The 72,089-nt window shown below is 41.5% G+C and overlaps 2 protein-coding genes across 2 annotated transcripts in view; both read left to right on the top strand.

Moving 5' to 3' along the window:
- LOC132209197 (ral guanine nucleotide dissociation stimulator-like 1) overlaps window positions 1-256 on the top strand; it is a 19,816-nt gene extending 19,560 nt beyond the window's left edge. The window contains exon 6 of the mRNA XM_059644333.1: window positions 32-256. Within this exon, the coding sequence (XP_059500316.1) occupies window positions 32-116 (85 nt within the window). The 3' untranslated portion in view covers window positions 117-256. The remainder of the gene's footprint in view (window positions 1-31) is intronic.
- A 30,951-nt stretch (window positions 257-31,207) lies between these two features.
- Window positions 31,208-49,289, top strand: LOC132209196 (ral guanine nucleotide dissociation stimulator-like 1). The gene is made up of 8 exons (XM_059644332.1): window positions 31,208-31,290; window positions 31,851-31,883; window positions 33,723-33,874; window positions 35,596-35,655; window positions 38,140-38,314; window positions 40,071-40,286; window positions 43,708-43,822; window positions 45,286-49,289. The coding sequence occupies exons 3-8, from the start codon at window positions 33,816-33,818 to the stop codon at window positions 45,396-45,398; spliced, it is 738 nt and encodes a 245-aa protein (XP_059500315.1). The 5' UTR covers window positions 31,208-31,290; window positions 31,851-31,883; window positions 33,723-33,815; the 3' UTR covers window positions 45,399-49,289.
- Window positions 49,290-72,089: the final 22,800 nt, after the last annotated feature.

Genomic DNA, 72,089 nt, shown 5'->3' with positions numbered 1-72,089 from the left:
TTAAAATGACATTCTTCACAACTAATTTCAGCAGCGGAAACAATGCTAACATTCCGAGCTGTGAGGAGCTTGAAAATCCAATTCCTGTAGAGACAGTTGCTGAGATCAGAAAGTAAGTATTGATCCAATGTATGAGGAAATGATGCTTTAATCAGAATACAACTATGTGAAGGGCAACCTCTGGAGGCCGCCATTTTCAGGAACATTATTTAGAGACTTTCTCCTGAAACTTAGCAGCATCTGTGGTGAGAAAACAAAGTGGGCATTTTGAGTTGAGGTTCCCATGTTCAGAACTTCGCATCTCTGAAGACGTGTCACTTGGCTCAACTTGAACTCTGTTTTCTGTCTGTAGATGCTGCAAAACCTGTTGAGTTTCTCCAGCAATGTCTGCTTTTCTTTCAGCTTGTCGGCTTCTGTAGTTTGTTCTTTTACATTAAAGAAACAGTTGGCTGTTGTTCTAATATTTGCTCTGTTCTTAGTGTTGTAAAAAGAAATTTTAGATGGAAGATTGTGGTTCATGCTGCAGGCCTTCTGCTGGAACTGCAACCTGGAGGCCTTGGCCGATTCTAGCGGTGACCAACAAAGAGATCATTGCCGGGTTACTCACCAGTTGACGGTTTGGCTCAGTTTTGACAGCTGCTAGTCCAGTGAAAGGGATGGCAGATCAGCACCTTTCTCAGCCCTACTGTTAATGCTGATTGTCACTGAGGTTGTGTCAGTGGGCGGAAAGTGAGGGAGGCAGTCCTTAGATGTCAGGGAGAGCCCAGGTGAAAAAGAGAACTGGCCCATGTCACATAGCTTTGCAATGTGTAGGTGGTAAACTCCCTCCCTGCCATTTTCCTAATCCTCCCACCTCCAATTTAATTGTCAGCGAATGATTGGCCATGCATTAACACACAGTCTTCAATGGAATATTTCTTTTCCAAACATTGGACTGTGCACTGCCGGTAAATATATTGAAAAACTTGACTCTCTAACTCTGTTTGCAGTGTTATTACATGTCCCACCTCCCCGCATCGCCCAAAAAAATCCAGACTATTGTGCTTTGAGAACTTGTGTGAAAGTTGAAATCCCTTCTTCCTTGCAACTCCCCCAGCTCCTCTTCCAGACTCAACTCCTGTCACTTGCAAACCACCTGTTAGAGCTTGGAAGGGAAAAACAAATCTCGATCTATTGTAGTTACATACATCAGAAATGTTGCCTGTTTAACAAATCCAGTTGAATAGGACTTGAAAACTTGAGAGGGCTTGTCATCTGAAGAGTGGTTGAGGGTTTTGGTTCTGTTTAGGATGGAGTTTAGAAGGATGGGAGGGAATTTTATTGGCACTTACAGAATACTGAGAGGCCTGGAAGGATTGTACATGGAACAGAGAAGATGTTTCCACTAGGAGGAGAGATTAGGACATGCGGGCACAGTCGCGGAGTGAAGAGGCCAACCTTTAGAACTAAGGTAAGAAAGAATTTCTTCAGACAGGGAGTGGTTAATCTGAGGAAAACATTGCAGGAAGCCGACGTCATTCGGACTATTTAAGATAGAGAGAGAGATGGGTTCTTGATTAATAAGGGGATCAAGGCTTTCAGAAGAAGGCTGGCGATTGGGCTTCAGAAACATCACAGCCAGAATTGAATGGCAAAGCAGACTGAGGAGGTTGAATGAGCTAATTCTGCCCCTATATCTTATGGTCTTATGGATTTGACACTAAATATTTCATTGGTCCTTTTGTGATGAAGCCACTTCTGGGTGCAAGTGTTTTTTTAAAATGTCTTTAGTTTTTGCCTTATATAGTCAGGAAGGCAAATGTAATGTTGGCATTTATTGTGAAAAGATATGAATCTAAAAACAGGGCTGTACCTCTGAGGCTTTATAAGGCTCTGGTCTGGCCGTACTTGGAGTACTGCGTGCAGACTTGGGCCCATATCTCAGGAAGGATGTACTGTCCCTGGAACGTGTTCAGAGGAGGTTCACGAGAATGGTCCAGGGAATGGAAACCTTAAAATATGAGGAACGGTTGATGACTCTGAGACTATACTCATTTGGAGTTTAGAAGGATGAGGGGTGATCTAATTGAAACTTTCAGAACACTGAATGGCCTCGACAGAATGGTTGTTGGGAAGATGCTTCCATTGGTAGGAGAGACGAGGCCCCGAGGGCACAGCCTTAGAATGAAGACAAGACCTTTTAAATTGGAGATTTGCAGAAACTTCTTCAGCCAGAGAGTTTTAAATCTGTGAAATTCACTGCCACAGAATGCTGTGGAGGCCAGGAAATTTAAAACTGAGACAGATAGGTGCCTGATTATCAAGGGGATCAAGGGCTATGGGGAGAAAGCAGGAGAATGGGGTTGAGGAACTTATCAGCCATGACTAAATGGCAGAACAGACTCAATGGGCCGAATGGCCTAATTTCTGCACCTATGTCTTACGGTTTTGTGGTCTTAAATAATTGCAGGTCTAAAACCTTTGACAGCCCAAACTCTGAGAAAGATGAAGAACCAAGTTCACCAAAAGAGACAGCAACAATTTCAAAGTAAGTTTCATCCTTCTGTGCTTCATTCATAATACATACCATGAAAAGAAATTGCAGTGAATATAGTAGCTCTTGAAAGATTATATCGCCGTTCGAGACAATAAAAATCACATTAAAGAAACAGCTTTAATCCCTCCGAGGCCATTGCCAGTAATTAAATCAATGACACATTTCAGCCTTTGATCGATAGAAAACATTTAAAAATGTTCAGTGAAAATTTGATTGGCCCTCAACATCCAGACCTTGTGGTCTAACTTGCAACAATGCTAAACTGCGAAACCTCCCACCTCCCCTCAAATGCACAAGCCGATGTAACTGGAGTGTCCTACATATTTTCTCTGAAAATTTGGAAAGCAAACCATCTAGTGTAGTCATTCATGTGGACTTTGACCAAATGAGGACTTGAAATACAGAGCATTTTGGGATTCAAAATTTATTTTCAATGTTTACAAGTCATTTGTAGATGCAAATCCTTTCCTTAATTTGTGCTTCATGAGCACTTGCAGCTGCAGATATTTTGGCCGTATAGATTGTCGGGTGGGTGGGAATCAAAGTTTGCCAGGCATCTGTGTAACCATGAGGAAGCAAGTTTGATCAGAAGTACTTTTGATGTGTTTTAATTCTGCAATTTGGAATGCAGCAGTGTGAAAAGGGAATGATGGAGTATCATTGATTTCAAAACTTTTTGTGCAATGTCATGAATGCCACTCCAGACTATGGCAGTCACATTAAAGTGTCTGCTGGACTGCTTTCCTAGAAAATTCATGGTAGAGATATTTACCTTAAATGATAGCATCACCATTGAAGCATCCAAAACACTTAGATGGGAAATTGTTCTCAGATCAATATTGAGGTTATATTTCTGGACAATGTGGCTCTGGTAAAATTGCTAAAGAAATGAGTTAATCTCCTCTACCCCACCTCAGCACTTCTCTGTGTTCCTCCTTCCTGCTTCAGCTGCACCCTCCCCACAAACTTCCTCCAAGTTCATTGAAGTGTCCTTCAAACGTCTGTGACATTTGTAGAAATATGTTATCAATTAAGAATGTGACCTGCTCCCCGTGTCCGAGCCTTGGTATTTCTCCCATACAATATTGCCATTGAATAATTTGCATTTTGAATTATCTAAGTTGGCCATTTGCCATGTGTATCCATGGAGTCAGGCAGAGACCTGGAATTAATCCTGAGTTTATTCTGTCCAGGTCTTTAAGGAAACTCAGAACTGTTAAAAGAGCAGGAAAGAAAAATGATTTTTTTTCAGCAAAACAGCCACTGGTGACTAATCTGACCTTAAGCTTCAGTGAATTTGAGCAATGACAAATTCCTACATCAGTGCTCCGAATCAAACTATGAGTTACAAGCTGTGCTTGTGAGGGTTGAATTGTCAATAGTCTGTAAAGAGCTTGAGTTTCTTTGCCAGAGATGAGGAAGTTAAACTTAAATCCTCTCTTTTGGGATGTTTATTGTCTGTCCCAGTGTAGAGGTTCTTTATTTGACCTCTTTACTCCTCATGTACCCACTGGCTCCCCCTCACAGCCAAAATAAGATAAGAGTGCCAGAAATTAAAAATGTGATCATGTGCACAAGTAAAATGATTTATTTGGTGTTTTGTGACCAGTTGCAGCTGTGAAAATGTTGACATGTCACACTGTGTAGTGGGTGGAAACCTAAGTTTGTCAGAAACTGAAGGAGTAATTGACAAGTAAATTTGATGTGATGACAGATTAAACCTGTTGTTCAGTATTTGGGATCTAATACTGTGAAAGGGAACTGTTGGGATTTGCTGTAGGATTATGTCAGGGTTGCCTCAGGAAGATACCCCAACTGGCAGTGCAGTGAGCACCAATCCAGACAACAGCAATCACATGAAGCAACTGCTTCACTGCTTCTGCAATGTTTGGCTTATTTTAAGAGATGGAATAATGTTGAATTAGCATAAAGCATTCAAAGCTTTTCAATGGTAGACTGAAATTTGCTTGTCTTTCAGTATCAAGTTCTTGCACAGCGCAGGAACGGCTTTCAACAAGGGTGAAATACTGAAGAAATGGTTTTCTCTCCTTATTGCCCTGCTCTGTCTCTTCCAACCCACACCCCAGCACTGCCTCAGTATGAAGGCCTGTGGGCATCCTGTGGAAGTCAAAAGGACCCCTCTCTCAACACTGTGATTTTTTGTTGTTGAATTGGGTTGGATTTAATTCTGGACGTGTTTGCCTGTTCTAAATGACTTAATTTGTTCTCTTCGATCAATTGCAGTTCTGGAAATGTTGACAGTGCAAATGGTGAGGAAAATGGAAGTTGTGTTTCTTCAGGATCCAGCGAAATAATTGCTGAGTAAGTTTAATTGCATGCATGACAAAGTGAATCATTATTCAGAATATGACAAAGCGGTAGGAAATAGCTGGGGAGCTAGCAGTTTGTGCAATGTTATACAGACATCAAATGGTAATAGCCCAGAGACAATGATTTGATGTTTGTACCAGCTCTCAAAGAGGGACTTGCCTACGTTCACTCCTAAGTCCTTTTACTGTGTAATACTGCGAAACCTCTCCTTTCGAAAATTGTAGTTCACTTTTGAAGACCGCAATTGAAGCTGCATCCACCACACTATTCGGCAGAGCTTTCCAGTTCCTGAATAGGCTATTGAAAAAAAAAATTCCTTGTCACCATTGGTTCTTTTTGCTGATCATCTTAAATCAGTGTCCTTTTCTCCTTAAGCCTTCTGTCACAAGGCACCGATTGTTCTTATCCATTCTAAACAAATCCCTTATGATTTTGAACACTTTTACAATCACTTCTTAGTTTTCTCCAAGAGCAGCCTGAGCTTCTTCAGGCTCTCCACAGGGCTGTCTAGTTTGTCATCTCTGGTAATATTTTTTGGGAATGTTTTGTGCACCCTGTCAAATCCCTTCCTGAAGTGTGATTGGTCAATACCAGAGTTGAGGGCATATCAGGAGTTTTTTTTATAATGATTAGTCAGAACATATTTGTTTTTCATACAATGCTCCAATTTTTAAAGTTCAGAATCCTGATGATATCTTCAACCTGCACTACCACTTCTATAATTATTGTGCACACACATACACACACACTATATATCGAATATCAGACATGGATCATTTCAGGAAGCACCATATCATAAGATATTTATTTTGGCTCCAGAAGAGAAGAAGGAACAATCCAGAATAATTTTGATTTGGAGGAGGTCCAACTTCAAAAGGAGCAAGAAGGCGTTTGCAGCAAGTAAATTTCAACACAAGTTTAGGCAAAACTGCAATGAAACAGCAGTCTGTCTTACAGCAGGAGGTTGTTTAGTGACAATCTCAGAGTGTTCCCACAAGCAGGAGAGAGTGGCAAGTGGTACAAATGATGAGGATTATTGATGACCCCAATGTGTACAGAGTGAAATATAGGTACTTCAGAAGGGAAGTGTAGAAGGAAAGGAGACTGGCAAACATTTTCAGGTGCCTTGCAGCATTCAGTAATCTCTTGCTAAATGTGGATTTGCATGCATAAGAGATTTAAAGGACCCACAAAATATTGTGCCATATTAATGCAGTCAGAATGATTTCACGGGCAATACACACATGTTCTAATTTTCAAAATGAAAAGAAAAGAGATGTGGAAATCCAGTGTGTGATGTTCATTCTGCTTCCCCGACATTTACATTAGATTTTCTTTTCTCAAAGATGAACTTGTAACTATTTTGGGCTCTCCTATTTCCTGCAGGAATCCTTGACAACATCCTGTGATGAACTTGTTTGTTTACAACAAGGCAAAGCAGTCCTTCAGTTCTCCTGTTCTGTGCCCCTATCCCCTTCCAATATCCCTGATCCCAAATGGTGGCACAAATCATGATTAAGCACCCCGCTAGTGGTTTGGGACAAAAGTGAATAAAACATACTCACAAAACATAATACAGAGACAGGTGGCAAAGTATTTTTGATTAATTTTTCGCAATAGTGAAGTGATTTTGACCCAGTACAACACAAAGTTTAATAAGTGCGGTGAATGTGTTAGGACAATGACTAGAACTTGAGATTAAGGATAAAATGTAACATTGACTTCCTTCAATGCTTTTTATGTAGTTTGGAGCTTCCTGAAACAATGTTTGGGATGTCTAAGTTTCTGCATGTAGTGAATGGAAGAGTGCTATTTTAATTGAACAAAATCTATCAATTTCTGTAAGTCTGTGTTGGGCATAACAATAAAAGTTTGGAAGCTGAATGCAGTATGAGGAGCCTTTTTGCAAAACTGAAATGTTGGTCAAATGAATGTCTGTTTACCACTGAAATATGCAGGAGTACCGCAATTCTGTCATAATGGGTTGCATATTTTTCAAATGACATCAGTGATGGTTTCTCTTGTCACCTCAGTTTTTTTTAATACATTAGTTTTCTGAATGTCGGTGAGTATTTAACAGTTTATGCAATTCACAAATGGTTTTTTGGGGTAACTGATCAAAACTCAGTTCAGAGACAAAGCGATTCTCACCACTGCTGACCTTCAATTGATGTGCCTCTGACATTATAGGGACACCCCGGGGATGAAAAGTTTCACAAATGTGCTATGCTTATAAAATTTGAGAAGATCAGCAAATAACCAGAGGTGATTAGATTTTTCTTCAAAGCAGTAAGCTAATGAGCTGGCTTTCATGAACCCAATGGATTGCAGAAATGATCCAGCTGGTCCTTTCAAAAGGGAATTTGGGTTTCTCTTTTTTCCTGTGGCCAAAATATTCTCTTTCTTTGCCCAAGTAAATAAATGTTCCAGCAGAATAATTCCAGCAATAAGCTTTTGAGTTTTAAAGAAAAAGATGACCTATACTTGCCCTCGAATTTTAAACATGACAGCTCACTCATGTGTCTCACATTATCTCTCAGAGGTTCAATAGTGCATAAAGATTCTTCGCAGGTTATTACTTTCTTATTTGCTTTTGTATTGTGCCTGTAGTCATCTTAGATGATGGTATTCTTTTAAAGGTCAAGCGAAAAATTTGTAAAACGAAGGAATCTCAGCAAAATGTGGTTTGTTGAAATTTGAGGAGGTTGGTTCTCATTAAGCTCTGAGATCGTTCTGGTTAAGACAATCATCTGTTATATTTACTATCTCCTCCTTTCACAGTGTAACTGTTTATTACATTGGCTGCTTAGATCACTGACTTGTCTATTGTCTTTTGGTGAATGTTTCCATTTGCAGGGAGATGCTTGCGAGATTTTAAAAAGTCAACAACAAAATGGCTTCCATGCCATTCGAAAGTTCAAATCCATTTTACTAATTGGACAGATGTTGTGTTTAAGATTCGTGTTTGAGTCAACCATTTGAATTCAGCTAAAAGATCATCATAATTCAATGGATGCTAATAGTATCCATTCACCTTACACACATCCTACATTTCAAGATTTTCCTATATCCATAGTGAAAGGGAGAAACAGGCTGACTAGATGCTACAGTTATTTTGGTTTTCTGTAATTAGATCCAAGGAATTCATCCCTTTTTGCATGAGTGTTCTCATTTACTTAGGTGTTTATTTGAGACAGAGAATTAACTGGAGCTCAAAATTGTTCGGATCACATAATTCCAATATAATTTTAATAATCTGTTTCTGGCCAAGTTTTCGAAGTATTGACGAACAGTCGATGACTTACGAAGGAATGAATTTATGGCTGACAGATGTGCTGAAGAGACAAAAATGCATTAAAAATTAACCTCAGAGGACATTGGAATACTGCAGAGAAAGAGAGGTTGAGCAAGTCGTCAAAGATCTGACAAAGACAGTTGTACATGGGTAAATTTGAAGTCCATTTTGGAAGGAAGCATAGCAGTTTTTTTTGTTGAAGGAGATTGCATAGCTCTGAGATACAGTGGATTCTGGGTATCCTCGTGCATGAATCACAAATTGCTTATGTACAGATACATTAAGTAATTAGGAAAGCAAATAAATGTTTTCATTTTATCATGAAGGAACTTAAACACAAAATTAGGGATCACTGGTGAGCCCATATCTTGAATGTTTTTCTTTGTGGTGGTCAGCCTTATTTAAAGATGGAAGTAAATATATGAGAGGCAGTTCAGAACAGGTTTACCAGAATAATACCGAGCCTAAGTGACTTGCCTCACAAGGAAAATTTGTACAGACAAGGCTTGCATCAGTCGGTGTTTAGGGCGGAAGGCGCAATGTGATTGAAAGAAAAAAACCTGAGCATTTGTACAGGGTAGATATGCAGACGGTGTTTCCTCTTACAGAAGAGACTAGAATGAAGGGCGAGTGTCTAAAATTCAGTGGTTGTCAACTTAAAACAGTGTTTTTTTAAATATCTCAAAATGTGGGTATTCTTTTAAGTTTTCTTCCTGAAAAGATGGTAAAAGCAGAGCGCTGGAATACTGTAAATGGAAAGATAAATAGATACTTGTTGAGAGCAAGGGAGTGAAAGGTCACTCAGATAGGCAGGAATGTAGATTTGAAGTTACGATCAGATGAGACAGAACCACATTGAATGTTTTACTCTTCTCTGTTGTATGGGATGTGGCAGGTATGCTGTAAAATGCCAAATTGGAGTTTCAGTGTAATGTTTTAACAAACTCGGTAATCAAGGCTTCAAATGCCGAAATCCTGAACCTTCAGATGTTTTTCAGTGGCTGAATGCAAATTGTAGATTCAAGCTTGTTTAAAATCACTTAGTTTGTGCTGTCTGACCAATTGCAGATATGGAAGCTTTGACACCTCAGAGGCAGAAGAGATTCCAGTAATCGATTCAGTGAACACAAAGTAAGCTTTAGTCTAATGTGTGACTTAATTTAGTTTCATCCAAAATACAACAATGTTAAAAAACCTGCTGGCACTTCCTGTAAGATCTGTGGAGGGCCTTCCTCCCACAGCAATGCAGCAAACACTAGACAGCAGCAGTCACATTAACAAAGTTGCTTGATTGTATCAAAAATCTACACAGATTTTGTTTGTTTAAAAAGAAAAGCTGTATTAACAGAAAAGATCCAAAAGTGTTCAGTGAAAAAAATTGCTCATCCATTCACTATTCAGATCTTCATTTGTCGCCAAACATTTAGATAGCTGAGCTCTGAATTAAGGATACCACATGTTGAAGAATTGAGGTTCCTACCTCATCCCCTCCCCTCAGTCTGCCTGTGGTGTCTTTCAAATCTCCTGTGAAGGTTTTGAAGAAAAACCTGCTGCTGTCCATGAACACACTAAATCTGGAGGGTGATCTTTTTTCATAAAAACAGTTGACAAAAGGATGAAATAGGGGCAGAGCTGCAATCTTTACAATTGTCATTGCCGAGCTTATAGAAAAGAGATTTGCAGGCCAATGTCCACTGCGGGAGTTGAGGAACTCTAATATTTACCAGAGAGACAGACAGACACAAGTGGCTGTCAGCTGGTGACGTGATTCATGCCCAGTGAGTCATTAAACCACCTACTTTGCCCACCTCTGACAATACAGTATAATGGTGCAGAAGAGAGTTCAGCTTTCCTCCTGAACTCCCCTCCACTTTGCCAAGAATTTCATGTCTCAGGCCGAGGCCAGTTGACTTGGGACATTCAGCCCTGAATGTAGAGACGCTATCTGAAGTTCTTCACTGGAAAGTTGGTTGCCTTTCTATATTTGGGCCTGGAGCTCTTTGTTTGAGATATTTTTAGACTTTGCAACAAATATAAAATGTTGAAGAAATGGATTTGTTGCATCCTTCTCCCTCTCTCTCTCTCTCTCTCTTTACTTCCACACTCCAGTCTCATGGTCTTATCTTGCAAACTACCGTTGGGGGTTTCGGGGAGACCAATGACCATATTCTGTAGTTGCGTCTTGACCCGTTGTTAGAAAATTAGCTGTCAATGGCACAAAATGCCGACTCAATGTCTTTCAGGTGTATGGAGATAATTTTCTTGTGGATGTGGATGTTTCCTCAAATTTACTTGATAACACTTTTAGGACCATTTGCAGATCACCTGAAAGTGCAAACTACAAGGTAGATGGGAAACCTTGCACTCTAAAATCTGTCATGAAAGAGTAAGTTTGAATACAATAAGTGGTTAAGGTTTTGCTTTATTCAGAGTACAAGGAATACAAAGGAAACTGCCGATGAGCTAAGAATTACTGGGTGCAAGTATTTGTTTAAAATGACATTCTTCACAACTAATTTCAGCATCGGGAACAATGATAACATTCTAAGCTGTGAGGAGCTTGAAAATCCAATTCCTCTAGAGACAGTTGCTGAGATCAGAAAGTAAGTATTGATCCAATATGTGAGGAAATGATGCTTTAATCGGAATACAAAAATATGAAGGGCAGCTGCTGGAGGTCTGGCATTTTCAGGAGCATTACATAGAGGCTATCTCCCGAAACTTAGCAGCATCTGTGGAGAGAAAGCAGAGTGGGCGCTTTGAGTTAAGGTTCCCCTGTTTAGAACTTCACACCTCTGAAGAAATGTCACCTGGCTTCACTTGAACTCTGTTTTCTGTCTGTAGATGCTGCAAAACCTGTAGAGTTTCTCCAGAAACATCTGCCTTTCTTTCAGATTGCCGGTGTCCATAGTTTGTTTGTTTTTACATTAAAGAAACAGTTGGCTGTTGTTCTAATATTTGCTCTGTTCTTAGTGTTGTAAAAAGAAATTTTAGATGGAAGCTTGTGGTTCATGCTGCAGGCCTTCTGCTGGATCTGAAACCTGGAGGCTTTGGCCGATTCCAGCGGTGACCAATACAGAGATTGCTGCCGGCGTTACTCACCAGTTGACGGTTTGGATCAGTTTTGACAGCTGCTGGTCCAGTGAAAGGGATGGCAGATCAGCATCCTTCTCAGCCCAACTGTTAATGCTGATTGTCACTGAGGTTGTGTATGCACTGTCCCTGGAACGGGTTCAGAGGAGGTTCATGAGAATGGTCCAGGGAATGGAAAGCTTAAAATATGAGGAACGTTTGAGGACTCTGAGACTATACTCATTGGAGATTAGATGGATGAGGGGTGATCTAATTGAAACTTTTAGAATACTGAATGGCCTGGACAGAGTGGATGTTGGGAAGATGCTTTCATTGATAGGAGAGACTAGGACCCGAGGGCCCACTTTTAGAATAAAGAGGAGATCTTTTCAATTGGAGATTTGGAGAAACCTCTTCAGCCAGAGAGTGTTGAATCTGTGAAATTCACTGCCACAGAAGGCTGTAGGGGCCAGGTCATTGAGTACATTTAAAACTGAGACAGATTATCAAGGGGATTAAGGGTTATGGGGAGAAAGCAGGAGAATGGTGTTGAGGAACTTATCATCCTGACTGAATGGCAGAACTGACTCAATGGGCCGAATGGCCTAATTTCTGCTCCTCTGTCTTATGGTCTTATGGTCTTAATGAATTGCAGGTCTAAAACCTTTGACAGCCCAAACTCTGAGAAAGATGAAGAACCAAGTTCACCAAAAGCGACTGCAGACATTTCAAAGTAAGTTTCATCCTTCTGTGCTTCATTCATAATACATACCATGAAAAGAAATTGCTGTGAACATAGTAGCTCTTGAAAGATTATGTCACCATTCGAGACGATAAAAATCACATTAAAGAAACAGCTTTATTCCCTCCGAGGCCATTGCCAGTAATTAAATCAATGACACATTTCAGCCTTTGATCCATAGAAAACATTTTAAAATGTTCAGTGAAAATTTGATTGGCCCTCAACATCCAGACCTTGGTGGTCTAACTTGCAACAATGCTAAACTGCGAAACCTCCCACCTCCCCTCAAATGCACCAGCCGATGTAACTGGAGTGTCCTACATATTTTCTCTGAAAATTTGGAAAGCAAACCATCTAGTGTAGTCATTCATGTGGACTTTGACCTAATGGGGACTTGAAATACAGAGCATTTTGGGATTCAGTATTTATTTTCAATGTTTACAAGTCAGTTGTAGATGCAAATCCTTTTCTTAATTTGTGCTTCATGTGCACTTAACAGCTGCAGATATTTTGGCTGTATAGATTGTCGGGTGGGTAGGAATCAAAGTTTGCCAGGCATCTGTGTAACCATGAGGAAGCAAGGTTGATCGGAAATAATTTTGATATGTTTTAATTCTGCTTCATTTGGAATGCAGCAGTGTGAAAAGGGAATGATGGGGAACCATTGATTTCTTCAAAATTTTTGTTGCAATGTAATGAATGCCACTCCAGACTATAGCAGTCACATTAAAGTGTCTGCTGGGCTGCCTCCCTCAAAAATTTATAACAGAGACAGTTGTCTGAAATAATAGCATCACCATTGAAGCATCCAAAACACTGAGATGGGAAATTGTTCTCAGATCAATATTGAGGTTATATTTCTGGACAATGTGGCTCTGGTAAAATTGCTAAAGAAATGAGTTAATCTCCTCTACCCCACCTCAGCACTTCTCTGTGTTCCTCCTTCCTGCTCAGCTGCACCCTCCCTACAAACTTCCTCCAAGTTCATTGAAGTGTCCTCCAAATGTCCGTAACATTTGAAGAAATATGTTATCAATTAAGAATGTGACCTGCTCCCCATGTCCGAGCCTTGGTATTTCTCCTATACAATATTGCCATTGAATAATTTGCATTTTGAATTATCTAATTTGGTCATTTGCCATGTGTATTCATGGAGTCAGGCACTTTCACAAGTCAGAGACCTTGAATTAATCCCGAGCTTATTCTGTCCAGATCTTTAACGAAACTCAGAACTGTTAAAGGAGCAGGATAGAAAAATGATTTTTTTTTCAGCAAAACAGCCAATGGTGACTAATCTGACCTTAAGCTTCAGTGAATTTGAGCAAAGACAAATTCCTACATCAGTGCTCTGAATCAAACTTTGAGTTACAAGCTGTGCTTGTGAGGGTTGAATTGTCAATAGTCTGTAAAGAGCTTGAGTTTCTTTTTCAGATATGAGGAAGTTAAACTTAAATCCTCTCTTTTGGGATGTTTGTTGTCTGTCCCAGTGCAGAGGTTCTTTATCTGACATCTTTACACCTCATCTACCCACTGGCTCCCCCTCACAGCCACAAATCCCAATGTTGATAACAGTGCCAGAAATTAAAAATGTGATCATATGCACAAGTAAAATGATTTATTTGGTGTTTTGTGACCAGTTGCAGCTGTGAAAATATTGACATGTCACACTGTGTGGTGGGTGGAAACCTAAGTTTGTCAGAAACTGAAGGAGTAATTGACAAGTAAATTTGATGTGACGACAGATTAAACCTGTTGTATGGTATTTGGGATCTAATACTGTGAAAGGAAACTGTTGGGATTTGCTGTAGGATTATGTCAGGGTTGCCTCAGGAAGATACCCCAAATGGCAGTGCAGTGAGCACCAATCCAGACAATAGCAATCACATGAAGCAACTGCTTCACTGCTTCTGCAATGTTTGGCTTATTTTGAGAGATGGGATAATGTTGAATTAGCATAAAGCTTTCAAAGCTTTTCAGTGGTAGATTAAATTTTGCTTGTCTTTCAGTATCAAGTTCTTGCATAGCCCAGAAACGGCTTTCAACAAGGGTGAAATACTGAAGAAATGGTTTTCTCTCCTTATTGCCCTGCTCTGTCTCTTCCAACCCACACCCCAGCACTGCCTCAATATGAAGGCCTGTGGGCATCCTGTGGAAGTCAAAACAATCCATCTCTCAAGGCTGTGATTTTTTGTTGTTGAATTGGGTTGGATTTAATTCTGGACGAGTTTGCCTGTTCTAAATGACTTAATTTGTCCTCTTTGATCAATTGCAGTTCTGGAAATGTTGACAGTGCAAATGGTGAGGAAAATGGAAGTTGTGTTTCTTCAGGATCCAGCGAAATAATTGCTGAGTAAGTTTAATTGCATGCATGACAAAATGAATCATTATTCAGAATATGACAAAGCGGTAGGATATAGCTGGGGAGCTAGCAGTTTGTGCAATGTTGTATAGCCATCGAATGGTAATAGCCCAGAGACAATGATTTAATAATGTTTGTACCAGCTCTCAAAGAGGGACTTGCCTCCGTTCACTCCTCAGTCCTTTTACTGTGTAATACTGCGAAACCTCTCCTTTCGAAAATTGTAGTTCACTTTTGAAGACCGCAATTGAAGCTGCATCCACCACACTATTCGGCAGAGCTTTCCAGTTCCTGAATAGGCTATTGAAAAAAAAAATTCCTTGTCACCATTGGTTCTTTTTGCTGATCATCTTAAATCAGTGTCCTTTTCTCCTTAAGCCTTCTGTCACAAGGCACCGATTGTTCTTATCCATTCTAAACAAATCCCTTATGATTTTGAACACTTTTACAATCACTTCTTAGTCTTCTCCAAGAGCAGCCTGAGCTTCTTCAGGCTCTCCGCAGGGCTGTCTAGTTTGTCATCTCTGGTAATATTTTTTGTGAATGTTTTGTGCACCCTGTCAAATCCCTTCCTGAAGTGTGATTGGTCAATACCAGAGTTGAGGGCATATCAGGAGGTTTTTGTTTAATCATGATTAGTCAGAACATATTTGTTTTTCATACAATGCTCCAATTTTTAAAGTTCAGAATCCTGATGATATCTTCAACCTGCACTACCACTTCTATAATTATTGTGCACACACATACACACACACTATATATCGAATATCAGGCATGGATCATTTCAGGAAGCACCATATCATAAGATATTTATTTTGGCTCCAGAAGAGAAGAAGGAACAATCCAGAATAATTTTGATTTGGAGGAGGTCCAACTTCAAAAGGAGCAAGAAGGCGTTTGCAGCAAGTAAGTTTGAACACAAGTTTAGGCAAAACTGCAATTAGCCTGTCTTACAGCAGGAGGTTGTTTAGTGACAGTGTCAGAATGTTCCCACAAGCGGGAGAGTGTGGCAAATGGTACAAATGATGAGGATTATTGATGACCCCAGTGTGTACCGAGTTAATTATAAGTAGTTCAGAAGGGAAGTGTTGAACTAAATGATACTGGCAGCTAATGTTAAAAGGGAATCCGAATGTCGTCCTCCATTGTGAGCAGTGAAAGGGTAGCGAAAGTGGGGCTAATGGTCATAAATCACTGTTTAATCTTCACAGAGGTAAGGGCCTGGCTGCGATACTATTCAGAAGAAGTTGATGTCCAATTCACGATGAAAAGTAAATAGTTGAGACAAGGATGAGCTGAGGTTGGGCAGCATTTTAGAAATGTGAACATTAAACAACTGCAGATGCTGGAAAACTGAAACGAAAATGGAAATTGCCGGAAAAGCTAAGCAGGTCTGGCAGCATCTGTGGCGAGAAAGCAGAGTTAATATTTTTGAGTAATTTGAGCCACTGAGCTTTTACAGCAATTTCTGCTTTGATTAGAACGGCTGGTTGTCCCTGGTGTTGGTAACTCAGAAGGAAGTGAATTGTAGACAACTGAGGATACTGAGAAAGAAAAAAAATAGCTTGAGGCTGCAGTGGCACTTTGCACAACAACCTAATCCTGTTTGAATACAGGGGGTGGTATCAGAGGACTGGAGGATTACAACATGTACTATGTTTATGTTCAAAAGTGTGTGGATAAATCCAGCAACTAGATTCATCTTATTGGCGGGACAGCATCACAGGAACTGTAATCCCAGTCTCAAGCAAGAATACTTGGGGAGCATATGGGCTAACATTTTATGCTGACTCAGAAATCTTCACCATCTGGTGTGTAACCTGTTTAATAAAACCATCTGATGGAGGCTTGTCATTCTGAATCTTCAATTTTCATGGGTATTTTAATGGATTTAACTGAAGATGAAAGGGTTTGCTTGAGGTGTTTTAAATTGTTCTTGATGTTCAATTGCAGCTGTGAAAGTGTTAAGTCCAAACACTGTCCGAATTCTGATGAAATTCAGAATTTAAGTTCACCGGAGAAGGGAGCGACAGTCAAGAAGTGAGTTTGATCCAAAATGTGACCATATTATGCTTCATTTGCAATACAGTAGTGTGTAAAGGGAATGGCTGGAGAGCTGGTGGCCATAGGTTGGATAATCAGAAATCTCTTCATGAAGGCAGAGATGTTTCCATGCTGTATGACTCTGTCAGACATACCACAGAAACAAAAACACGGATATCATTCCAGATCATGGCACATTGATGAAGAAACAGCTTCTGAGTTCTTTGCATATTCTCTCCCTAATTCTGAGGAACAAGCAATACAAAGCACAAGCAGCAGTTGCGTGTGAAGGTGTTGAGTTTATCTCAGACTGAAATTTCTGGACTAATAGCAAATGTAAGCTATTGAAGAAGTGGCTTCACTCCTTGCACCTGCTCCTTTCCCCTGTTACCACCAGCCACCACCACTGCTGGCGAGCTGCTTTGGCCCTCAAGGGCATTTCTGGTAAACTTCCTGAGGAAATTTAAAGAAGGTATTCACTATTTTATGCAGTTTTACATTTAGAGTGTGACCTTGTTTCATAAAGTTAGCTGATCACGGCTTAGGATGCTGAATTTTGAGACTTCATTTCTTATTTTACGGCTGGCAAGCAATTGTAGACCCAAACACCATTTTAATTTGCTTTTTCTTTTGTGGTTTATGATCAATTGCAGAAGCATAGACTTCAACAGATCAAGCTTTCTAGAAGAATATAATTTCAGTCCTGCAGAAAAGGAAACACTAATGAAAATGTAAGTTTGATTTGACATGCAGTGAAATTGTATTTTCAATGTGAAATTTAAGAATGTGAGAAGAATTGCTGGAGAGCCAGAAAGACCTGTAAAATAATGTAGGGCCTTTGTCATGAATATATAAGGCACCCAGAACAGGATGGCAAACAGCACTCCAACCCATAACAATCACATTCAAGAAGCTAAATAATAACTGAAAGAATCACGGACACTGCAATTCAGGGACAAAAACAAAGTTGTTGGAAAAGCTCAGCATTTCTGGCAACATCTGTGAAGGTAAGAATGGAGTTACTGTTTCAAGTCCGGGTGACCCTTCCAGCTCTGAGGGAGGGTCGCTGGACCCAAAATGTTAACTCTGTTTTTGCATTAAAGAAGCTGCTTGCCTTGCATGTCCAATGATTGCATTATTCCCAGAGATTGGCTTGTTAATATTTTTCAGTGTAAATCATCCAAAATTCTTTGTCTTTTGGAATTGTTTGTCCTACATGATCACGCTTTTGGGGTTGTTTATCTCAGATTGTCATTAGTCTAGTTTGTGATAATGATGCATTATTGCAGGAATGGTTTTCCTCTTCACACCACTTTATTAGAAGTTATCCTGCAAACTTCCTGTGAATAGTTGAAACCGAATGATACCGCTATCTAGAGCAGTCAGATACTTGGCAAGTGGTTTGTTTGTGGTGTCCTGACTTTGGTAGCCCTCCGACTCCATGCTGCTGTTGTACGTTTTGCATATAATCGATCTTGAATTAATAATTCCTGAATCTATGAAATCCAAATAATCTCGTGAAATCATTTTTCATGTTTGAAGTTTGTCAACGAAGTGCTTTCAAAGATATTTGACTGTAGAAAGCATCGCACAAATGCATCTCTAGCTGGAATTCTAGTTATTTTTGAGCTATACCAGATTGCTGAGGTTGTTTTACTGCTCTGAATAAGATTAGATTACCTACACTGTGTAAACAGGCCCTTCGGCCCAACAGGTCCACACTGTCCCTTGAAGCATCCCACTCAGACCCATTCCCCGAACTCGAAGGCCAATTTAGCACACGGCTGATCCACCCAGCCTGCACATCTTTGGACTGTGGGAGGAAACTGGATCACTTGGAGGAAACTCACTCAGACATGGGGAGAATGTGCAAACTCCTCACAGACAGTCGCCCAAGGCTGGAATCAAACCCGGGACCCTGGAGCTGTGAGGTGGCAGTGCTAACCACTGAGCCACCATGCTGCCCTGCATGACACTTTGGCAGCATGGGATTAAAGATGGGATTATTCTGGTTTGTCTGGCCGTTCGATTAAACTCTGTGCTTTTTGATTAAGACAAAAGAACACTTATCCAATAGATTTGAGTGCTGGACTGGACTTGGGGACTTTAAAGTTTGAAATTCTTATCTTTATATATACAGTGATTTATTTTCTTTTGTACATGGTTTGCTTATTCATTTATTTTGTTTTCTTGAGTTGATATTGTTTGTCATTTTTATAATCAAGAAAGCCAATGCCTGAAGGGCCCAGCACAGATAAATTACTTGTGAGCAAATACAAAGGCAAATTTTTGCAGTATTGCTTTGAGAAAAATGGTCAATTTGAGGGAGTGAGGATTTTCAGGGAATATTTTTACTTCAGATGCAATAGCAAGCGTTCACAACTGGGCTGCACTGAAGTTTGAAAGAAAGCTCAAACAATTTATGAAAAATGCAGCAAAGGAAAAATCCCTCTTGTTAATCAAACAAATAGGACACAGTTGGCCAGGCAGCATCAGAGGAGCAGGAAAACTGATGTTTCGGGTCTGGGCCCTCCACCAGAAATTTTCTGAAGAACGGTCCAGACCTGAAATGCCAGCTTTCCTGAGCCCCTAGCCTGCTAGCCTGCTGTGTTCATCCAGTTCCACACCTTGTTATCTCAGACTCCAGCATCAGCAGTACCTACTAACTCAGAACACAGTTGGGATGCCTTGTGCATTGCTATTCACTCTAACCCACCCAGTTGGCTTTTTGGGTAAATGAAACAAAGTTTTAGAAATCTAAGCCACAGGGCTTGGTGGTTATCTGGACATTTTTCTCCAACACCTAGCTATTCATGTCTGGATGAACACAGCTAATTGTGGATACCAAATTGGTCCTGATTAATTTCACAATATTCCTGTACTAATGTCTCAAGAGACATATAGGGATGAAGTGTATGAAGGAACCTAAATTATCCTGATCCCCGATTGAGGACAGTGTAATCCTCATGAAAGTAATGTGCTGGTTTGGCATGTTATTTGGTATGTTAATCTCCTTTTGAATTCAAGTTTTTTGGGTTGAGTAATGTAGAAAAATATCATTTTTGTTTTCTACAGAATAGTAGCTTACGACCTGTCAGTTTGACATTGAAGAAAACACAGATATTTTGGGGGTTGAGTAAAAGCATGGTCAAAACATGGTTTTAAAGGAACATCTTGAGTGAGGGCAGAAGTGGCAGGAACATATCCAGTGAAGTTGTCATCGATGAAACAATTAATCTCAGATGCGCAAGTGGCCAGAATTGAAAAGAAAGACAAAAGTGCACCTGTACATAATTATTTCAATTCTGGAAGACTCTAATACTTTAAGAATACACTTCTCTCCAGTGCCATTGCAATCTAAGTTTATGTTGTGCTCGCTTTCGGAAATGATCCTTTTAGATGGTGGAAGGATGATAATGAGTAATTAAATGAAATGATGTTGTACACTGCAGCTGATTAGAGGTTTCAGATTACTCGGTAGGGATGTAGTAACTTGTTAATGAATCTATTGGAAACAGAGACTTTAATTCTAGTGGGACGACAGAAAAGTGTTTTGGGTCAAATTTTGGACTCTGCACAGTACTAATTAGGTTCTACCATATTGTCAGCAGGGTAGAGGCTCTTTAGCTCAGCAACCTATTTCCCAGCCACGAAGGCTTTCAGTAGGATATGGAATTTTTTGGTTTTGTGATCTTTTGAATTGATTTTTCTTTCTATATATTTTTGGAGGGTTACTGTTCGAGTGTTTGTAATGTGATCGAAGCATTTCTGAAAGATTCAGGACCAAATGAGCCCAGGCAACTTCCTTAAGTCACATTTCCAGTGTGTTTCAGTTAGTCACTGTTTCCGAGAGGTAACATAACAAATAACATTTCCACAGCCTTGTCCCTCCATCTCTGCAATTTCCTTGTGTCCACTTCAGACGTTTCTCTTTTTTCCTGTCCAGTTTCACTTTTTTGCCTATCCCAGATTATGTTTGTCCTGTTGTTACCAGCCATGGCTTCAGCTGTTTAGACTCTAAAATCTGAAATGCACAGTATGCTTTTCTCCATTTTTTAAAAAGCTGATTAAAAACTTCACCTTTTATCAAGCTTTTCATAATTCTTCTGACCTCACTGAAAAACAATCTCTTGACATTTCCAAAAATGAGTCACTTCATTTCATAATTTGCCATGTTCACTAGTTAATATCATTCAGCATCTTAGCAGTGTGGGCCAGCTGTGTTTTTGAATCATTGCAAAAGAGTACGACCTATGCCAACTGACCTGAAAGCAGATGAAGTCAAAATAGTCCCTCCAGTGTAAACTATTTCTAAGTCGTATATCTTTCTCAAACAACAAGAGGCTATTGCTGCATATGGCACTATGGCTGCCTAGCACTTCCTACACCAACCACTGTTTAACAGGAATGGAGCTGTTAAAGTCTGAGTGAAGCCCCAATGTCTGTGTGTAATGTTTCACATCATATAATTTCTGTGCTGTAATGATCTATTATGAACGGACTCAAATAAGTGATCATCTGTTTCAGTGTAGGGCTGCAGATAAGGAAATTCCAAATTAAAAACTAGAACAGCACTTTCAGTGTAAAATATTCCATGTAAATTGGGGATGCCAATCAAACAAATGTTTACTTTTTGGAGTCTTTGGAACATCAAAGGTTTCTTCTGCCTATTGCATCATAGACCATAGCTGCAACTCAGTCCATGCTGGCCCACGTTGTCTCTCGGTTGACCAATGTCTGAACTTTAGATTTTTTTTCGAAAAAAACTTTCAATTCTTGTGTTCACATCCTTTCACGTTCTTATTTTGCTTTTGTCTGGAATTATTTTAGGTCCCAAACTTTGCCTGGTACATTTCTGTTCTGCCACGTCCAGTGTGCTGTGTACTTCTTATTTTTTTCATCAGCCCACCACCGTTCGTGCTTCTTCCTGCAGATGTATAGTTTCTTCCTCGAGACATCACCATCTCTCGCCTTTAAGAAACTCATGAAGAGTCACTATGACCAAATGTTTGGACACCTGTTTGAATATCTCCTCCTTTGTCAGTTTTTGAATGGTTAATCTGCTGTGAAGTGCCCTGGGGAGTTTTTCTGTGCAAAGCGTTCGATTTCAGTGGTGTGATGACTTCTCTGTGCCGCTGACGTCTTGTTGCAAAAAAGTAACCATTGATTTACCTGTGAAATAATGCTACGTGGCCTCTCAGTATTAGCCAGGCAGGCAGTTAAAATAAGTGAATTGAAAGCTGACTATGTTGGAGTATTTCATTATTCATCCTCAGCTGGACCCAATTTATCCATGTTACCGAGGTATCCAACTGCTGGCAATGCAACTCCCAGAACAAAGCCAAACAAATCATCATTATCCTTGTGTTTTTCTTTGTTCATCTGATTTGTCCCGTTTGACTTTTAAAAAGAAGATTTTTTGTTAAAGCTCACTTTCTCTTTACTAGCAAACTCTAAACACCAAGAGGTCCTGCTGGTGTAATAAGTAACCTCAGACACATGTGAAATCACTTTATACGTGAGCCTTAAGCTTACTTGTGCAATCTACCTAGAAGAAAACTTGGAAACATGGCCAACTTGCAGTTTCCATCCATGGCCAGCGTAATTCGAACTTGGACAGTCATTTCTTCATCATTGGGTCAAAGTGCCACACAGCCCCCCTCTGATGGCACAGCAGGATCACCATTGCCATGTGCACTGCAGCAGCTCAAGATGGCAGCTCATCTCCTGTGTGAGCACGATGACCCCATATTCCAACTTTAATCTATTGCATTTACATTAGTAGAATTAGAAGCTTTTTTCCCACACGTTTTGCTTCCCCGATAAACAGATATAAACTCTGACTTTATTTCCAGTGCTATACCTGAAATTCTTGAAATCTGGCTGGAGGAGTCTGCCGAAGACTTTCGTCAAGTTCCAACTTACTCTTGTCTCCGGAAGGTACTTTGCTACTTGAACCAGACAGTGCCGGGGTCAGATGCTGAACATCGGGCCCAGAAACTCCTGAGTCGGTTTTTGGCGGAGGAAACAGCGGAGAAAGAGATGTTCAGTAAGATTTATAATTATGTTGCAAAAATGTGGTTTTAATTCAGGGTGCCTCCCTACAAGTTTGTGTGCGGCTTGCCCCTCTGTCTCAGGATTTAGTTCATTTTGGTTTCCTTTGACAAGCTTCAAAATTACTTCCAAATTTTTGGGTAAACGAAGTTAATTAAAATTATTGCTGAATGATTACCCCTGTACTACATGATGTACAAGACCAAATTCTGCATAGATTTGATACTCTAATATGGTCCGCTAAGACCCAGCAGCATGTAATACGACTTTCTGGACAATTTCCTTTTGAACTGTTGCCGTCAATGACATTTTATTTTATAATCTCATGTAATAAGTTTGCAAGTTATTGTGAAACAATAGATTGTGATTCGGAAGATTTCCTAAAGCTAGAAATTGGGATGGGAATCTGTCATTAAATACAATTTCTTTTGCAATTGAGATGCTCCCAACAAGAGGATTTCAGTGCAATATCATATTAATTTCACCAAATCTAGATTTCGAAGTATGAATATTAGATAACTATTGTAAACCAATGCATGACTTCTATTCACAAGTTTGTGAGATATTTTAGAGCAATGTGAACTTTGGGCACAAAATAAATGTCTATCTTCACTTGCACAGAAGGCTACCGTAGAAGAGTTAGATTCTATATTGGAGAAGAACACGACCAAACCATCGAACAAGTTGACGAAAAGCTCCTGTCCTACCCATCACGCTTCATTGCAGAGCAGCTGACTTTTATGGATGCTGTGAGTAAACAGGAATCTGGGGCCCAGTCATTCTGAATAAGGTATTTCAGTCAGCAGTAGGCATCTGAATCTCTCTGTGTTGTTTAATGCTATTACTGCTCCACCAGTCGTTATAACTGAATTCCCTTCAAAATGCAGTCTTCCAAGATGTTAAAATGTGTTGTTTGACGTGTAACTTCAGTATCTCGCTTGAAATACCTGCCAACTAATAATTCAGCACTTGTCATTTGTTTTGAATGAACGTCATGTGAAATAAGTGACCTGAGAGAGCACTGAAAATCCTTTGTAACTTAGTGTTGAACCTTTACAAAATGAATAGTATTTCAGGGTAAAAGTTTAATTGTTTCATCATAACAGTCACTGTTTCTTCAAGAGTCCACTGATTTTGTTTGAAGTATCCAGGATGGCAATTTTGTTGTTTTCCCAGAATCTTCTGGAGTGGAATCAGCCACAGGGTATTCCAGTCTCGTCTGCAAGGTGGCTTGATGTCTACCTCTTAAAAATGAGACTCGTAGTTGCTGAATCAAAATTTGAGTTATGTCAAAGTCTGATCATAGGCTTAGGCTTGAAGTGGAAGTTCAGTGGTCTGTATGTCAGCATTGGGTGTGACTCTAGAATGTAAGTAGTCCTCTAGGTCTCAAAAATCCCAAGCATATGTTAGTGTTCAGAACAGGGGTGCAGCGATCTCATCTGGAAGTGACCACTTTGTCAAAAGTTGGTTTTGGTTATGGGATAAGAGATAATGGGAACTGCAGATGCTGAAGAACCCGAGATAACAAAGTGCAGAGCTGGGTGAGCACAGTTGCTCCTCAGATGCTGCTTGGCCTGCTGTGTTCCTCCAACTCCACACTTTGTTATCTCAGTTTGTTAAGGGGCAGCTGCTTTTCTGCACAGAGTTCCAAAGGTAACTGTCTGTTTTCACTGCAGTTTCTGTTGCATATGTGTATGTATATACCGACTGGCATTTAGAGTCTAATCATGTGACATAATGATGACAGCAGCCATTTTTGGTGGGCAGCAACCTCGTTGGGTGTCTGTCGAGGAATGTAGCTGCTTTTCTTTTGTTGAATCATAGAGATCTGCAGTGAGGGCTGTGAGTCTTTTTTCAAATCAGTGGTTTGACCTGATGAATCTCAAAGCGGTTTTTTTTGATCCTCATTGCCAGTTCTTTATTTTTTCCTTTACCGCACAGGTCCAGGGGGCTGAAGCATTAAACAGCAGGAGTTTTATTATGTAGTTTGCTGTCGAGGCAGCAGGGTTAGCCTAAGCTATTCCTTGCCAGAAATGATCGATGACATCATTGTGACGTGATCAGACTGTTAAAAGTGAGAGCCCACCATGCTTGCATAAACATGCAACAGTTTCCCACTCGATGGTTTCTGAGCATTCCATTCTATTCCAACCTGTCACAGCCAACTCTGGCTTTGAAAGTGACGAGACTGACAAATTTCTCCATTCTGAATGAGTTTACGGGGATCCGAAGGAGCTATTTGCCGTTGTGTTAACTTTCACTGTTGGGGCATAATTGTTGATGGGAGTTGCTCATCTTGAAGAGGGAGACAGAAGGACATTATGCAATCTGAATGGCCAGTTGACAAGCTTGGACGTTTGGCAATATTCGTGTTCAGCATGAAACCAACAGTGGGGAAGTGTTGACATTGAGATCTGTTGAACCAACAGAGGGCCGGGCTGCCATTGTGTTCTGTCAACCTGCCTTGGTGCGAGAAGTAGACATGATGCAGGGCTGCTATACTGATGCCCAGCCTGTCTAACCTGTGGGCCACCAGGGCTGAGCATCTGTAGCAGTGACTATTGCCAGCAGAGCCATGCATGATGGTGTGCGTGGAGCCCAGTCGGAGTTGGGTGGAGATAACCAGTGATTTTAAATCTAACCTACAAATAGGAAGCAGATGACTGAAAATTCGAGGGTTTTGATCTGTCTGAATAGCCAGTGTGCGCTTGTGCATCAATGTGAGTATTATGTAGCCAGTCGTTGACAATATAGCACGCAGTTTTAATGTACAATTGCAAACTAGCAGGACGAATGTACCCATGGACGGACAAATCTTGTTTGTCGTTCATTGCTAAAAACATGGCACGACTGATACCTTTACCCTTTGTTTCCTTTTTATTTTTGATCAGGATCTTTTTCGGAAACTTGTGCCCAGCCAATGTTTAGGGTCCATCTGGTCTCAACGAGGGAAGGAAGAAAAACAGCATCTGGTATCAACCGTCCAGGCCACCATTACACAGTTCAATAATGTTACAAAATGTGTCACCAGCACCATATTAAGACCTCAACAGCTGAAACCACGGCAGAGGGCTAAAATCATTGAGAAATGGATTGATGTTGCCCAGGTACACTATTCTTTATTGGTTTTTAGCCTTTGTGACATGTTAAAGTCCACAGTGCATGAAACAACCATGGTGGAAGAGAGCAAGCCATTAACACTATGTGTTGATATGTCCAAGGTTTGAAAGCCTCTTGAACTGGCAAGCAGAATACTTTTCTGAATAAGAGTTGAATGCTTCATGGAAAATCCTAGCATTCATAATTTCTGTAGTGCTGGCTGCTAATAGTTCTTGCCTCAGTTTACAGTTGCATTGAAGTATTAATGTATTTTTTTCTCATCAAAAATATTTATGTGGATAAAAAAGGCAAACTGATTTCAGATTTTTACTGGCCCTTCAAAAATGAAGTTAGTTATTGGGCATTACATAGTGTTATTTGCCTCCCTTCCAAGCTGTAATCAGTCTACGAAACAGTGTACATTTTATTCCCAATGTTCTGCATTCTGTATGCCTACATGACGGCACTTCAGTAACTTGCCTGGTTGTCTGTTTCTTATGTGTTTGCCAAAGGAATTTGTCTCAGCATGTTAGTCAGCAATCGGGAAAAGAGTGAGGAAGGGCTGTCAGATCTGATACCAGGTTTGTACTTGTCGCCAACATGTGGCATTCCCACTCGTACATTTGGAAAGGATCAGGATAGGAACCGAGTAATTAACTAATTAAGTAAAGGAAGTAATTGATTCTTACTGATTTTATAATCCAAAATTGCACTGGATTTTGCAACAAAACTGTACTTTCAATGTATTTTCCCGTATACACGTGACAACAAAATATTCATTCATTAGTAAGGTTTGGAATGAAAGTTCACAATAATTCTGTTGCCAGCTAATTTAGAGAAGTCTGGTTTGGGTCTTGGCAACACTGCCTGCATCAGTTTTGACTCGTTAAGAGTCTTGAGGCATTAATGGGACCTTGATGGGGATTTGAAAGTCTGTCTCCAGTTTTACAATATGGAGCAGTTCAACCGAATGTAGGCTGACACCCAGTCGTAGACATGGATGAAAGAGTTCCTGACATATACACTGGTGCTATCAAAGGCTATTCTGAAGAGGAATCACTTGATCACTTGGCTGACTTTTCTAGTTCTGCTTTTGAGTTTTTACAATAGTTGACAAGGAGTGGCTTCCATGTTGAAGTGCCCTCCATTACTTCCATTTTACTGCAGCAGCTTTATTTCCCTGAAGCCGGAAGACTCTGGGCTTGAGAACCTACCTGCTGGCCTTAATCAGATAAGGCACTTATGATTATGCCAATTGACGCACCTCTAAAGAAATCCCAAATGGTGTGATCACCCTGCCCCTCCCTGGCCTTCCTCCCCAAGCAGAAGTGGCTTTGAGACCTGATAACAAACACTCGCAGGCTTCCTCCTCGTCTCCACCACAACCCAAAGTACACATTTGGGAGGTTTGATTTGATCCAGTTTTCTCCCTACCTCCAACAGGTTGGGGGGGTGGTGGCAAACAGATGAAGGACATTCAGCTGCTAATCTAGGTAAGATTAGTTAACTCAGTATCAATAACGTAGTGATTCATAAAAGTAGACCCAATTTCCTGATTTGTCTGTTTTCCCTCGAATGAGTATCTCACGTGACTGGTCCTGCCCTCCTATTCTGTCAGATAATACAACCTATCATTCATTTATGAGCTAAATGTGATGGATATAACAAAGATGATTACCCCGCCTCCACCCCCTACCTTCGCGACTTCTACCACTCAGATGTCCATGTGTCAATCCTACTCATTTTAAGCTCTCCTTTGGTGTCAGTAATCATATCTAACCAGTCACAGGCTGGCAGCAAGGGAACTGTAAAGGTTGTCTCAGAGGGATACAAAACGAATATCAAGGTTTGAGTTGCCAAGAATCATGGAATTCTTTCCCTCAAAAAGTTTGTTTGTTAATGCTGTTATTTTCTCAGCTAACATTTTTCTGATAGAACCTTTTTAAAAAGTCTGAGGTGTTGGGTAATGGGGAGTCACTGCTTTTTCCACAGAACTCACAGCTTTTTTTCTCTGACAGGAATGTAGGATTTTGCAGAATTTCTCGTCAGTGCATGCAATTACTACGGCATTGCAATTGAATAGTGTGTTCAATTTGAAGAAGACTTGGGCAGCCGTGTCAAAGTAAGTCATTGTTCAGAAAGAGCCATGTAATTTTTATTTAATAAATATGAGGTAGGAAATTGCAGGTTTGACCTCCAGGTTTACTTGCCCAAGTGATCTTCACACGCTCGGTGCATTAACAGGATTACCAGAGGCGCTACAGTGCAATCGTAACAATTGGCTAATTGGCAGAATCTTTCATTCTTTCACGAAGGAGCGAAGAGTTAATTTGTTTAAGTGGAAAAAGAAAACTGTTTGGCAACTCGAAATATTTAACTATCGTGTTCAAAAACTGATCTGCTGTTGGATGGAACGTAACACAGTTTCCTGTGGATATGCTGTGATGGGGTGATATAAGCCAGAGGTTTATGTGGGATACTAAAATACAAAGACAACAATTATTTTAATCTCCCAAGAAAGCACTCTATAACACTTTGAAGTGCACACCTGTAGTTTATGTTCGTGTGCCTCAGACCATTTGATCATGGTTGTTTTTTGTAGGCAGCTTGGGAATGAAGTCTCTCTTGCTGCAATGAGATTCACCAAAACGACTGCACTCAAGAGCTTTTGCGGCACAATGGCAGTATCCCCATCCCTGGGTTTCAACAATCAGGGTTCAAGTTCTACCTGCCCCAGAGATTGCCAAAACATTTCTGAACACTTTGGTTAAAATAACTATACTTATTGTAAAAATGCTTCACTGCCGTTCACTGTCTGTATTACTTGCTTATTTGTCAGATTCTATGTCGGCTGTTTGTTATCTTGACTCTATTCTGCCAAGAGTAATTTGTCTCATTCTCTTGACTAGGAGCAGTAAGATAACATTTGAAGACCTTTCAAACAATGAAGAAGATAACTTTATAGCAAGTAGAGAGCTGCTAATGGAGGTAAGGTGTTGCACTCGGCCCAGTGTGACTATATTCAGGGCATGATCAATAGTTTCTCGTAAAATATCTGCAATGAACTCAGTTGGTGACTGAATGCATACAGATTCTGTCAATCAATACTGCAACAGGAGTATATGTATTGCAGTCCAGGTGGTCTGGCTTGGCTCAAGTCTTCCAAGATTGTTTTGTCATGATTCTTATAATTGCTGATGATATTGCAGTTAACATTTTAATCGACATCTAATTTGGTTATACTGCAGTGATGCAGCCTTCATAGATTATCTTTCTCAGTGTTCATTATCTTGGAAATTTGAACTGAAGCAATGCCTATGATGCAGTGATGCAGCCTTCATAGATTATCTTTCTCAGTGTTCATTATCTTGGAAATTTGAACTGAAGCAATGTCTATGATGCAGTGATGTAGCCTTCATAGATTACTTTTCTCAGTGTTCATTATCTTGGAAATTTAAAGTGAAGCAATGTCTATGATGCAGTGATGCAGCCTTCATAGATTATCTTTCTCAGTGTTCAGTATCTTGGAAATTTGAACTGAAGCAATGTCTAAAGTGCGATATGTGCCAATTTCTTTTTCTTTTGCTTTGTACACTTCAAGGGCCTTGTAATTAATAAAAGCCAAGGCAAAACATTAAGAGATTTAACTGGTTCTCAGAAGTGTTTTTACTCAATTACCATGTCTTCCTTTTATTGTTCTCTGCAGTAAGAACTATTTGCTGCGTAGGAATGGAGAGATATTCATATCTCTTTGTTCAGTATTTCAGACATCAACTATCTAGTTTCAACTAGCTTGAACGAAAACTGACAAGTTTCTAGCCATTCCTCCTCACTCCTTTTATCATGCTCTTTGTCCACTCATTTTGCTCCTGAATTTGACAAAATAACAAAATATTTGGTCAGATATAAATATTTTGGTGCCACTTTACCAAACTAGTTGTCCAGCTCAGAAAATAGTCAACGTTTTCTTATTCTCTAAATCATTCTTAGTTGGAATTGAAACACTTTTAAGCTGGTATTTGAAGAGGGAGAAATGCAGTAATCATGCTAGCATGTTGTCAGTTTGATAGACACTCCATTTTTCAAACTGCTCAATGTTCTAGTTGCAGTGAACTATCTTTTTACATTGCTTTCCAGATGTTTGCCCCAGAATTTCTACTGCCCTGCTGTCACACTTTGTTTATTGTGTGTTGTGATTGGTGCACTGTACAGAATTTCAACATATTTTTCTGATCTAGATTGAATCTAAAAGTAGGTTTGCTTTTATAATCAAAAATGTGTGCTCTGCATGATGATTGTTTTTGTGGTGCAAAATTCTGTCAAGTATCCAGGGGAAAATGTGAGTTCATGATTGGACAGTTGTATAACTTCCATAAAGCGAACTTCCAGATTATGCAGTGAATTACAGTGCATGGTTTGCTAATCTTTCACAAATGTGCTTTGGCAGTGGTGCAGGGCACCGCAATAGTTCTTGCTGTGTGTACATTAATGTTCAAGACACAAAAGCTCCAAGTGTGAACAGCAGGTTCACAGATGACACAAGAATTGGAGCGGTAGTAAGTAGCAAAATGCCTTAGTTTCTCGGCACACATTGTTCCAGCTGTGGCTCAACTAATGTTATTTACAGTTCCATCATTACCCCTTTGCTGTTATATTCAGGCAGTTATCCAATATTTTACCAACTTATCCACAGGCCCTCCTGCCTTCAAGAATATGTTTATGCACACACCAAGGTCCTTCTGATCCTCTGTCATCCAGACCCAAAACATCAACTTTCCTGCTCCTCTGAAGCTGCCTGGCCTGCTGTGTTCATCCAGCTCCACACCTTATTATCTCATTGAACATATATTCTCCTGACCTATTAGACCCCCAAAATGCTTCACCTCACACTTTTCTGTATTGAATTCTATTTGCCTCTGTTTAGGCCTTCTAACCAGCCCATATGCGTAACCTGAGAGACGAAGGCTTTTTGCTGTTTACAACCGTCCAATTCTTGTGTCATCTGTGAATCGGCTGTTCATACTTGGAGCTTTCGTGTCTTCAACATTAATGTACGCACAGTAAGAACTATTACTGTCCCCTGTGGTATGTTGCTGGATGAAAGCATCAAGTTGCCGAAAAGCCCTTCAAAAATCACATTTACTTCCTGCCGCAAACCCAATTTTGGCTCCAATTTGCCAATTCGATGTATCTCCTAGGCTCTTAGGTTCTGAACCAACCCACCATCTGAGACCATTAAATTATTTCTTCAGGTAAGAGAGGTGTCTAATGAAAAGACATTGAGAAGAATTATATTCTTGAGTTTACAAAAAAATAACGTTTAAACTTGTTGAGACAAAGTTTTGGAGATCTGGTGAGGTAAATTGTTTTTATCTTCAAGCGAAATTGCACATTACGTAGAAAATTTCCAGTCTCCAAATGATGAGGTTACACAAATATTGAGTTTGGTTTCCAGTTCACAGATGAGGGATCAAACGTTTAACTTGCCTGGCCTTGATAGATCTAACTTTGCATTCCACTGTATAACTGTCTAAAATTTTGAGTCCTAAATTTTGATTCTAAATAGATTTAGTTGTATGATCAAGGGAATAAATAAGACATGGAGTAGTAATTTTGAGAAATAGGACAATGAGTTCACAATGGATTAAACAAATTCACCTCTCTTTTTCTAGGATATCGTTCAGGGAATTGTGCCGTACCTGGGAACTTTCTTCACAGAATTTTCAGCGCTGGATTCGGCTTTCCCGAATTACCATTCAGTAAGTCTCTCTTACAAGATTTGGATTCCTTATTTGCTGATGAGCGCTATTATTATGGTTTCATTGCAAGCTGCTTGTAGATGAGAATCAAAGCAATAAAAAAAATGAATGTTTGATTAATAATCCCAATCAGAATAATTTGATGCTTTGTGCTGTGAATCAAACAATTTGTAAACAAAGGAACATGCAAATCACTTTGCAGTTAATTGAATATGGGTTTAGTTTTTCAAAAGGTTGGATAAATTGCACATCATTTTTATTCTGTACAGGTAAATTGGTTACCTGGATGTCACTGCCTATTGAGCAGTTGAACAGCTGAGAATGTCTTCAGCTTGGTACTGATCTACTTGACTGGAGCAAAGGACTCTATGTAGTGTCCAAGATATGACCTGGTGGTATGACAGATCATTTGTGATTGGCCTTTGACGATATACTAAAATGGAACCAAGTTTACAGAGCTTGAATTTCACTTCTGATCTTTTAAATTTCATGATCTTGTAGTACTGTTTGACCTTTGTACATTTGAATTAATTTTCTTTGTCCTTGTCTATCTCTTACAGAATGGCTTGATCAACTTTGACAAGAGACAAAAAGTTAGTACTGAAAATTGCACTGTACAAAATGTTTGGAATTGTATGAAAGGGGAAAAGCATGCTTTTCAATCTTGTGCTGCTTTATTTGCTTGATGGGGGTGTAGGGGGAGTCGCCAACTGCATCCTAAATGTATATGGTCACTAATAAATCCAATAAAGAATTAAGGAGATGCTTTGTTGCTCAGAGCAGCCAGATTGCAGAAGCTGCTGCTACCAGGACTCGTTGAGAGGATGAGCACAGATGTATTTGAGAGAAAGTTAGATGTCAGAAAGGACACAACGGCATATTTAGAGTTTGAAGCAAGGTGGGAGAGGTGTATAGATCAGCATGGAGCAGTTCAGTCAAATAGCCTGCTTTTGCGCTGCTAATGTGCTGCAATTTACCTTTGAACAGTCACAGCCATGTACAGGATATGCTAGGCGTTATGTGTATGAAGATGTTGTTCAAATAATCTCAGTGTCATGGAAGCTATTTCATTATTGAAGACACTGGGGAAACAATCTCTCCATATTAGTATTTTCCTTTATATGAGAGGCATGATTTCGTCATGGGATGTCAGAAATTGAGGGAGTGCACCTGTTTGGATTCTCACTGACTGGGCAGTATGTTTTACTCCATATTTCTGAATTTGGTAACACCAAATGCTCAAACAACCCTGTTGTCATGGCTACTGTTGAGGGTATCATCAAATCCCTATAGTGTGGAAACAGGCCGTGCAGCCCAAAAAGTTCATAGGGCCACTCTGAAGAGGGTCCCACCCAGACCCATTCCCCATGTCTAACTCACTGAAGCAAAATATCCCTGGGCACTACGGGCAATTTAGCATGGGCAATCCACCTAACATGCACATCTTTGCACCTTGGGAGGAAACCAGAGCACCCAGAGATAACCCACTCAGATTGTATTTTCATCTGGTACTGCAACATTCAGCAGGCAACCTGAGAATATGAATTTGAGAGGAATTTGACCTTATGGCAAACAATGAATTCTTGCTTACAGAGCTGTAACTTGAGGTCCCTATGAATAAAATAGGTTCTGATGAGAAGCAGCTGATGCTGAATTTGCCAAACTGGGCCATGTGATGTAAAATCAGCTGGGTGGCAAAATAGGCATCCAACGCTGTGTGACTCCAATTCACCAGCTCGGAATGTAATCTGTCAAATGGCCCGCCATTTGTCGTGGCTGATGTGGATGTAGTGAAGTGTTTCTTTTCACTGACCTGTTGAAAACTGGCTGGCACTTTCCAACTTGGCAATAACATGTTGTCAGAGTTTGACTTAGAAAGGTCTGCCCCTTTTTACATGTCAAATTGTGACAAGATTCAACCAAGAAGCCAATGAGGTTGAAAGAAAATCGTCCAGTAACTTTGAGCTGCTCATGGTCCATTCAATTTCATGGTGGTGCAACCTTGAAAAATTAACTCAACATTTTCACCGTCTGTCTTGGTATCAGTTACTATAGATCAGCCACTTATTTTGTACTTGGCAGACTTCCTTTTGCTTAGATCAATGATCTTTCATAACATTTCTTGTCTTCACCCTAAATCAGCTTATGGTTCTTAAGTGAATCTTTTTTAAAAATAATCCATCTTTGAAGCACTGCTTTGGGAATTAGTGTCCTGAAATCATCCTGGATAATTTGTACAGAAATATCTCCTTGAAAAGTCACATTTGTGTCATTTATTTCCAAAGCAGAAATATTTTTGTGACATGATGTACTGTGCACTTTGAATAAAGTTATTGATGCTGTTCAAAATACCACGGACTCGGATTTAGCAGAAGCAATTACAGCAGTTTAAACTTGCTTTAACAGCTCATTATTTATTTGTGTTCTTTCAGGAATATGAAATAATTTTGGGTATCAAATCCCTGCAGTTTGCTTGCTCATCTTACACCCTTCGTCCAAACGAGAATTTTCTAGACTTGTTCTTTATGCAACAATACTTAAGTGAGGATAGCGAGTACGTAACTGGTATTGTAGGAGTGTGCAGGTAAAGCAGTTAAGGGTTGTGTGTGAAATCTTCTCTCGTTATATTTGCTGTTTAATGCTAGTGAGCTGCCAGTTTACTTACTGTCTTCCTTTTCCTTGGCTTCAAATTTTTGACAATGAATTCTGACCTATGAGGATAAAGCCAGTTGCTCAATGAATCAATTCTGTTGTGTTGCATCAAAATGTGTTCTTTGGGATATAATAGTGCAGAGTATACTACCACTAAGCCAATGATTGCAGGAAAATGCAAAAAACTTGATGAATGACCAATTTTAGCAACATGTCCAAGAGCTCCTATTGTGGGTGCACCTACAAATCCAGGTGTAAATTGTACCAGTTTTGAGAAATGTTTCTTTTCCTTCCAATTTCTTTTCAATCCTATTACTAACATAAAATTAACAATAACCCTACACAATTGGTCAGCATTTTAAAGTATCTTTCAATGGTTGCCTAAAAACATCATTCCCTCATCTCGAAATAGCCACAGTATATTTTTAATAATGCAACCAAAAATAATCTCCAACTGAAAAACAAAACACTTTGCCATTGCTGGACCAGAGTTGATGAAGGAACCAGATTATAGATCACTGAAACTAATTTTTTGTTTTGACAGAGCAGGCTTTGTAATAATTACATTGTTTGAAAACAGTTTGCTTCTTCATAAATTGGTGGGCAGAAGTAATTATTTAAAATGCACCTGATGTATCAATTTACATTCCTGCTTTGAAAAACAAAGCTCACTATTAAGCCCGTCCTCAGGCTATGGATGACCATGTGCAGCAAGCACCTGGCATTATCGTCAATTCCATCAGTGGCACAGTCAGTATTGGGCCAACTTCAAACATGGTATTTATTGTAACGGTAATTACAAAATGTTACCGAAATTCACTTTACATAGATCATAAGTTATATTTAAACTTCTTTTGGACCTCTGGGATAGTTTGGTTGATTTTTGGACAGATTGTCTGAAAATATCAGCAACAGAAAGCCTGGTCAAGAGATATACTCCTTCATTTTACTATCTCCGAGATGTGGCATGTGGTGTTCTAGTCACCTGAAGTGACTGATTCATGACCACCTTTCATTGCTTGACATTGTCTGTACATTCACATGACAGTGTGGATGAGGCCCAGAGAAACTCCTGTATAACTTTACAACCTATTGTATCACCTTCGGCACTGGAAGTTTGATTCTCATGTTTTCCAGTTAACTTTTTTCAAGCCCAGTCCTTGTTATTTTTTTCTGTACCTGCTGTAGAAGTTCGAGCATTTTGTTCAATTCCATGTGTTCTGCAAAAAGACTGAGGGGGTTATCGTCTTGGTAAAAAATTACGCAAAGGAACCGCAGATACTGGGAATCAAAAACACAAAGAGAAATTGCTGAAAACATTCAGCAGGTCTGGCAGCGTCTGTCGAAAGAAAGCAGAGTTATCCTTCTGGTCTGGTGACATTTCTTCAGAACTCTTATTGTCTTGATCTGCTGTTCATAAAGCAGAAAAGATCGATGTGCCTACAGTGAGAACTTTTGTCGCTCATTACTCAAAGTAATGTTCAGTGTTCTCCTGCCTGAAAACACGTTCCTTTTGCAAACAAAATTATCATTCTGCAATTTCAAATCTATGTAAATGATTGATTTTGCCATAAATAATAAGAATATTGAACAAAAGCATCTGATTCTTCTTAAATGAATCTTGTCTGAAAATGTTTATTTGCCACCCTGCAGCTCCTCTGAACTCGAGAAACCGCCAAAGCCCAAAAAGAGTGTGTTTAAACGCCTCAGCTGGTAAGTATCCCATGTTAAGCACCGCAAATATCTCATTATTTCCTTTATTATTGGAATGAATGGACAGAAGGGTAATTCCATCTGTTCCTTGACAAATAGAGACATTTGATGTGTGGTCATTATTGCTTCATTGGAGTGAGATTTTTTAGTAACTGTTCGAGTAATTTGAGATGATGCAAGGAGTGGTGCTGTTATTCTCACCTCGTGCATGTGTCTAGTGTAGACTGATTGATAGAGATTCTTTGCTATGACCATGAGTGTAGAATGTGGACCTGTGATGAGCTTGGTATTGCCTAGCGATTCTCATTTATCCAGAGAAGTTTCTGCACCATGGCTAAATTTCACCGGAATAAATTTGTTTATGAGAGACAAGTAAGCAAAAAAGGTGTTACAGTGAATTAAATTTGCGAATTTGAGGGCCTGTATAATGAAAACTAGCAATGTTTAACAATTTTGAGTGAAAAATCAGATTTGTGTTCTACTTTGTGGGTCAGCAGGCAGCAGAAATTTCTTCTGTTGAAAAATTATCAGCCATGCTTCTCACATCTGAAGCTCCACCTCAAAATTACTATCTCAATGGAGTCAAGCTAGGTCAAGGGGAAGCACAACGAGATCTAGGTGTTCTTGTACATCAGTCAATGAAAGCAAGCATGCAGGTACAGCAGGTAGTGAAGAAAGCTAATAGCATGCTGGCCTTCATAACAAGAGGAATTGAGTATAGGAGCAAAGAGGTCCTTCTGCAGCTGTACAGGGTCCCGGTGAGACCGCACCTGGAGTATTGTGTGCAGTTTTGGTCTCCCAATTTGAGGAAGGATATTCTTGCTATTGAGGGAGTGCAGCGTAGGTTCACAAGGTCAATTCCCAGAATGGCGGAACTATCATATGTTGAAAGATTGGAGCGACTGGACTTGGAGACTTGAGTTTAGAAGGATGAGAGGGGATCTGATTGAGACGTATAAGACTATTAAGGGATTGGACACTGTGGAGGCAGGAAGCATGTTTCCGCTGATGGGTGAGTCCAGGACCAGAGGACACAGTTTAAAAATGAGGGGAAGGCCATTTAGAACAGAGTTGAGGAAAAACGTCTTCACCCAGAGAGTGGTGGATATATGGAATGCTCTGCCCCAGAAGGCAGTGGAGGCCAACTCTCTGGATGCTTTCAAGAAAGAGATAAACAGAGCTCTTAAAGATAGTGGAATCAAGGGTTATGGGGATAAGGCAGGAACAGGATACTGATTGTGGATGATCAGCCATGATCATAATGAATGGTGGTGCTGGCTCGAAGGGCCGAATGGCCTACTCCAGCACCTATTGTCTATTGTCTATAAAACTCAAATCTCTTTCCATGTAGGTGACATGAAAGTATGTGTTTGTGTTGTTGTGCATACATGTGTAAAGACTCCAAAGTTATTGTTTTTGATAATTTTCCTGAGTTGGGGATATTATTTTATATTTCTGTTCAATAGGTAAGGACTGACCAGAACTCAGCAAAGTCAGATTTTCCACCACCTACCCGTGTAGAGTTTCAGAGAAGCAAAACCATGCCTTGTTGCTGTGTTGTGCCTTGCAGTGATCTGGACTGTGACATGTGACTATTGTTATATAGAAACCAAGAAAGAGAAGGGAAACACTTATTCACTTCCTAGGATATCTTCTCTTTACATGAGTGTGGATGTTACATGGATGTGATTTAGGCTTCCGTGGCTTAATTGTGATTCTCGAAGTGCAGGCAATCAACGTTGCAGCATTAGTGTGCAATCTCACATTTCAGCAGCCATCTGCTCTTGCTCCCTGCACTATTTAATGCCTAATATACCAACAATCGGGATTTTCAGTGTAGGAATTTTTTTGTCATTGCATCTGCTGTACTTCTTTTGGGAGTTTTGGAAAATTTTCGATGTTAATTATGCAATATAAATGCAAATTGCTGAATAGAAATCCTAACGTTTGCAGTACCAATATACTGAAGGCCAAATTCAGAGTTCACTGTCCTACCTTACAAAGTGTTGTATACAGTTTTCTATCAATTATCAATGGTGTTACTTTGTTTTACGTTTTACTTTTAATAAACTGCAGCTTTCAGGATGAAATTACATACACATTAGCATGTGGCCAGGTTGGGGGAAATTTTCCACCCTGTGGGTATTCAAATCCACATTTTGCCTTTCATGAGATTGAAGTTGATAGCAGGTTGAACAAACACTGCAAAAAGCCCAGATTCTTGTGCCATTGGAATATGCAAACATTGTAACCTATTCATATACTCCCTAACTATTAGACAATGTAACGGTGTTCAATACTAGTAATGCGAGCTCTTGGTATGAGTGTGCCACTATTAATTTCTCACAGGTCAAATGTGGCGCGCATCAAACTCCTGGTACTCTCATCATCAATATACCTTCATTCTAGTTTAATTTTTTTTAACAGTTTCTCTAGAATGCAATGACATTTTCATGTTTGTTGTGTCCCCTTTCCCTTGTGCAGCCTGTTTTCAAAGAGAGGTGTTAAAATACACAACACTCAAACTAAAAGCTCTGAGCAGCGAGCATCCCTTCAGAATGAGGATTCAGACGACAGCATTACCGCAGCCAGCATTTTATCAGATTCCAGCCACTTGGAAATGGAAGAGCCGAGCACTTCGCAAAAAGCGCCGGAAAAGGTGAGACAGTGAGGCACTCATCACGTAAAATATGTTGTTCTTGGAGACTCTGGTTTGTCTAATAATGTCCAGACAGTTTTTTTCTTCTTTCTTTCCTTCCTTTCTTCTGCCTTCCTGCCGTCTTATTATCCTGACTACACTTTGGCAGTCAAGAGGATACAAGGGTACTCAGTGATACCGTCCCAGCCACTGGAGCTGGATGGCTGCCTAGCCAATCTCCTTCGCCTTTCTTTTAAGAGCTATTAGCCGAATAGCCATTTTGATGTTTCAGCCAGACTGAAATCCTTAAAGTGAATGCCGTTCCACCAAGCATCTTCATACCTGGCTGCTGCCAGCAATTTTCCGTCCCAAGTCCCACTTGCCAAAGTTGGGTTACTTGCTTTCAGAACGAAGGCAAGACAGCTGTGCAATTCCCAGCCAAATTCAACCTTTGTGCTGGTTACTGAAGCATTTGATTCCAGAAAAGGTGTTATTCGCTCACGAAGTGAGAGCTGATTTAATTTGTTTTTTTTGAGTTGTGCTGTTGGCTTTGTTTTGCTTAGATATTTTATATGATTTTATACTAATAACCAAAATATTTCATCTTTAATTATTCACAGCATGTTTAATTTCTACACAGTAAATTTTAGTGCATGGGGTACATCTGTCGCAGCTTGAAGCGCACTGCCCACAAAAACAGTATTTAGAGTATGTTGGATAGGTCTTGATCCAGCAATTGCAACAAAGTAATGCAGCTCTCTGCATGGAGTCCTCGTGACTGCACGTTTTGTTTTTCTTCAATATTTGGGCTTTGAGCTGTTGATTAGTGCGTTCTGTGCTGAAGACCATTGTATCTTGGGAGATTATCAAAGTTGTGTTATGGTTATTGTTTACAGAATATGTCTAGGACTTGTCCCAGGGATATTTTCATAATGTATTCCCCTAAGAATTGGGCTAAGTATTATTAGGTCACATTTAGGTGTTTTGGAGTGGTATTTCTTTGTTTCAAAATACCCTCTTCCTTTTTATGGATTCTCCTGTTTAGTGTTGTGACTCCCTGTATGTTAATCATAAACTGAGAGCTGCAGTGACTTGGATGATTTCATTCTGGTTTCTTTAGTTCTCTGCTGTATGTGGTTTGCTGCTGCTGTCTGTCTTTCTTTCTGCCAGTGGTGCTGTGCTGCACACATTCTGACCTGCACAATGCACTGGTTGGCCCATTCGCAGTCACCTGCAATTCATAAATGTGTTTTAACTTCAAACAGTATAGTTGTATTCAAGATTTCTGTGCGTAGCAGGGTGAAGTGGGCAAATAAATATTTATGTAAGCATGTTCACATACTGAGTGCAAACTGAAACCCCAAAGGTTTATCTGACAAACTTAGAATTGAAGCACCAGTTTACATGGTCAAGTGAAATGACCACAATGTTATTATGCTGAAGGAAACTAATTAGTAATTTATGGGCATGCTAAGTACTGAATTGTTGATGTTGACTGAACAGCTAGTAAACACAAGCGGGAGTATAATTCCTCAGAAGTGATCTTTACGGGTAGAGGAAAGAACTGCAAGTTAAATATTTCACAAGACAGCAACGACCAAGAATTCATGTGCAACTTCATGTTCTTACAATTAAGCTGTCCTGTGCAGAATGCCTTCACCTTTGTGGGCAGCAGGACAGCATATTTTGTGTAATAATAAATATAACTGGAAAGGGGGAAGTATCTAATATGCAACAATTGACAAACGTTTTCTTAAACAAAATAATTATTCCACAGCCATTAAGATCCGTGGATACTGCCTCCTCTGGAGGTTTATCCAACAGTGGTGCATCAGCAAAATCAAATTATGACAAAGCCAAGTCTCGTAGGCGTGCAGGTTTGGGCAGCTGCTGGTGTGCAACACGTCGGAGGGACAACCGCCAGAATGAGAAAAGCTGCCTCATCCGAGTCAGATTAGAGGAGGACAGAGCACAAGAATTCAAAACTATTTTGGTAAGTCCCTGGACTGGTTGCTCTCGTCATGCTCGGTCCAAATAATTGCCATTGCTCCCTGCCAGTATCGCAAGAGGAATTTTTATCCCAATTATTTGTTGCGATGCAGTCATATTCAGTGTGTATTTTCCACATTGCTGAAGCCTTTTTTGCTCTATGAGAGTGCTTTGACCATCATTTTGATCCTGTTTTGTAATGCAGTAGCAATGTTTAGGTTTTAGGCCTGAACACATTTTCCTTGCATTTCTCCTTTAAGTGTACATGGCAAGGTGCAGCACTCTGTTGCCCCATTTTGGGGACTGGCTGATAACTATTGAAGAGGAAATATCACAAATTAACACGCACCATTAACTGTACAATAAATCAGCAAGGAGGTACCAGATCTTCAGTTAGCTGACCACAGGCACTTTGGTCCATCTGTAAGCCAATCGAGTAATACTAACAGAGATATTGAATATTTCTTTCCTGGCTTTGGCTCATGTGAAATTTAAAAGGCTGGTGCATGGAAGAAAGCACATCAAAAATGGGTTGGAGAAGAACATAGAACATTACAGCACAGTACAGGCCCTTCGGCCTTCGATGTTGTGCCGACCTGTCATACCAATCTGAAGCCAATCTAACCTACACTATTCCATGTACGTCCATATGCTTGTCCAATGACGACTTAAATGTACCTAAAGTTGGTGAATCTACTACCGTTGCAGGCAAAGCGTTCCAATAGCAAGAGTGCAATCCAAAACAGAATAATTGCCTATTGGCTAGTTCAGGGAAGTCGAAGGAATATTGGCCAAATTAGAAGGCACATAGGTTGTTTTGTTTGATCATGCATTTTCCTTGACAGGATCAGTCGTACTCTGATTGTGCCTCCACAGAGGTCAGTGTGATGTGTGGAAATTGCTTCTAGTGTTTAAATATTGTTAACAAACAGCGCCTCTTTACTCTGGTGAAGAGAACATTTGTTAGCTTGTCAGTGAGTTGGAGATGGGGCAGAACCAGCCTAAGATCTGAGGCAGAATTTGGATAAGCAAATGGCAAACAGCTTGTTTAAATTGAACATCTATGAAACACAGAAAACAAAATTCTCAACCAAAATGACGAAAATGTCTCCTGCTGAATGTGCAACAAATTGTTGCCAACTAATACAGTCATGAGAGGCCAACTAGAAAATCGTGGAATGTTATCACAAAGCAAAACAAAAACTTGAGTTATTGTGTCTGTGTTAAATCTCAGTGAGAAGTAGCCTAATTCGCCACCCATCTCCCCCACCACAACCACCATTGCCCTTTTTAGCCCTGCCCTGCAAATTTTGCTCCATGCAATTATTCAGTTGTCTTTAGAAAGTTATTTAATCTGCTTTAACCACCTATTCGTACATTGCGGTTTGGAAAAAGCAGGATTCTTTTTTGTTTTTGCTTTTTCTCCCCACCAATGACCTTAGATTTTGACCTTGGTACATAGTGTCAGAAGGACCAGTAAACAGTTTCCCTCATTTACTTTAGTTAGCCTGAGCAAATGACTGTTCTTCATGATTCTATGTTCTAATCCTTACCCAATTTTGAGTCTATACCGCCACTGCCCATTTCATTCCACAGGCTTCAATTTTGCTTGCACACTTGTGTGGCACTTCTTCGAACATAATTTAGAAAATCCAATTTATCACCAATGAATCACTAAAATTAGTGATTAATCATTTAAAGTCTGAGCATACAGAGTGGAAAAGGTATTGGTTATTCAAAAAAGATCACTTTTGGGGATGTTAGTTAATGTAAAATAACAAGGTGTCGAGCTGGATGAACAGAGCAGGCCAAGCAGCATCAGAGGAGCAGGAAGGCTGACGTTTCGGGCCTAGACCCTTCCTTAGAAAGATAATGTAGTTCATCTAATCTCTAGTTGTGTAATATTTGACTCTACCACTTATAGAATTGTCGAGACGTACCGAACAAAATATCCCCCCAAACCTTTCCTATTTATGTACTTATTCAAATGTCTTTTAAACATTGTAATTGTGTCTACATCTGCCACTTGCTCAGGAATTTAATTCCACTACATTTTTTGGATTTTTCAGATTTGCTATCCATTAATATATTTAATATGATCTTTGCTTTTGACTGGGTGGCAAAAGTAGTTTTTTTAGCCATGAACTATAGCAAAATTAAAGTAGAATTAAGTGTGAGTTTACTCAACCAGAAAACATTGCAGTTCTCCAGAAGAAACAGAAAATTTACTGGTGCATTTCATCTTCCAGGTCATTGCTCAAACTTGAGCTGAGAAAAGCATTCTCCAAATATAACAGAGAATTAAACAAAAGCAGACAATTGCCCAAAAAACTGGTCTTCTCAATATCCTGCCTATCAAATATTATTCCTGTACAGTCACATTATGATTAAATATTTGCACTGTCTTCAAATCACAAATTGCTAACTGTTTCAAACTGTTAAAGCAATTTTATGAATAATTTATATGAATAAGCATAACATTAGGAAATGTCAGACTTCACAAACAACATTGAGCCATTTGCTGTAATGACAATAAATGTTAAAAGCAGGCAAATTGTATGGGGGTAACAAAGTGGGAAGCTGGATGAACACAGCAGGCCAAGCAGCAGAGCATCTCAGGAGCACACAGTCTGGCCTTTCAGGCCTAGACCCTTTTCTGATGAAGGGTCTAGGCCTGAAACATCAGCTTTTGTGCTCCAAAGATGCTTCTTGACCTGCTGTGTTCATCCAGCTCCACACTTTGTTATCTTGGATTCTCCAGCATCTGCAGTTCCCATTATCTCTGATACAATTTTAACCTCATTGTGAAGCCTCTTCCAGGGATACCTAACCTGAAGAAGTTACCCTCCTCTCTCCGGAAAAACCTCAGTGGATCTTTCTCCCACTGCAACTCTCTTGTAATCTCTTCAGCCTTGAAACAAAGCTTTTCTGTTGAAGGATCTGTGCCCGAAACATCAGCTTTTGTGCTCCTGAGATGCTGCTTGGCCTGCTGTGTTCATCCAGCTCCACATTTTGTTATCTTGGACTCTCCAGCATCTGCAGTTCCCATTATGTCAAATGGTATGGGGGTTTTGGGTGGGAGGGGATGGAAGTGGATTATTTAAATTATGAATTTCGTCATTAGTTACTTGTTTCAAACTGTGTGTATAGGTAAACTTGATCACTGGGCTCTGTTTCCATTCAAATTCCAACCTTTACTGTTCACAGTAACTGTGTTATGGAGCATCGAATGCAGATTTTACAATAACTGTCCTACCAGATATTATTTCATTAATGTAACTTTTACAGCTTACAGTGTAATGTCCAATTAGTTTTCTGGGTGAAAGCAGCAATATTTATAAGCCCTTTGGAAATTGAGGCATTATATATTTCATTTGGTGTGTGTGTCTAATGCATTAATGAAAAGTGAATGTTGTTTTAATTAGGTGACTAATCAAGATCGTGTATCTGAAGTTGTCAACAAAGCCATGACCGCGCTCAAATTTGAACCCGAGCGTCCTCAGGAATTTGATCTAGCACAGATCATTGAATCAAATAAAGGTGAGCAGTAGAAATTGCTTCAATTTAAGTTAAATCTATTTCTGAACAGCATAACAACTGCAAGGGAATTGATATTTTCTTTTGATTTCACCAAAAAGCTGCAGATATCTAAATTTGTATCATTGAACATACCCAAGCATGTTCAGCAGGATTCAACTCTGAGGAATGTAAAGCCAATAAACAACTAATACCTGCACCTAATAAAAGCAAATTATTTCATCAGATTGCCCTAAAGCCAAATCAGAACAAAGAACCACAAATGCTGGAAATCAGAAACTGCTGGAAAAGAACAGCAGCAGTAGCAGCACATGTAGAGAGAAGTCAGGGGTAGTGTTTAGAGTCCAGTAGCCCTTTTGTAAAACTACCTAAAGCCATATTGAGTGAAGGATGTACATCGGGATTTGGGTGTGGCATTAAATCCTGAATTATTCGCATTGTTAGCACATTGTTCTGCTTTGTTCATTCTTATTTTAACTGGTTATTCCAAAATAAATGTTTCCTGTTGCTGAAATCAATCTGTTCTTCCCCTCTTTTTGGCCCGTGGCTGAGAGACCAGAAACATGGTTGGGGTCACTGCTGTCAAGTTGCTAATCTGTCGCAACCCTCCCCCAACCATTTCCTGGTGAAAAGTAGAAACGAGGTCTCATGGGTTTAATTCTGCTGTGGTGTAAAACTTGCCATCCAGGCTGTGTTAAGCAGAATGCCTTATGAAAATGAAAGGTCCCAATGCCTTTGCAGCATGCTATCCCTGTCAGATTTCACAGAAAAGAAAAATCAGTTCCCTGGACGTAAGTCTCACTGACAAAGCTGGAATTTATTCTGCATCCATCATAGCCCTCAGAAAATGGCCATTCACTGGATCACTAACTCGTGTTTGATTTAGGTGCCCTCAGTGGTGTTAGTTTCATGATTCCAACACAATGCTGAAGGAGAGGATAGCTTTTCTCAGTGTTTTCGCATTGATCACACTGCACCTTTTTGTGTTTGATGCTGGTATCAGCAGAAGTGACCATGTAGCTGCTGGGTCATTCGTGAATCAATTGGGGTTTTGCGTTGTTCTGTAGTAAGGAAAATCTGACATCTTTACCTGGGCTACTGTATGCTGACTCTTCACAGCCTCATATGTGGCCTAATAAAGCCACTCAATTGTACAAACTGTCATGAAGAAGGCATGTGCCATCGGACAGTGAGAGGTTTGAAATGGATTTTAGTCTTGACCAACAATGCTCATCCTGAGAATGGGTCTCAGATATAATGGTTTTCAGTTATTGAGTTTACCTAATTTGGTATAACTCCAAGATTTTCTCTTGTGTTTTGTAATACGTTCTGAATCCTTGCAGTACATTTGTTCTGTTCCTCCCAGCCATTGATATTTCCGTATCCAGGAAGCAGTTGGACCTGTGCACAATTAATATGATGAAAACACGTGTGAATAATAATGTGCTTTCCCTCTGCTTTTTCAGTGCTCATACTTCCGGCCGATGCCATCCTGTATTATGCAATGAACAAGAAAGTGAATCATGACTTCATCCTGAGATTCACTGAAAGAAGATCTTCATGTCTATGCAAGTTTTAGCTGTCAGGAACATAATGTTTCATGGGACTCTGTTGGATCTAAAATCTCTGCTCAGTACCAAAAACCCTGCAATATATGAATAAATTACTTTGGCAGTGTTCTACTTTAAATTATTGGACAATTTGGAGAGAGTGACTTGACTTCAGACAATTGCTTAACATTAACTTTTGAGTCCAGTGCTTGTTTGTCCTTTTCAAACATCTTGCACATCAGCTATTTTTTCTGGAATGCTGGAGAATTGAACCCTGCCACCGGTCTTCTATGAACATCACAGTCATGTATCAATTGGTTGGATGAGAAAAAGAATCGTTTACGTATCAATCTTGTTGACCAATTGTGATTGAATTTGCTTGGGTTCCTCAATGGTTGTTTGGTTAAAAAGCAAACCAGCCATTTGTTCAGCCAATGGCAGGATGATGAATACTTCAACTGAAGTGTTTGGTTTGGCCTTTAAACTCTTCAGCACTCCATTCCTGCCTTCAATATTTTTATTTCTCCAGTGGTTTAAACTAATTTGGACAGAATGCCATTGACATGCCTTCAACAAAGGGTAACTACCAGAAATAATAGAGTTGTTTATTACTGCCAGTCATATTGCACTTGTTTGAGACCTTAACTGTTTTTACTTAATGTTCAATTTTACAACAATTTAACATAAAATTATTGTGCCATAGTGGGACATATGAGTGAGACTGTGTGAGTGAGAGTCAGAGTAAGCGATGTGTGAGTGAGACTGAGAGTGTGTGTAAGAGTGAGACTGTGAAGTTAGAGTAAGACTGTACGTGTGAGTGAGACTGAATGACAGTCAGTGTGAGACTGTGTGAGTGATACTGAGAGTTTCTGTGTGAGTGGGTGTGAGAGAGTGGGACTGTATGAAGTCAGAGTGAGACTGTGAGTGAGAGCATGTGTGCGAGTGAGACTGTGAGAGAGAGAGTCAGAGTTAGATTGAGAGAGAGAGAGAGAGACTAGGGATTTGTATGTGAATGAAACCGTGCATTTGTGAGAGTGAGACCATATGTGTGACTAAGAACATGTGTGAGTGAGAGAGTCTGAGTGGGACTGTGTGTGAGTGGGTCTGTGGGTGAGTGAGTGAGTCTGTGTGTCAGTGAGTCAGAGTGAGACTGAGAGAGAGAGAGTAGGAATTTGTATGTGAATGAGACCATGCATTTGTGAGAGTGAAAACATGTGTGTGACTAAGAACATGTGTGTGAGTGAAAGAGTCTGAGTGGGCCCGTGTGTGAGTGGGCCCGTGTGTGAGTGGGCCCGTGTGTGAGTGGGTCAGAGTGAGACTGAGAGAGAAAGAGTAGGAATTTGTATGTGAATGAGACCGTGCATTTGTGAGAGTGAGGCCATGTGTGTGAATAAGAATGTGTGTGTGAGAGAGTCTGAGAGAGACTGTGTGTGAGTGAGACTGTGTTAGTGAGACTGCGAGTGATCCGATGTGAGTGTGACTGTGAGTGAGAGTTTGAGTGACACAGTGAGATTAATTGAGAATGTATGATTGAGTGTGAGACTGAATATTAGTCAGACTGAATAAGATTGTGTGAGAATGTATGAGTGAGAGAGCATGTGTAATTGAGTGAGTTTGAACAAGACCATGTGTGATTGAGACTGTGAACTCAGAGTGAGATTGTGTATGAGTGAGACTGTGTGAGTGTGAGAGGCAAGGTGTGTGAGAGTGAAATCGTGGGAAGTCAGAGTGATACTGTGTGTTTGAACCTCCAAGTAAGACCGTGTGAGGGTGAGACTGTGTGCGAGTGAGTCTATGTACGGGTGAGACTGCATGCGAGTGAGACAGCGTTATGAGTGAGACTGTGTGTGTGAGATATGTACGGGTGAGACTGCGTGCGAGTGAGACTGTGCGCAGGTGAGACTCTGTGTGAGTGAGTCTCTGTGTGGGTGAGACTGTGCACTCAAATGAGACTGGCTAAGAGTGTCAGAGACAGCCTGTGTGAGTGAGACTGAGTTGGTGCGTGAGAGTCAAAATTGGGCATGTGTGTTATTGAGCCTGAGTTTGTGCATGTGACACAATGTGAGTGTCTGTGTGGGAGGGAGTCAAATTACATGTGTGAGACTGTGTGAAGTGAGAATGAGACTGTATGTGTGAGACTGAGACCATGTGTGTGAGTGAAAAAGTCAGAGTGAGACTGTGTATGCGTGTGACTGAAGCTGCAAAGTCAGCGTGATACTGTATGAGTGAGAGCGTGTGAGATTAGATTGGATTCCCTACAGTGTGGAAACAGGACCTTTGACCCCACAAGTCCACACTGCCCCTTGAAGCATCCCACCCAGACCCATCCCCCTACAACCCACACACTCCCAAACACTACGGGCAATTTAGCGTGGCCGATCCACCTCACCTGCACATCTTTGGACTGTGGGAGGAAACCGGAGCACCCAGAGGAAACCCACGCAGACACGGGAAGAATGTACAAACTCCACACAGACACTCACCGGAGGCTGGAATCGAACCCGGGTCCCTGGCGCTGTGAGGCTGCAGTGCTAAACACTGAGACACCATGCCACCCTTGAGATTGTGCTTGTGATACTGTGTGAGACTGAGTGTGAATGAGACTGTTTGAGAGTGTGAGGGAAGGGAGTCAGTCCATGTGTGTGAATGAGTCCATACTTGTGAGTGAAACTGAGTGTGAGTGAGGCTGCGTGAAGTGTGAGTCAGACTGACTGAGTGTGTGTGTGAGCGACTATAACAGGCTGAGTGAGAAATTGTGTGTGTAAGTGTGAGACTGCGAATGAAACTGTCAGAGTGTAAGAGTGAGGGAGTGTGTGTATGAGAGGATATATGAGAGTAAAGTGCAAGCCATCTCAGGGGAAAAAAAAACTAACAAACTAACCATTTATCCAGACCATTAGGTGGGATGATGAGTACTTCAGCTGGTTTGTTTGGCTCGGCCTTTAAAGTCTCCAGCCAACCTTTTGTTTCCAGAGGCTTTAACTAATTCTGCATTAAAAACCCATTGATGTTTTTTAACTCACTGCAACTGCAAGAAATAACAGCACTGTTTATTATTGCCAGTGGTATTGCACTTGTTTGAGACTTTAATTAATGCTCAGCTTTATAATGAATTTATTTTGAATGGTTATATTGTGAGATGTGCGTGCGTGTGTAAGAGAATATATATTTGTAAAGTGCAAACCATTTTGGGGATAAAAGGTATTTAAAAGATGTACAGGGGACCAGATCACCTCAGACATGAATACTGTAAGACACTTGTTGTTCCTAGTTTATCTGCTCATGTTCCATTACTCAGACCTGTCATTGTTTCAAGTGGGTCTCATTGGTTAACAGCCAATTTGAAACTCATTCATTGACCTTTTCATCTTCATGCAATCACATCTCACGTGCAGGACAGCGTTGGTTATGTATATTCACTTTTCAAATGGATCCAAAACAAAAATCCATTCAAAGTAGCAAAATATCAGGAATTTTTAACAGTATTTGAGTCTCTGTCAAATTCACATTTGCACGATGTATAAATTAACACCAGGAACAACAAGCACTTTAACATTTCTGGCATTCCTTTCTTCCACAGGCAATGTTCGAGCCTCCTTCCCAATGTGAATCAATGAGCTCTGGTGAGGAAGGGCTTTAGAGAGCTCACCGCCCTGATTTTTGAGAGGTCATATGTATTTTATTTCCTTCTCCTCCTGTAAATCGCTTGGTGCTCGACATAGGATTCACTAATTAGACATTTACACATAACCACTTTAAAATTAAAATGGTTCACCATCGAGGCTATGCCAACAATACCAGCCACAGGTAGAAGAGAAAATCATCTGAGTTCTTTGTCTAAGTTTGTTTCTAAAAATAGTGTTCAGTAAATGTTTTCAATGTTCTTACATTTGTTTTAAATTAAAAAACTTAAATTGCAATCTTTTGTTTCATTCTTTTGAAGTAGAAGACAAATTCTAGGCTGAGGGAGTATACTTCATCTCTAATTAGTGCTGCTTCACTAAATATAACCTCCTATCAGCAATTTGTGTTGAGAGCTCACCTCCACGAACCATGTATCTGGGGCAATTGATAGTCATAATCCTAGAGAGCAAGGCAGGTACCTTGGCATCACACAGGAAATCTCTATTGGGGGGGCAGCTGATGGACAAACTGGTTGAACAAATAATGGCTCTGCCAGGATTGGAACAGTTTGTTTGCAATACGTGGGAAAGGTGCCTCCATTAAAAATGGCCTCTGACATCCGTCTACTCACTTGCATCACTGACCCCATGCCATTTGTAAAATGCAAGCCTCAGTGCAAAGGCCACATTGGTCTTGATGCACTTTCAAAGAATTTCTGTGCAAGACTGTTGAATAATGGTGTTTGCAGTGACTGTCACATCAGCGCTGTGGGGCAACTCGTGCTGGCACAAGCATTGGTGGGACAGATAAAAGAGTTAGCTCCAGGAATAGTGGGTGTACTGTTGTAGTTTTCCTCATCTTTGGATTCTGGGGAAGTATCTGGAAAACTGCCAATGTGACACCCCTATTCAAAAAGAGAGGGAGGCAAAAGGCAGGTAACTTTAGGCCAAACATTTAATGTTGAAAAGGTGTTGGGATCAATCATTAAGGAAATAATAACAGTGCATTTGGAAAGCAATAATCTAATTAAACAGAGTCATCATGACTCCATGAAAGAGAAATCATGTCTGACTATTAGTTTTTTGAAGAATGCTGAACCAGAGCAGTTAGGGGGGAACCAGTACATGTGTTATATTTGGAATTCGAGCAGGCGTTCATCAAGGTACCTCACAAAAGGTTAAGCCTTACAGTAAAAACCATGGTGTTGGAGGTGATAAGTTGACATGGATGGAGAATTGGCTAACAGCCAGGAAGCAGTGAGCAGGGATTAGAGGTTCTTTTCCAACTTGGTGACCTGCGACCAGTGGAGTTTCACAGGGATCAGTACTGGGACGGCAACTGTTTACAACAAATATAAATAACTTGGGGTAATGAAGTGTAAGTACCTGGGCCGAATTTGCAGAAAATGTAAAAAAAAAAGTAGAAAAGTGGGTTGTGAGAGATGTACACACATTTCACATTGAAATATTGATATCTGAATAGACAAAAAGCAAATGCAGTATAATGTGGGAAAATGCAAAGTTGTTAATTTTGGAAGGAAGAACAAAAGAGTTGTTTTATTCAAATGGAGAAAAAAAAGCAGAAATCTGCAATAAAGGCAGTTGAGGTCCTTGTGCACAAAACACAGGAAGTTGGCACACAGATGCAGCAGATAAACACGAAGACGAATCGAATATTGGCCCTTGTCTTACATTCCAACCACTTAAAATGAGGGAGTTGTGCTGGTGGGATACATTTGGACTATGTCAGCAGTTTTTCCTCCCTTATTTAAAAGATATCATTTTACTGGAGGCAGCTCAAAGAAGGTTCACTAGATGATCTCCAATGTGTTGGGATGACCTTATGAGCAAAGGCTAATCAGATTGGGACTCTACTGTCCGGAACTTTTTAAAAAATGAGGATGTGATTTCAGTGAATCGTACAGGATTCTTAAGAGGCCTGACAGGGTAAATGTGGAAAGGATGTTTCCTTCATGGGAGACTATATGTCCAGAAGGTATAGTCCCCAAATAAAAGGTGCCACGTTAGAATTGAATCTGAGAAGTAGCTTTATTGTCACATATACTCAAATGTCACAGATCGGGCCATTTCAGGTACAGAGGTACCCAGGTTAAGATTCTTAAGTACAAATTCTTGGTCAGATTGACAATTAGAAAAATAAAGAAAGAAAAGTTTCAGGATTATTGATCAGAGTAATAAGGGAGAACAATAAGCAAGAAATTCACCGTGATAGTTCACAGGAATAAATTTTAAAATATCAGTAAGAAGTTCAGAATGTCAGTCCTTTTAACCCAGTTCACGCTGGCACCGAGCCTCCAGTCTGAGCCTAAACTCCTGACCATGCCAGGCTTCACTTTGAGCCTCTCGAGGCCGGGAGACTGCTCTGGAATCACCTCAAGGCCAGAAGTCCATGCTAAGGCATGTCAGCCAATGGATCACCTTGCTGGGCCTACACTGAGGCTGGACATTCAGGGCATCACCGAGAAGAAAGAAGCCAAAATAGGGAAAACAAAACAGAAAAGAAATGGCCAGAGTTGACAGGTCCTACTCCTCAGCCTAAGACTGAGGCGAGGAGGAATTTGTTCTGAGACTTAAGAGTCTCTGGTACTCATGGAGTCATTGAGCTCTATAGCACAGAAACAGACCGTCTGGTCCAATTGTCCCTGCCAACCAAATATCCTAAACTGATCTAGTCCGATTTGTCAGCATTTGGCCCATATCCCTCCAAACCCTTCCTATTTATATACCCATCCGCATTCCTTTTAACTGTCATTGTACCCACTTCCACCACTGGAGTCAGGCTCACCGGTCTATAGTTCCCTGGCTTTTTCTTACCACCTGTCTGAAATAATGGCACTGCGTTAGCCAACCTCCAGTCTGCTGGCAACTCGCACATGGTTTTTGATGATATGAATACCTCAGCAAAGGGCCCAGTAATTTACCCGAGCTTCCCACAATGCTCTGGGTTACACTTGATAGGTCCCAGGGACTTATCCACCTTTATACATTTTAAAACCTCCGGCACTTCCTCTGTAATATGGACTGTTTTCAGGACATCACTGTTTATTTCCCCAGGTTCCCTAGCTTCCACGTCCTTCTCCAGGGGAAATACTGATGTGAAATATTCATTTAGTATCTCACCCACCTCCTGCGGTTTCACACACAGACGGCCTTTTTGATCTTTAAAGGGCTCTACTATCTCCCTTGTTACTGTTTTGCCCTTATTATTGTTATAGAATCTCTTTGGATGCTCTTTAACTGCACTTGCCAAAGCCATTCCATGTCCCTTTTTTGCACTCGTGGTTTCCCTCCTAAATATATACTTATTGCCCCTATACTTGTTCAGGGAGTCACTCAATCCCAGCTGTCCAAACCCAATATATGGCTCATTTTTCTTAACCGGACCCTCAATTTCTCTATTCATCCGGCATTCCTGGCACCTCCCAGCCCTACCCTTCACATTATCGTCAACAAACTGTCTCTGGACTCTCCTTAACTATTTTTTAAAGGAGTCCTGATTCCCAATCTTTACCTGCAAATAATCTCTCCCAGTCAAATTTTGAAAGTAAAAACCCTGAAGAAACTGCGGATGCTTAAATTGGAAACAAAAGCTGAAATTGCTGGAAAAGTCTGACAGAATCTGTGGAGAGAAATCAGTGTTTGCGTTTCGGATCGAGTGACACTCCTTCAGAATCTAGGAAGGGTCACTCGACCTGAAACGTTAACTCTGATTTCTCTCAACAGATGCTGCAACACCTGCTGAACTTTACCAGCGATTTCTGTTTTCATAACTTTTGAAAGTTCCTGCCTAATTCCATCAAGATAGGGCTTTTTCCAATTTAATTTTTTGATCAATCTGTCCTTTTCCAGAACTATTTTAAAACTATAGAATTATGATCACTTTCCCAAAGTACTCCCTTACTGTGACCTCAATCATTTCACCTGCCTTATTCCCAATAGGTCAAGTTTTTCTCCTTCTCTTGTACATACATCCACATACTGAATAAGAAAGTTTTCTTTCACACATGCAATAAATTCCTTCCCATCCCACCTCTTAACACTGTGCCAGGCCCAGTCTATGTTTGGAAAGTTAAAATCCCCAACCATTAGAAACCTATTATTCTCACAGATATCTGAGAATTCCTTCGATATTTTCTTCTCAATTTCCCGTTGACGACTGGGGGTGACTTTTGTACAATCCCAACAAGATGGTCACCCCTTTCTTATTTCATAGTTCAACCCAAATAATTTCCTTGGGCAAACTCCCAGAAATCCTCCCTAAGTACTCGCTAAGTACAGCCATAATGTTATCCCAAACCAAAATCACCATTCCCCCTCCTCTCTTTCCTCCCCTTAAGTCCCTCGTATTGTCCACTAACAAAACTGTTTAATCCTGCTGTCAAATTTAAGCCCTTTAATAAATTCCCAATATGTGCCAATATTTAACCCCAATCCGGAGGTCTAATTTTGAGTATTAACCTATTTAATCCTTTTTATAAAATCTTACTGATGCTTTCTGAAAGTCTAAACATATTACTTGCATGAGGGAAGCAGCAGGGACCTGAGGGGCAATATTTTCACACAGAGGGTGGATTGCATGTGGAATGAACTGCCAGAGGAAGTGGTACAGACAACTACAGCTGAATTCTGCTTCTACATTTATAAGACATTTGGACAGTTACCCAAAGAGGAAAGCTTCAGAGGGGGATAAAGGCAAATGAGGTTAGTACAGTTTGGGAAACTTGGTCGGCACGGACAAGTTGGACTGAAGGGTCTATTTCTGTGCTGTATAACTCTGTGACTCTAATAAATGCTCTAAGTTGAATGTTTATATTACTACGTTTCATTATTGGAACTAGTAGATTTTCGTGCAATCCTGAAGTGAAAATATTAAAAGCAAACTTGCTTTCAGTAATGTATGTTTCCCATGGCCTGATGTAGATGTTTGCAAAAATCTGAGCTCAGACATCCCCACCAAAAGATTTAACTTGGCTGCAGTGGCAAATGTGATGTGTCCTGTTCTGCAGGGAAACCAGGTAATGGCTTACGTTGTGAAGGTGACCCATGGCAGCTGATATGGGGGATTTTCTCAATAGTTCCAACATGAGGGTATTGATATAATCTCAGCTGCATCACGCTTGGCAGTCATCAGCATAGTTTCAGAACACAAATGGCAGTTTCATTAACGTAAATTGTGGTATTTATCAAATCAGATGATCACAATATGTTTGATAATGCTACTCAACCAGTTTCTGCTCATTACTGAATTGCTCAGCAAGGCTCCCTGTCTGTAGAACTTTAATATTTTATATAAAGTGGAAATTATTCTTCAAGGTTAGTGGTGGAATTCCGCATCTTATAACTTCTGCATACTGACCTCTGTTTAGAGCATTAGCTAAATCCCTGGTCATGATGCTTTGCTCACAAGATTTTTATCAAAATGTTGTTTGATGCTCATTGCTTTTTCCCTTTTCTAAAAAGGAAAGCTGCATGTTTATTTTTGCAGTGACTGAGCTCTGAGGTGGTGAGGCTGTTTTATCGGAAAATGCATCTAGGACCAAAGCAGGGCGAAGGAAATGTTAGCTGAAATGTTTGCTGAAATGTTAGTTTTGTCGCTTCACAGATGTTGCCTGAGTATTTCCAGCACTTTCTGTTTTCCCCAATTTCCCCACATTCTGATTTCCTGCTTCTGTAGTATTTTGCTTTAATTTCATTTAGGTTGAGTTAGCCTGTGAAATACATGATTAACTGTTACATATTAACAAAAATACTGTCCCAGTAGGATCAAACAGGTTGGAAAACATTAGTCTTTCAACAGCAGACCCTTAACTATTGAAACAGCCATTCTTCATCCCTGTTAAATTTCTGTTGGAATATGCAATTCACAACAAGCAGAATATTCAGTTCTTCACACAGGGTTGGTTTGGCCCCTACAGTGATTATGTGTAGTGAATGAAGAATTGAAAACCAAAAGTAATTTGGAAGAGGATTGCATTGTAGCAGCACATATTGTACATTTCCGCAGAGATAGCTAAAACAGTTGGAGCAGCAAACAACATATTTTCTGATGAAGGCTTGAAACGTAAATAGGATTCAATGCAGCTAAGTCAGGCTCCACATGGTTTACATAGAACATGGAACATTACAGCACAGTACAGGCCCTTCGGCCCTCGATGTTTGTCTCTGTCCTGTCCACAGTTAGTTGCTATTGAAATATACTGCATGGAAAAAAAGACTAATAGTCCAGGAGTCTGCAGCATGTTCTAAACAGTTTAGTTTCCTGGATGACCTCCTGATGTTTACCTTTAGAATCCCAAATTGGTCCTGTGGGAATTGTGGTACTGTCAACTAGACTGAGAACTGGAAAATACATATTTTCAGTTTCTAACAGAATGTAGGAACACGAGTGAGCTAGTCAGACCCCTCAGCCTGCTCTGTCATTCAATTAGAACATGTTTCATCATCTACAATAAAGCTCCATTATCCCTTGATGCCATCAGTGTACAAACATCTTTCCATTTTTGTCTTGAGTGTGCTTAATGTCTGAGCTTCCGTAACACACTGTGGTATAGAATTCTAAAAATTCAGCAAGCTTTGAGTGAAGAAATTCTTCATACCTTGGTCTTAAATGGCCCATCTCTTATTCTGAGATTATATCCTCTGCCTTTAGCCTTGCCAGCTGGAAGAAACATTTTATCTGCATGCATGCTGACAATCTCCATGAGATTTGTATTCGTTTCAATAAGATCTCCAAGCATTCATCGAAACACGAGAGAATATTTATTTTGAGTCATTCATGGGATGAGGGCATCGCTGGTGAGACCAGCATTTATTGCCCATCCCAAATTGCCCAGAGGACAATAAAGAGTCAACCACATTGCTGTGGGTCTGGAGTCACGTGAAGGCCAGACCAGGTAAGGATGGCAGTTTCCTTCCCCAAAGAACATTAGTGAGCCAGAATCATTTTCCCAACAATTAACAATGGATTCGTAGACATCATTAGATCCTCAATTCAAGATTTTTATCGAAATCAAGTTCCACCATCTGCCATGCGCATGGTAGGATTTGAACTGGGCTCCCCAGAACATTACCTGGGACTGTTGGTTAATAGTTCAGCAATAATACCCACTAGGCCTTCACCTCCCCCAGGGAGGTCAGCTTCCTCAATCTATCCTCATAAGACACACACACCATCACGAGAATTAGTCTGCTGATCCTTCATTGCACTGTCTCTACTTATCCTTTGTTGGAGAAGGAGCCCAAAACTGTGCACAGTACAGTCTCACCAATGCCCAAAACAGTTGCAGCAAGATGCCTCAAGTCCTGTGCTTAAATCCCATTGTGATAAGGGCCAATGGTTTATCTTCCCAACAGCTTGCTGTACCTGCTGCTCACTGGAAGGCTCAAGATAGCCAGGTCCTTACAGACAGCAACACTTCTCAACCTTTCACTATTTAAGAAAGGCTCTGTCTTTCATTTTCCCTCATTCTAAAGTGGAAAATTTCACATTACATTCCAATTGCCGTGTCCTTACCAAGTCACATAAACTGTCCAAATCCCATTCAGATTCCCTTCTCAACTTCACTTAGAAGCATTAATATAAAAGTAATCCAACTTCAAATGGCTGTGTGGATATACTACACTGTGGCTCTTTGTGACAGATGTAAGTAAATCTGTGTTGGTTTTATGCAACCTTTCGATGCCATATACCAGAGCCAGTCCTAAGAAGATCAGTGTTCTGCCTATTTGATGCTGATACAAATGGAATCACACTTACAGCCACTAGGAAAGCCACAACTCTCCAACTTTCCAGTTCAACAACCCCAGCCTGTTTCAATCCCTTTGGGAATGGCACCACCTCATAAAAATTGACATCAGACTATTAAAATATTGTACGGGTAAAGTCTTGCAATGAAAATTTGGCAGAATGAAACAGTAAATGGTCTGTAGTGTTGGCTGGTCAGAGAAAGCTTCAAGTGAACCAGGTAACTCAATACAGTATGGAAGTAGGCTATTCGGCCCATCGACTGTACACCGACATTCTGAAGATCCCTGAACCACCTGCATTGCCCATGTCCACACCACCTAACTTGCATATCTTTGGAGGAAACTGGAGCACCCAGAGGAAACCCACACAGACAGGAGAAGAATGTGCAAACTTCACACAGTCACCTGAGGCCGGAATCAAACCTCAGTCCTTTTCCGACACCATATTGATATCCACTTACTTCTTGATAAACCTAACTAAAATGTTCAGGGAAATCATAACACAGTTCTGGAGCAGGTGGAGTTTGAACGCAGCACTCCAGGCTCAGAATTAAGGACACTACCACCATGGTTTCACTTTCTGATCGACAATGTAAGTAGCTAAAGGCACAACAATAAAACAAATCATCTTAAACTTGAAGGGATTGTGCACTTTGGGATTAATCACGAACTTGTGAAAATGTAAAGTTTCTCAGTGACTTTGTGTACAATGCAACTAGTTAATCCTTGGAAATTGACCTACGGTCGTATGTCAGAGCTAGTTTAATGCCTGCATTTCGAAGTTGCAATGCAGTTCAAACTGTTTTTTGCCTGTCAATGTTCCAAAGCCGGAATTGATGTAATCACAGGAGGGGAACTCTTGCAGTTTGTAAGAGAGGGGAAACTGGAAATAGGAAATTTTCAAAATCAATATGATCAGTTCTTTAAAAATACATTTAAACCTAATTTGAATGGGAAGCCAAAAATTCCAGCTGTAAATTTAATGCAAGCACTAAGAAGTCGCAGGCAGCAATATTAGACAGTTATGAAATGAAAATTACAATTGATGAGCTTTCCATTTCAAACTGTTTGAAGATATTTCTCTGATAGGCATAGGTAATGGAGAACTAGTGGATGTGGTACATATGGATATTCAGAAGGATTTTCCAAGAGATCGCACAGTGAGTTAGGAAATTGAAGCAAAGGGTGTAGGGAGGAACATATGCAAACTGAAAAGTGAAAGTTAGGTTTCCCTTCATTTGCAGGGTATTGGAATACAGCAATAATGATGTCTTGCAGCAGTTCCATAGAATGTCGGTGAGACGGTACTTGAAGTATTGTGTCCAGTTTGCTGAGAAAGAATATACTGAACAATGAGGAAATGCAGTGGGTATTCTCGAGATTACTCCCACAGATGGCAAAATTGTCTGATCAGAAAACTCATTCTGCGTTCTCCAAGTTTAAAAGAGTGAGAGTGATCACAGTGAAACTGAGAAAATTCACACAGACGGGACTGACTAACACAGGGACATGGAGAACAGCAAGCAGGTGAGATGAGGGAGAATCCGAAAATATTCCACATGTACATCAAGTGGAATGGAATAATCAGGGAACAAATAGGGCCCACCAGAAACAAAGGGACAATGTGTGTGTGAAGCTGGAGAACCATGATAGATGAGTATTTCATGCCTGTTTTAATTGGGAGAAGGAGGATTCGGGGACAGAATTCAAGAAGATGAACTGTGAAGCCCTTTAGCAGATGGATATATGATGCAAGCAGTGATTGATGGTTTTGGCAGGTACAAAATTGTACAAATCCCCGAACCTGGCTGATTTGCAACAGAGGAAGCTGTCGGAGACAGGAGAGGGAAACCCCGATCCAGATTTATAAGAATCGCCGCAGGGAGGCATCAGAGGATTGGAGAACAGTTAGTGTAGTACCTCTTTACAGGAAGGTGTGCAGAGATAGACTGGGCAATAATAGACCAGTGAGTATCAGATCAGTGTTAGGGAAACAGTGGGAGAAAATAGGAAAGCAAAAAAAAAATGTTCTGCATTTAGAGAGACAAGGTTTGATCAGGGATAGTCAGGACGACTTTATTAGCGGGAAGTCATGCCTAACAAATTTCATTGATTTCTTTCAAGATGATCACTTATATGGTTTTTCAGCAAGGCCTTTTGACAAAGCCCCACATGGGAAACTGATAAAGAAAGTAAAACGCAATGGTATCAATGGTAATTTGGCAAGTCACATTCAAAATTGTCTTAATGGCAGGAGTCAGGGGATGGTGTGAGAAGGCTATTTATATTACTAGAGACCAGGTCCTTGATGAGCCATATCTTGAACATTGTGCAGTATTGTATGCAGTTTTGGTCTCCTTGCCTCATTAAGGATAAACCTTATATTGAGGGAGCACAGCGAAGGATGACCAGACTGATGGTGTTTTGGCTTTCATTAACAGGGGGATTGAGTTTAAGAGTCGTGAGATCTTGTTGCAGCTCTATAAAACTTTGGTTAGACCGCACTTGGAATACTGCGTCCAGTTCTGGGCGCCCTATTATAGGAAAGATGTGGATGCTTTGGAGAGGGTTCAGAGGAGGTTTACCAGGATGCTGCCTGGACTGGAGGGCTTATCTTATGAGGAGAGATTGACTGAGCTCGGTCTCTTTTCATTGGAGAAAAGGAGGAGGAGAGGGGACCTAATTGAGGTATACAAGAAAATGAGAGGCATAGATAGAGTTGATAGCCAGAGACTATTTCCCAGGGCAGAAATGGCTAGCACGAGGGGTCATAGTTTTAAGCTGGTTGGTGGAAAGTATAGAGGGGATGTCAGAGGCATGTTCTTTACGCAGAGAGTTGTGAGAGCATGGAATGCGTTGCCAGCAGCAGTTGTGGAAGCAAGGTCATTGGGGTCATTTAAGAGACTGCTGGACATGTATATGGTCACAGAAATTTGAGGGTGCATACATGAGGATCAATGGTCGGCACAACATTGTGGGCTGAAGGGCCTGTTCTGTGCTGTACTGTTCTATGTTCTATGTTCTATGATCAATGGGATGACAGGCTCATTGTTTGAGCTGAGTTCGAGTCAAATCAGCCGAAATTCCATGAGGTTTAGGAAAATGACTGAAGATCTCAGTGTAATGCATTAAGTTCTCTCAGAGTGAGACAGTTTGGAAGCAGGGAGAATAATGCCCTTGGCTAGGACGTCTAACATAAGGGGCCACAGTATTAGGTACAGGCAGGCCACTGTACAACAAGATAAGCATTAATGTCTACATAAAGAGACTGGTGAACTTTGGGAACACTCTGCCACACAAGGCTGTAGAAGCCAGGCACTGAATATAAATATGGATTTCTAGACACTAAATGGCAGAGAACAGAAGTATGAGAAAGAGTATCAGCGTCATTATGTTGAGTGGTGGAGGAAAATCAATCAACCGAAGGAATTACTACAGTTCCTAATTAATATTGTTTCCCCAATGATTAATCACTGTAAGGGCTATGTGCACTATGTGAGAGAAGTGCATTGAAGAGATGTTCAGCCATGAAGTGGATTGGGGGACACTAAATGGGTTGAATGGCCTTCTCCTTTCCTGATATTTCTGTACCGCCCGTGGGAAAGCTCTTTCAATGTTCCCACAAGCTCTCAGATATCAGGAAGGAGGCCTGTGTATGTTCAGCCATGAACTAGATTGGGGGACACTAAATGGGTTGAATGGCCTTCTCCTTTCCTGATATTTCTGTACCGCCCATGGGAAAGCTCTTTAAATGTTCCCACAAGCTCTCAGATATCAGGAAGGAGGCCTGTGTATGTTCAGCCATGAACTAGATTGGGGGTCACTAAATGGGTTGAATGGCCTTCTCCTTTCCTGATATTTCTGTGCCGCCCGTGGGAAAGCTCTTTAAATGTTCTCACAAGCTCTCAGAGATCAGGAAGGAGGCCTGTGTATGTTCAGCCATGAACTAGATTGGGGAACACTAAATGGGTTGAATGGCCTTCTCCTTTCCTGATATTTCTGTACCGCCCATGGGAAAGCTCTTTGAATGTTCTCACAAGCTCTCAGATATCAGGAAGGAGGCCTGTGTATGTTCAGCCATGAACTAGATTGGGGAACACTAAATGGGTTGAATGGCCTTCTCCTTTCCTGATATTTCTGTGCCGCCCGTGGGAAAGCTCTTTCAATGTTCCCACAAGCTCTCAGATATCAGGAAGGAGGCCTGTGTATGTTCAGCCATGAACTAGATTGGGGGACACTAAATGGGTTGAATGGCCTTCTCCTTTCCTGATATTTCTGTACCGCCCGTGGGAAAGCTCTTTAAATGTTCTCACAAGCTCTCAGATATCAGGAAGGAGGCCTGTGTATGTTCAGCCATGAACTAGATTGGGGGACACTAAATGGGTTGAATGGCCTTCTCCTTTCCTGATATTTCTGTACCGCCCGTGGGAAAGCTCTTTAAATGTTCTCACAAGCTCTCAGATATCAGGAAGGAGGCCTGTGTATGTTCAGCCATGAACTAGATTGGGGGTCACTAAATGGGTTGAATGGCCTTCTCCTTTCCTGATATTTCTGTACCGCCCGTGGGAAAGCTCTTTAAATGTTCCCACAAGCTCTCAGATATCAGGAAGGAGGCCTGTGTATGTTCAACACAACAGTGTTTCTTTGTCCCTTTTCCGATACCACGGCTGGGTGTTCCAAACGATTTTATCCTTGAAGGCATCAGAGCAGTTTGATACAATTGAGTCCCTTGCTTGGCTGTTCCAGAGAACATTGAAGTGTTCATCACATGTCTGTGTATCTGGAGAGGCTTTTCGGCCAGATTAGGACAGCGCGGTAGATTTGCATCCTGAAAGTGTGTTGGTGAAGCACATTGATGTTTCCAATCGATATTGGCTTCAAGGTCACTTTTACTGACACCAGATTTGAGACTTCGATGTTTTATTAATTATTCTTAACATCCCCCAGCTGCCAGAGCATTAGCCTGGTCTGGATTAGAAACCCAATGATATTTCCACAACAGCACCATCTCCACATGGGGTACTATCAGAAACCACACCGAGCAGGTTATTTCTGTGCTGCTTGACAGCTCTGTCAAAAACAACTTCCAACAATTCGACGATCTTGATGAGACTGAGGGTGTGGCAGTTGGTCAGATTGTAACTATTCTCCTCTTAGGGGACTGGGCACAGCTGAGTAATTGTCCACATTGCCAGGTAGGTGTCAGAGTTGTGGCTGGAATGAAACAGCTTCCCCAGGGGCACGGCTTGTTGTGCAGCACAAGCCTTCAGCCCCATTGCAGGAACGGCGACAGGGCCAGTTATCTTTATCGTATCTTTACTTTATCATTATCTTTTCTCTTGGTATCATGTGCCGCGAATCTAATTGGTTGAAGACTGGCTTCTGTGATTTTGTGGACGTCATGGTGCCGGTGAGGTGAATCATCAACTCGATACTTCTGGCTGAGGAAAGTGGGGATACTACATCCTTGAAGTTGCACTGATGTGCAGGGCTGTTCCATTATTTAGGATGGGGATATTTCTGAAACCCTCTCCTCCAGGGAGTTGTGTAACTGACCATGCAGATGGGCTAAAAGCCCTCCGCTTCATCCTCTCCCACTGGCCCAACCAGTCCCCCACCACCGATACCCTTATCTACCTAACCAAACTCATCCTTACCCTAAACAAATTCTCCTTCAACTCCTCACAATTCCTACAGGCGAAAGGGGTGGCCATAGGTACCCGTATGGACCCAAGCTATGCCTGCGACTTTGTGGGATACATGGAACAGTCCCTCTTCCACAGCTACACTGGCCCCATCCCCACCAATTCCTCAATTACATCGATGCTTGTATTAGCACTGCCTCGTGCTCCCACAAGGAGATTGAAATGTTCATCCACTTTACTAACGCCTCTCACCCAACATTAAGCTCACCTGAACCATCTCTGATACCTCTCTCTCCTTCCTGGGCCTCTCTGTCTCCATCTGGTAAGTGTCTGGAAACTGATATCTATTTTAAGCCCACCGACTCCCACAGCTCCCTATAATATTCTGCTATTCACCTGCCTTCCTGCAAGAATGCTATCCCCTATTCCCAATTCCTTCACCTCCACCACATCTGCTCCCAAGATGAAGCGTTCCACTCCCGGGCATCCCGGATGTCTTTGTTTTTCAAGGAGTGCAATTTCACCCCCACAGTGGTTGAAAATGACCTCAACCACATCTCTTGTGTTTCCCACACCTCAGCCCTCACACCCCCTCCCTGCAATAAAAACAAAGACAGAATTCCCCTTGTCCTCATGTATCACCCCATCAAATTCCAGATCCGATGCATCATTCTCCGCCACTTCAACCATCTGCAATCTGATCCTACTCCCAAGGATATATTTCCCTCCCTGTCCTTTACTGCCTTGCGGAGGGGCCGCGCTCTCCACGATTCCCTCGTCTGCTCCACACTCCCCACTCGCCCCACCAGGCCTGGTACTTTCCCCTGCAGCCACAGGAAGTGCTACACCTGCCCTTACACCTCCCCCATCACCTCCATCCCAGACCCAGGAAAACCTTCCACATTAAACAGATATTCACCTGTACGTCCGCTAATGTGGTCTATTGTATCCGCTGTTCCCGGTGTGGCCTCCTCTACATCGGGAAAACCAAAAGGATGCTTGGAGACTGCTTTGTGAAGCACCTACGCTTCCCCCTCATTGACCAACCCTGACCCCCACTTCCTATCTACACTCACCTCACCTCTACTAGCCTCATCCCCGCCTCCCCGACCTGTCCATGTTCCCTCCCACCTACCCGCCCCCTCCCCCTCACTGACCAACCCCCGTCACACCTCCCTACCTACCCTCACCTTTACTGGCTTCATCCCCGCCTCCTTGACCTGCCCGTCCTCTCTCCACCTATCTCCTCCACTGATTCCATTTTGTTGCCACCTCCCCCTCTCTCTATTTATTTCAGAGCTCTCTTCCCCTCCTTTTTGAAGAAGGATCCAGACCCGAAATGTCAGCTTTCCTGCTCCTCCGATGCTGCCTGGCCTGCTGTGTGCATCCAACTCCACAGCTTGTTATCTCAGCCTTCAGCATCAGCAGTTCCTGCTGCCCCCATCACCATTCATGACTGGCTCTAGCAGGATAGTTGGTCTGTTGATCTTGCAATCATTCCACCCTGTCTGTAATGTGTCAGTTCTGCTGTCTGTAATGCAAGCAGTCAAATGCAGTATCTATAACAGTTGCCATCAGTTTCAGGTACACATGGTTCTGACCCCGGCGTGTTTGCCTGCATTCGTCACTGTGCTATTGACCAGCTTCATGGGAATCATAGACTGAGGGATTATCCGGGACAAAGAGTCACAGATTCTGGTGGAATACAATTCTGCTGCTGCTGCTGGGGTTTCTATCACCACATGGATGCCCAGTTTTGAGCTGCAATAAGTGCAACGTAATGTCCCCCAGTTCAGACCGAGTCCCCATTGTACACAGTGACCTACTTTGTTTTCTGGTGTGGTAACTCTTGCATTTTAATATTCTCATTCTTCTCTCCATGATAACACACCACCAATTTGTCACATTCCTCAAAACCCTTTAACATATTCATCTGAACGTTTACCCCTCCAGTAGAGGCATCTTTGGGTGGCACGGTGGCTCAGTGGTTAGCTCTGCTGCTTCACAGCGCCCAGGATGCAGGCTGAATTCCACCTGCAGGTGTCTGTCTGTGTGGAGTTTGCATATTCTCCCAGTGTCTGTGTGTGGGTTTCCTCCAGGTGGCCCGGTTTCCACCCACAGTCCTAAGATATGCAGACGAGTTGAATCGGCCTTGATAAATTGCCCATTGTGTTGAGCAATGTGTAGATTAGGTAGGTAATAGGGGAGTGGGTCTGGATGGGATGCCCTGAGGGTCGGTGTGGGCTTGTTAGGCTGGAGGGCTTGTTACCAAACCATAGGAAGGTTTTTTTTAAAGTGAATGTTTCTCGCCCTGACCATGATTAAGAGCTCTGTAATGTCAGTGATGCAAGTGTTATGTAGTTTCAGAACCAATTAATTTGTTCACCTTGTGCTGTCATTCACTTCTCAGTATATGGTGATCCATGTTGGGCAGGGTTTTTGAGAAACTTTGACGTATGTTTTGGAATTTATTCAAAAACACAAATTGCTGAAGAAATTCAGCAGGTCTGGCAGCATCTGCAGAGTGAAAGCAAAGTTAAGCTGTTGGATCCAGCGATGTCTTTTCAAGGGTCCCAGTTTCTCCAGCAATTTTGCTTGTTTCAGATTTCCAGCATGCACGGTTCTTTGTTTTGTTGAAAATTCAGTGAGTGCTAATTCATTTCTGGAGAAATTCAGCAGGCCTAGAGCATCTGTGGAGTTGGAGAAACAGAGTTAAAGTTTCAAGTCCAGCGAGACTCTTCTTCAGACTGAAAAGGGTTTGAAAACAAACTTTTTATAACTTGACAGAGGTGGAGGAGGGGTGATAGAAAACAGAGGGTGTGGGGGAACAGTGCAAAATACAAATGGGCTTTTAATTCCGGTGAAAGAGAAGCAGATGTACAATGGGAATAAATAAAGGTGTGAATGCGGGAGATGGGCTCTCTCTATTGAGTGCAATGTTAACAAGACACAAACAAGACAAAGTCACATCGTCTGCATCACAGACAACAGGAACTGCAGATGCTGGAGAATCTGAGATAACAAGGTGTAGAGCTGGATGAACACAGCAGGCTAAGCAGCATCAGAGGAGCAGGAAGGCTGATGTTTCGGGCTTTGACTCTTCATCAGAAATGGGGGAGTGGAAGGGAGTTCTGAAATAGATGGGGAGAGAGGGAGAGGTGGATTGAAGATGGATTGAGGAGAAGATAGGTGGAGAGGAGACAGACAGGTCAAAGAGGTGGGGAAGAAGCCAGTGTAGGTGGGGAGGCAGGGAGGAGATAGTTTAGTCCAGGGACAACAGACAGGTCAAGGAGGCGGGATGAGATTAGGAGGTAGGAAATGGGGGTGTGGCTTGAGGTGGGAGGACGGTATAGGTGAGAGAGGAGCAGCTTAGAGAGGCGGGTATGAGCTGGGCTGGTTTTGCGATGCGGTGGGTGGGGGGGTCGATTTTGAAGCTTGTGAAATCCACATTGATACTATTGGGCTGCAGTGTTCCCAAGCCCAGGATGGACATGTCGTCTGCGGAATGGGAGGGGGGGGGGTGTTGAAATGATTTGCAACTGGGAGGTGCAGTTGTTTATTGCAAACTGAGCGGAGGTGTTCTGCAAAGCAGCCCCCAAGCCTCCGCTTGGTTTCCCCAATGCAGAGGAAGCCACAACGGGTCCAGCGGATGTCGTATACCACATTGACAGATGTGCAGGTGAACATCTGCTTGATGTGGAAAGTCCTCTCGGGGCCTGGGATGGCAGTGAGGGCGGTGGCGTGGAGGCAACTCCGCCCACAGCTGACGCCGACGCAACTCCGCCCACCACGACCGACGCAAATCCGCCCACAGCCGAAGCCAGCATCGCTCCGCCCACAACCTCGACAGACAGCAGCTCCAGAGGAGACAACAACCCAAAGCCCTGTTGAGTCTTCACCATCCCTGCAGACCTTCCCCGTACGGAGGATGAACATTCAATCTTCAGTACAGGGCTCAACTATGTCCCCCTCCACCCACACATCAATGGATACCGGTTACGTTTGGGCATTGAGCAGATTTTCCGCCGCCTCCACCTCCACACTTACTTCTTTAACTGTGAACCTAACCCTCCCTCTACTGACCCCTTCTCCCACCTCCAACACAAGCCCCTATCCTGGGCACCACTCCAAGGTTTCCTCCCCTCCCTTGACCTCTTCATCTCCAGTTGCCATCAAGATATCAATTGCCTCAACCTCTCCACCCCTCTCACCCACTCCAACCTCTTCCCTGCAGAACAGGCAGCCCTCCGCTCCCTCCGCTCCAACCCCAAACTCACCACAAAACCCACGGACAAAGGAGGTGCGGTTTTAGTATGGCTCACTGACCTCAACATCACAGAGGCCAGACACCAACTCCCTGACACCTCCTCCTACCGCTCCCTGGATCATGATCCCACCCCAGAGCACCAAAACATCATCTCCAAAACCATGCACAACCTCCCACACACAGCCTCCAACCTCATTGTTCACCAACCCCGAGCTGCCTGCTTCTATCTCCTTCCCACATCCACAAACCTGACTGCCCTGGTGGACATATTGTCTCCAATTGCCCCTGCCCCACCAAACGTATCTCCACCTACCTGGACTCCATTTTCTCTCCTTTGGTCCAGGAACTCCCCACCAACATCCATGATACCACACACACCCTCCACCTCCTCCAGAACTTCCAATTCCCCAGCCCCCAACACCTCATTTTCACCATGGATATCCAGTCCCCATACTCCTGCATTCCCCATGCAGATGGCCTAAAGGCCCTCCGCTTCATCCTGTCCCACAGGCCTGACCAGTCCCCCTCCACCAACACCCTCATCCGCCTCGCCAAATTCGTCCTCACCCTAAACAACTTCTCTTTCAATTCCTCTCACTTCCTACAGACAAAGGGGGTGACCATGGGTACCCGCACGGGTCCAAGCTATGCCTGTCTCTTTGTAGGTTATGTGGAACAATGCCTTTTACGTACCTACACTGGCCCTCAACCCCACGTCTTTCTCTGTTACATTGATGCCTGTATCAGAGCTGCCTCATGCTCCTAAGAGGAGCTCGAACAGCTCATCCACTTCACCAACACCTTCCACCCCAACCTTAAGTTAACCTGGACCATTTCTAACACCTCTCTCACCCTCCTGCACCTCTCTGTCTCCATCTCCAGCAACCACCTAGAAACCAATATCCATCTCAAGCCTGCTGACTCCCACAGCTAGTTAGAATACAGCTCCTCTCACCCACCTTCTGCAAAAATGCCATCCCCTTTTCCCAATTCCTTCGCCTCTGCCTCATCTGCTCCCAGGATGATGCATTCCACTCCTGCACATCTCAGATGCCCCTCGTTTTTCAAGAACCGCAACGTCCCCCTGCAGTGGTCGGGAACACCCTCAACCACGCCGCCCGCATTTCCTGCAACTCATCCCTCACACCCTGTCCCAACAATAGCAACAAAAAAGAATCCCCCTCATCCTCACATACCACCCCGCCAATCTCTGGATCTAATGCATCATCTTCTGACACTTCTGTCATCTGCCATCCGACCCCACCACCAAAGACAATTTTCCCTCCCCACCTTTGTATGCTTTCGTAGGGACCACTCTCTCTGTGACTCCCTTTCCCGCTCCATACCCCCCTCCAGCCCAACCACACCCAACACTTTTCCCTGTAACCGCAGGAAGTGCTACAACTGCTCCCAAACCTTCTCCCTCACCCCCACACCAGGGCCCAAGAAGACTTTTCGCATCAAGCAGATGTTCATCTGTACATCTGCTAATGTGGTATACTGCATCCCCTGTAGCTGTTGTGGCCTCCTTGACATCAGGGAAATCAAGTGGAGGCTTGGGGACCACTTTGTAGAACACCTACACTTGGTTCGCAATAAACAACTGCACCTCCCAGTCGTGAACCATTTCAACACCCCCCTCGCATTCCACAGATGACATGTCCATCCTGGTCCTCCTACAGTGCCACAACGATGCCACCCAAAGGTTGCAGGAACAGCAATTCATATTCCGCTTGGGAACGCTGCAGCCCAATGATATCAACGTGGACATCACAAGCTTCAAAATCTCCCCTCCCCCCAAATGCATCACAAAACCAGCCCAGCTCATCCCCGCCTCCCTAACCTGTTCTTCCTCTCTCCTATCCCCTCCTCCCACCTCAAGCCGCACCCCCATTCCCTCCCTGCTAACCTCATCCCGCCCCCTTGACCTGTCCGTCCTACCTGGGCTGACCTATCCCCTCCCTACCCCTCTACCCACACTCATCTTTACTAGACCCATCCCCGCCTCGTCTGTCTCCTCTCCACCTATCTTCTCCTCTATCCATCTTTGTTCAAACTCCCCCCTCTCCCTATTTATTTCAGAGACACCTTCCCCTCCTCCATTTCTGATGAAATGTCTCAGCCCAAAACATCAGTTTCCCTGCTCCTCTGATGCTGTTTGGCCTGCTGTGTTCATCCAGCTCCACACCTTGTTATCTCATCTGCATCATATTGTATTAACCACGTCTCCATTAATAACTCTGAATGTCTTGCACAAATGTGAACATTTATCTATGCATGTTATCTATCTGCACACGCACACTGATTAAACAGTGAATATAAAATCATTTCTCCTCCATTCCATTTCAAACTATTGTGTTTTGTTTGCACTGTCAGTCCCCATTCCTTCAGCCAAATTTGTTCTGTTTCTTTCTCTGCACTTTATTTTATTCCGTCTATGAAGAGGAAATTGCCTACTGGGCGATATCACGTTAGTCCTGCCCAGTCTGCATACACACTGTCTCCTCTTCCTTAGGGTTCCTTAATCACTCACATAGATATTGTCTCTGACCCTTTACTCCCAGTAAGCAAAGCAATTGGAAATGTAATGTTTACTTTGGGGCTAAGGCCAAAAAATCAGGAAACAAAAGCTGTATAACCTGCAAAAAAAAGACTTTTGCAACTTTAGAAGCAAATTATTGAAAGTATTTTGTGAAAGATAAAATGTTGCCTTCTCAGAGCAGAGAGAGGAAAGTTCAGCAAAACCCTGTAATTCTCCAGGCAGTTGTGGCCAGAGACAGTGTTTAGTTTGGCAGTTGTTGTGGTGGAGGAGAGCTCAGTGCAGTAACAACCTCTCGATTGGCTCTGAGGTAAACGGTTACATATGGCATCGCATGTGGATAACACAGCAGAATCACCGAGCCTGTACAGAGACAGCATCACCTTTCTCCTTTTCTTCTCTCACTGTGAGAGTAATTGGAGATGGGCACTAAGACCAATAGCAGGCAATGTCAGCTTCCCACCCAGACCAGGTAGTGTTGTTACATTAAAAGTGTCAGAGTGAAAGGGGTTAACTGGAGCAGTTTGTTCTGTGACTCAAATTAATGACAGTCACCATGGATCCCAACTGTGTCGCTGGAGGATTTCCCTCTTCTGTTAATAAGGGGTTTCTTCCAATGCGCTATCCCATAGTATCCGTGGCTGTGTCATCCTCAACACAATTGGGATCAGCAGCTCCAGAGAGAGGGAGAGATCAGAATCTGTGACCAGCAGATTGGGATGTTCCAATCATGGATCAGAATGTGAGAACTTTACAACAATGTACAAGAATCAGAGAGGAATAGATTGGAATGTTCCAACAATGGACAGGAGTTTATCCTTGGGCCTTTCCTGGCTTTCTATCAATTGGTTACCATTAACATCATGGATAGAAGCTGTACTGATGGTTATTCAAGCTGGTTACTATCCCATCCTCGCTATTGTTGGTGTTCCTGGTAAGCCTTTCTATCTCTGTCCATTCATTTATTCTGTAAAACTTTGTGAACAGAATCTCAATTTCTAAGTTCTGTATTTGGCAAAAATAGAAACTTTCGTATTCACTTTCAATAACAAACTCAATTCTTATTCCGTGGCTTTGTTTCACCTTCAATTAACAAAGATCTGAGGAGGAAGTGTTCATAAGTGTTCATAACTTTCCTACACAGTGGAAAATAACTGTTATGACCCAAATAAAAGCTGGAGTGGGAGGGAAAACAAACAAATTGGCCCATTTTGTCCTGAGCTGATTTATATCATAATATTCCCTTTATCACCCATAATATTCCCAGCTTTCACTTCTGCCTCAGCGCTGTTTCTGAATAAACTATAATCTGCTCCTTTCCAGTTGCAGTTCTCTTCTGGCCACACTTGCAGTTACTAATATTTTGATTGTGTACTTATTTTTGTCTCTACCTGGGCCTATGCCAGTTGGAAAGTGTGAAGCCAGTTTGATTCTAAAATGAGGTGGTCACAGCTTTGTGTCACTGGTTTCAGCATAACCTGTCAATGATCATCAAATGACAGTTACATTGGACTGTTTAGATTCTAGAACTCTCCGAGTAGGAGTGGGTGCCATGTCCATCATCTCCTAAGTGCAGTGCTCCAATGTATTCACTTGGTGACAGAGGCATCTCTCTTCACCTCACCCCCACTGACCCACTGCTGAGTGGGATACATTACTCTGTGTCCACAGAAGAAGATACAGAAAATCTTCTAGAAATTCCACAGGGCAGAGTGAATGTGAAAATGAGTAACTGTGGGAGATTTAAATAAATAAAGAGGAATTACTGAAAGCTAATTGAACTGAAGCTTGGTACGTTTCTCTGCTATATTCCAGAGTATACATGGAGGTGGCAATAGAGCTAGTGAAAGAGCTACATGGTCATACAGCTCTTCAGTCCAACCAGTCCATGTCAAACATAATCGCAAACTATCCTAGTCCCACCTGCCTGGGTTTGGCCCATATCTCTCCACTTGTATCCTGTTCATGTACTTATCCAAATGTCGTTTAAAACTTGTAACTACAAGAAAGAATTATTGGCCACCATTCAAAATTCTTAAGATTGTGGATTTTCTGTTTCCTGCAGAATGGAAAATAGCTATTGTAACCCAGATAAAATCCGGAATGGGAGGGAAACAAAAAAAACTAAAATTTGGACGACTTGATGCCAGTTATTAGGAAAATATCGGAATCTTTTATGAGGGCTGTGAAAACTAGACACTTGGGGAATCATAAGATGACTTGCCAGAATCAACTTAGATTCAGAAAAAGGAAATCATGTTTGGTAAGCCTGTGTTAATTAAAGTATCCACAAATTTCGGATCTGCGTCCAAATTATCCCCAGAAATATCTTCCATTGCTGCTTCACAGTCTTCCCTGCTAAGATTGTATTCCTGTTAACTTTGGTTAGTTCCTCCCTCATGTCTTTGTAGTTTTAGTTCTCAATTATAATTGTGTCACATCCAAACGTGAGCAATATATTTAAACTGAAAGATGGAGGTTTAACAGCTAATATATGGAGAAAGAATGGAGTATTTATTAACTCAATATCTGTAATGAGCGAGGGAAAAAGTGAGAGAGAACGTGGATAATGAGATGTAAAAATAGAGAAAACAATACTATCGACAGAAGTAGATGTACTTTGCTATTTGTTTTGGCAATTCCTGTGTGTTGTGATCCTTTGACCAGTGCATGTACGACTGAGTCATATGTATATAACAGTTGAAGCATCCACACATGAGAACGGTGGGGGGGGGGGTGTATTTAAATTTACAGAACACTTTTGATATGGTTGCACATAGGTGTGTGACAAAAGTTGGAGTCGAGGGGTAGGTAGAAATATACTACATGGATTGAGAATTGTTGATTGAGACCATACAGCGAGTCAAGCCCTTTTCCAG

Source organism: Stegostoma tigrinum, unplaced genomic scaffold (genome assembly GCF_030684315.1).
Source record: "Stegostoma tigrinum isolate sSteTig4 unplaced genomic scaffold, sSteTig4.hap1 scaffold_70, whole genome shotgun sequence".
In the NCBI taxonomy this organism is placed as follows: domain Eukaryota; kingdom Metazoa; phylum Chordata; class Chondrichthyes; order Orectolobiformes; family Stegostomatidae; genus Stegostoma; species Stegostoma tigrinum.
This window is presented reverse-complemented; position numbering and strand designations above follow the sequence as displayed.

What these genes read in the sequence shown, in the direction of transcription:
- LOC132209196 (XM_059644332.1), top strand. Translation starts at nt 33,816, where the DNA reads ATGCAACAATACTTAAGTGAGGATAGCGAGTACGTAACTGGTATTGTA. An exon ending in GTGTTTAAACGCCTCAGCTG is followed by an intron (nt 35,656 to 38,139) that starts GTAAGTATCCCA and finishes TCCCTTGTGCAG; the next exon opens with CCTGTTTTCAAAGAGAGGTG. An exon ending in CGCAAAAAGCGCCGGAAAAG is followed by an intron (nt 38,315 to 40,070) that starts GTGAGACAGTGA and finishes ATTATTCCACAG; the next exon opens with CCATTAAGATCCGTGGATAC.